Here is a 72,089-nt window from a genome sequence, read left to right as displayed (position 1 = left end):
CATTTTATCAAACAAATACTTATATATAGAATATATATAAAAGTATATATATAGAAATATATAACAATTGAAATAATATATAAACTTATTCGATTACAAGTATACGTGTTAATATATATACTTGATATAGGTTCGTGATTTCGAGGACAACTATGCACTTGTTCAGTGCCATCATACACATATTTACTACAAACTATCGTATCGTATCGTGAGTTTTCATAGCTCCCTTTTTAAGTTGCTTTTATATTTTTGGGCTGAGAATACATGCAATGTTTTATATATGTTTTACAAAATAGATAGAAGTACTAAACTTAATTCTACGTGGGTTAGAATCACAAATATTCCCCTAGCTTGGTAACCTAATCTATTGGTTTCTGAACTGGTAGGCGCGAATCCTATTGATAGATCCATCGGGTTTGACAACCCCATCCGAGCTAGTCGCGCTAGCAGTCAACGGATGTTTAGTACTTCGAGGGTATTTATCGCACTTGATTCGGTGCTCTATAGACATCAGGGGTATTCATTATTATATTATTATCGTTAAGGCTTGTTACCAGGTGCCCATGGTTGTAGAATCTTTTTATTACACTGCGGTGTAAGGATATTTATGAAAATTGAAATCTTATTATCTATTATTATTATCAAAATCATTGTTTATGATAAACCTATGAACTCACCAACCTTTTGGTTGACACTTTTTAGCATGTTTATTCTCAGGTATTTTTGTTTCCGCTGTAGAACTTTGCTGTTACATAGAAGTCAAGCCAAGCACTGGGACCAGAGTTAACAACGCCGTTAATGGATTTTGACCGGGTGTTAAAGTTGGTATCAGAGCAGGCTGTTGTAGAGAACCAGGATTGCATTTTATGTGTGCCTTATACAATTAGGTACCTTTGCAATGTAGGACTACAACTTTTCTTGACCATAGTGCCTTTAATTGTTGCCTTTAATTGTTAAATGCTACACTATACCATAGAAACTTACTTATACAATTCTTTAATTTTCCTTAGAATGCCAAGCCAATCTAAGAACTCTGCTCACTCTCCTAAGTACTATCCAATTTCGGCACCACATTTAAATGCGACACTGTTCTTGACATTCCTTTGTCATCTATCCTGGTTTTGTGTATTACGTATGTATTACATGAAATGTCATCCTTGATTTTTGAAATTTCTATATTTGTTACTACTCATACTCATATGTATATAACCTCCTTGTTATATCACGTACCTATGTACCCTTATGCCTTTGTGCATTGGTTTGCGAACTGGAAAATGTCAATATTGACTCCTAAAGATTCTCAATAACTCAAAGACATTATAATGTCATCACTATTCATATTCATTACTTTTAAAATTTTTGTTTTCTCGTTATTTTTGATCATTGAACTTTCTTGACGGGTGGCGTCTACGAAACTCTAGGATGGAAGGATTTGGATTACCGATTTAAAGGATCCTATAGCTCAAGCCCCTAGACCTGAATAGGCCATTACAAATTGAAAGTCTTCAATCGAAAGATTATCTGATTACATACTTATCGTTCTTTATCTCGACACGTCATACTGTAATTATTGCATAAATGGAGTATAGACAAATCATATCTTATTATATTTATCCCAGTAGACTTTATCTAACACTTTTCCTAAATTTCCTCCGTAAATTATGGAAATCTTTTTGCTATATATATATATATACGTATTCAAGGAGACGAATATATCATTCAGTATCCAACACCCATTTCATATCCAACACCCATTTCATATCAAACTCTATTCCAAACACATAATATGGATTTCTCACTTGATTCCTCGAGCTCCACAGGCAGCATAACCGGAACGAACGAACCAATTAGTCATCATCAATTCTAGATGGATTGGGGATGGGTTCGTAGTCGACTTAATCAATGGAGAAGTGAAGAAGGTGATCCTTTTCACCCACCACATAGCCTATTGGCGAAGAACCTGAAGCACTTACCGGCGAACCAGTCTGAAACACTATTTTCACCCTCATTTCCAGGATATCCCGTCACGAATATATAATATCTAGAATTCTAGATCTTATTCATCCGCTTGTCCGAACCTCCAATCATCCCAAAATAATAGCAGAATTCAATGAGCTCCGAGCTCGAGTGGTGGCTCTAGAGAATATGGTGCAAAATCTAAGAGCATCAGCAGCATCAACAGCATAACCAGCACCGACAGCACTACCAGTATCAGCAACATCAACACCACAGCCACCAAGGAATATTATTAATAATGAGTTAAGATGTATTGACTCATTCTTCCTAAAGAATTATATATGTATACCTTATATATATATATATATATATATATATATATATATATATATATATATATATATATATATATATATATATATATATATATATATATATATATATATATATATGGTTTGGAACAATAATAAATCTTTTCGTACTAAGCTATTATGTGTGAATTTTTAAAGGGGTAAATACTACCTGGTTAATTCATATTACTAATATGCTATGATGTACATCCTTCATTAATGACTTAACAATCGTTAACTACAATCTCTGTTACAAGTCGATGAATTCCATTTCATAATAAACTAAGTGTATTATTCGAATACATGTTTGATTGTATACTTTCATTTTCAATGTACTCGAAACTTTTTAGAAAACATTATTCGTGTCTTGCGAAGTTCACAAGGATTCCACGAGCATTAACATCATTCACCGAGGAATATCAATAACAATAAACGATGAAGTATTGATTCATAACTTCATTAGAGACATATTCCGCGACGATTATGTAATCTCTAAGGTTTTAGAGATTATTTATTCTCGTTCCAACTGTAAATCAAATGAGTTTAATTTAATATTGACTCATTAAATCCATGATTACATCTGAAGGAAAATATATATGTACGTATATTTTCATTAAGATTGTAATTAAATATTCTGTTGTACAAACTGTTAATGGTAAAAATATTTTAACGGGTAGGTAATACCCGAGAAATATTTATATCTCACATTAATATGTTACATTGTACATTCTTCAATTCTGATTCAATAGTCATACTACTTACATTCACAAGATACATGTATCCGTTCAATAAAGAACAACCATTTAGATACAAATTCAATTACATATTCTAATTTTGACAGAACAGGATCCAAGTCAAGATTTAACAGGACATCACTCTTAGATTCCTACGTCTTTCAAAGCTATACTTTGACTTCAAAACTGTGCTAGAACATCACTTCTATTCATAAAACCCAGAAAAATATTCGTTCAAAATTCTAGAACATTATATGTATCTTGACGATTACCATCTGCATTCAAACTCTTCAAAATTCTTGAACACACATCGGATTGATAATCAATGATTCAGATATGTTAACGTTGTGAATGCTGATGAAGCAGCAAAAGCTATAGATGGTCTTAATGGCCAAAAGTTTGATGATAAAGAATGACGTATTGAAAAAGCTCAGATTTGGAACTGAAAAACGGATTGAGCTAACCATGAAGGAGACCGAGGACAAATACAAGGACCAAACCCTATATTAAAAGAATCCAAGTAATTATGGATCCGATGAAATCTTTAGAGAATAACTTGCTCCGAAGTCATGTTAAAAGCTTGCGGAAAATTTTTCTTCATCAACTTTCGAACTTAGAAATTCCAAAATATCATCATAAATATCTTCGATATTTCTGAAGATATTTTCATAAATATTCTAGTCCTGAATCATATACCTCTTTGTGCTATCTGTATTACATTATATTGGAAACTTCTGTAAAACCTAAGTATAAATTATGAATGAATTCTGGAGAAGTGTTGGGAATTGAAGCATGAGTTAGTATAATATAATGACGTTGGGCCAATGTGATTATATTACAGTAAGTCATGCTGAGTTTCTAATGGAACGTGATAAAGGTTCACAGATCATACCCTCATCATGAACCATGTTACATAACTCTTTCATTCTATTTAACCTCTAAACATATCAAGAAAATATTTTTCTTGATGATTCGGTCTTTTTCGGATATTCTGGTAATTTGACAAATCAAATCGTGCTATTACCTTTCTTTCTGCTTTGTATACTATGATCATTTGAAACTACATACCTACGAATTCTGGACCATTACTCGCTTTACTTAAGGTCGAGAAGAGTAAACAAAAGCATGGAACTCCGAAATATAAAGGAAAATATAAAACCCGATAACAACACCGAAATTACAAACCGTGTATATCAATGCGTATAGCAATATAAAGATACTAGAGAACTAAAAACACTATAAATCCAAGAGCATAATAGAAGTAAACTGACTCTTTCGGTGATAGATGAAAAAGAAGAACGATAGATATAAAAGTCAGGACTATATCTAGAATTAGAACTGGATGAAGCATGTTGACGAATCTTTTGGAAGTATGAATTGAGGAAGAAAGTATAGAAGTGGTGAAGATAATGAAACGGAATAAGCTAATTTATAGCAAAATTCCAGACACAGCAATTGAGGCAATTCACCGCATTTAATCAAAGAAAATCCTAATTTCCTTAAATACCGGAGAATCAAATCTTATAAAGATTACGAAGATTTTCTTTAAATCCCTTGAATTCTGGAAATCAACTTTAACCATATCAAAAGTTAAGGCGAATATTTAATTTTCTCATTTCACTCTTTTGTGATAGCTTCGTTTATACTCTTCCTATAATCGAATCGTTTTATTCATATTATTCAACGATGATAAAACTCTATTTTTTTAACTCATATTCATCATTAAAATATTTTTGTTATCAACAATGACGATCTCTATCAAATTTCATGACTGTGATTTTCATGAACTCCTCTCTGTTTTGTGTACCCTAATATTGTGGCATAAACGCTCAAGGTTTAAATAAGCTCACTATTATTCATAACACATTTCATGTGTATTGAAATGCTTGTATAGCGTCATTATCTCTTTCTGAGAAAACCTAATCAATGACACTCTTGTTAAAACCTTTAGATAACCTCCGCATTAATGATAAAATGCACTTCATAGAAGAACCGGTAGAATTTATGGTTCGTATGATTTAAACTCTTGAAACAAAACAATATTCTATCTGTTGGAATTCACGCAAGGCCTCGAGCATACCTGGGAACGTGAAGACCAAATAAAACGAAAATATCCTCACCTGTTTACAAACAACGCCGACTGATGACAACAACTAAATTTCGGGACAAAATTTCTATTAACAGGGGGATACTGTAACAACCCGAAAATTTCTGACTAAATTCAAACCTAACTGTTATATAATTCTGACGATTTACGAACCATTGTTTGTAAATAATTATGTATTAATATTAATTTGTTATATTAATATTACTATTATTTATCATCATTTACAATTATTATTACTTTCATTATTAATATTATTAGTGTTATCTTTATTATTATTGTTATTAAATATTATCATTAATATAATTACTAATATTATTACTAACATTATTAGTAATACCATTATTACTAAAATTATTAAAATTATTATAATTATGGTTATTATCATTATAATACACCTTATGAATTTTTATCATAAATATTATTATTAAATCTATTATGATTATTACTAAAAATTATCATTTTTATTATCATTGTTCTTATTAAAAGTATATTAGCATCATTATTAGTATTGTTATTTTACAACTTATTATTATTATCACCAATATTATTATTATTATTGTTATACTTGTTATTATTATTATTAATATTTTCATTAATATTATTATTATTACTATCATATTTATAATTATTATTATATATTTATTAATACATTTAATAATAATATCAATTAAAAATAAAAAGTCAAAAACAAGGTACTGAAATTATATATTATCTGCTTTTAATTTTTTTAAAATCTTGGCCTGCTTTATATTTTTAATTAGATCATGATTTTTTTTTATAATCGTGATCACTATCTGATTTCTCTTAAATTCTTTATCTGATCTTTGTATCTGTCAACTTCCATTTACAGAATGTCACGATCCACTTTTTATTTTTTTTATTTTCCTGATCGAGTTTTTTAATTTTTTTTTATATATCATGATTAATTCCATTGTCGACATGAATTGCTATAAAACAAATGAATGCCATCTGTAAATCTCATAATCATTCAATTCCTAATCTCCCCTATCAAATACAATATCCACTGATCAAAATTCAAAATTAAAAACAAGAAATTTTAAACAGAAGTCGATATCCCTCTGTTCTTGATTTATTTTCTGAAAACTCGATTTCGAAACCCATTTTAAAATCCTTAATTGCAGTTTTGTTAGGATTCTCATACTCAAACTATCTGCAAAGTTTGAGCTTCCAATTCTTTAAAACGAGTGTGAATTCGTGAGTCAAAGTTTCGAATTTAAAAAGTCAAATATTTTTCTTCAATCAAATTCGAGTCTGTGTTGTTGTTTCTGGACCAATTAACGAGTTAGGAAGATTCAGTGAATGATTTACGACATCTTTCATGTAGTAATCATAGGCTATTAGTGCTCGAATTTTAAAAATCAAATTTTGGTATTCTTCATCCTCGTCGAGTACTGCTGCTGTCTGTTATATTTTTTTTTTGTTTCTTCAATCCATCAAAATGAATATAGCCGGTTCTGTATTAATTCACAAATCCAGTAATTAATTCGATTATGATTCATAAATTTCTGGTTGATCGAAATCTTGAAGAAGAAGATGAAATAAAATAATACGCGTTATATATTTTTGGATTCTGATTTAATCAGAAATGTGACGAGCAAAGTGATGGTTAAGGTGTGGTATTGGTTAGTGAGAGGTCACAGGTTCGAGTCCCAGTCATGGCAGTTTATTTTTTTTAAAACCTATTCTTGTGAGGTATACTTTTATTATTATTATTATTATTATTATTATTATTATTATTATTATTATTATTATTATTATTATTATTATTATTATTATTATGTAGTATTGATGTTATTAAGTAAATCATTATTATTATTAACATTAATACAAGTTATATCATTATCATTGTTATTACTAGTATTATCATTATTACTAATATTATTATCATTACTAATATTATTATCAAAATTAACATATGTATAATTGTCATTAGTAGTATTATTATTATTAAAAAGGAATTATCATTATTATCATTCTTACAAAAATTATTATTTTGTTAACATTAAAACTATATTATTATTATTATTATTATTATTATTATTATTATTATTATTATTATTATTATTATTATTATATCATTACTATTATCATTATTTATAAAGGTATTATTATTATTATAATTAACATAAGTATTACTATTATTAAAATGACTATTAAATTTTATTTTCATAAAAACTATCATCAATAATATTAAAAATTTTCATTTTAAATTATTATTATTACTATCATTTTTACTATTACTATTACCAGTATCATTATTATTATTATAAGAACTATATTATTATTATTAATAATGTTACTATTAATATTATTATGATTATTATCATTTTTACTACTAGTATTATTATTGTTATTACAAAATAATATAACTCATTATTCATTATCATTATTAATATCATTTTATCAAACAAATACTTATATATAGAATATATATAAAAGTATATATATAGAAATATATAACAATTGAAATAATATATATAAACTTATTCGATTACAAGTATATGTGTTAATATATATACTTGATATAGGTTCGTGATTTCGAGGACAACTCTGCACTTGTTCAGTGCCATCATACACATATTTACTACAAACTATCGTATCGTATCGCGAGTTTTCATAGCTCCCTTTTTAAGTTGATTTTATATTTTTGGGCTGAGAATACATGCAATGTTTTATATCTGTTTTACAAAATAGATACAAGTACTAAACTTAATTCTATGTGGGTTAGAATCACAAATATTCCCTAGCTTGGTAACGTAATCTATTGGTTTCTGAACTGGTAGGTGCGAATCCTATTGATAGATCTATCGGGTTTGACAACCCCATCCGGGCTAGTCGCGCTAGCAGTCAACGGATGTTTAGTACTTCGAGGGTATTTATCGCACTTGATTGTAACGACCCAAACCAAACCATGAACAAACCCGCTTGAAATATCACAAAAAAAAAATTTATTTCTCTGTTCAGCAAATGGCGCGGCGCGCCATATGGCCGCGTGGCGCGCCAAACTGGACTGTCCAAAAAGTCTTTAAACGTGAAAAAGATTGGCCACTTCCCGACATCTTTAGACGAAACGCTTTTAACAACAAGTTCCAATATGTAAAACTAACACGATTCAAACATAAAATAAGTTTTACAAGTAAGGCCCACATCGGCCGTTTTACGAGTTTCATACAAAAGTTTGAGTTTCGACCACGTGAGTTTAATTTCCAAACGACACTTCGAGCACGGTGTTTGGGGTTAAACTACCCAAGTATCGGTCAAACTCCAAAGGCTAACTCAATCCAAAAAGCATCCCCTAACAAGCGAGAATCTCTAATCAACCGTATGCCCTTACCCTTATCCACGCCAGAACCTATAAAATGGTAAACAACGAGAGGGTAAGCTAACGCTTAGTGAATGCAATAATTACACACATACATATATAATATATCTATTTGCAAACACTTACTCGCATACCGTATACATGCTAGCAAACACAATTAGCTTATCGTCATAAATACAAGCTACAACCTCCAATAACTAAACTAGCATAACAATAGCATATTTAACTTGAACAAATATAATATGCTTACTCTACAACACAATAACCATGGTTAACCAATCGAACAAGGAACGGTGTTTAAAGACCGTCGGCGTTCATAACTACCATTAGTGCACTTAACACTTCGTACACTAACCCCACGGGTGGCATCTTAACACGTCGATACTTCACCCTGGGTGGCGTCTTAACACGTCGACACTTCACCCCGAGTGGTGTCTTAACACTTCGACACTTCACTCTTCATTTTACTTAAGGTGTCATCTTAACACATCGAAACTTCACCTCGAGTGGCGCCTTAACACATCGGCACTTCACCCTTCAACTTACTTGGAGTGGCATCTTAGCACATCTATACTTCACTCCGGGTGGTGTCTTAACACATCGACACTTCACCCCGGGTGGCGTCTTAACACATCGACACTTCATCCGTCATATTACTTTGAGTGGTGTCTTAGCACATCGACACTTCACTCGTCACATGAAATGTGGTGTCTTAGCACATCGACACTTCACATCTCACGCTACAACAAATAAATACATTATATATCTACGCATATAATTATTCCACTCACCTTACGCCTTTGGTGAATCGATAAACCAAGCTTGAAACTTCAAGGTATCGCACCTATTATAAAGTACATAATAATCAATCAACCATCCAAGTTGGTCAAACCCACAACACTCACCACTACTAGGTCATTTTGACCCATTTGAACACTTAACCCTAAAATTGGGTCATCTTTCGCCAAAACCCTAACATTAGCCAAGTTAGGTCTTAAAACACCTTTTAACACTAAGTTTATGCATTAATCACAAACATTAACCAAACCTAGGTCCATTTTGACCCGTTTGACCAATTTAAGGTCAACACACCCATTTCGGGTCACCCATTAACCCACACAACGCCCAATTACATATATATAGGTGTGCTAGCAATTTACTAACTACTTAAGGTTCATTAACAATAATTAATACTTGAAAAACCCTAGTTAGTCCTCTTTGAGTCAACATAACCAAAATTCACCCAAAACACCCAATTTACTAACAAAGTGGGTTTTAAGTTCACCATAAACCCTAACTCTAACCCTTACACAAAATTGAATCAAGAAATTAAGATTAGAGCATACCGCTACCACCAAAACGTAGCTAGGAAGTAGATGAACAACTTTAGAACTTGAGCTTTAGCAAGAATCCTCCTTCTTCTTCTCCAAAATGAGTTTTCTCACACTAGGTTATCACTCTCTCTCTAGAATTGAATGGATGAGGTTGAAGTAGATGGAAATGGAGTTAATGAGGCTCCATAAACTGATCTAAGGCCTTAAAGTTGGCCCTTTTGTGAATTTACCAAATTACCCTCAAAATATCTAATTTAAAAGAAAGAAGGAATCTGTCACAGACAAACGGCGAGGCGCACCAAAAGGCCGCGCGGCGCGCCAAACGCCCAGACCAGATTCTGCCTTCTTTTTAAATTATGAAACGAACACCCACACTTCAAAGATCATATTTACGCATATGTACGGTGAAATATTTGGGTCTTACAACTCTCCCCCAGTTATTCGGATTGCGTCCTCGCGATCCAATCCGCATGACAAGAAGGAAGATAAACTAACACGAATTCTTCGGGTTCCCAAGTAAACTCGGAACCTTTACTACGACGCCATTGGACTTTAAAAGTCCTAACCTCTTTATGTCTCAACCTTTTGACCTTCTCATCGAGGATAGCAATCGGTTCCTCAATATACTCTAACTTATTGTTTAGTTTAATCTCGTCTAATGGCACCCACAAAGAATCATCCGCAAGACACTTACGGAGATGGGAAACATGAAATGTGTTATGGATCCCCGCAAGCTCTTCGGGTAATTCCAAACGATACGCGACTTCACCAACATGAGGTAAAACCTTAAATGGCCCAATAAACCGAGGAGCTAACTTCCCCCATTTTCTAAACCGAATAATGCCTTTTCATGGCGAAACTTTAAGCATCACCATGCCACCTTCTTGAAAGTCGATCGTTCGTCTACGTCTGTCGGCATACGACTTTTGTCTATCTTGAGCCTTTTTCAAATGATCCCGAATAATATCAATCTTGTTATTCGTCTCCAAAACCAAATCGGTACTCCCGATTTCTCTTTGACCCACTTCACCCCAACAAATTGGAGTTCGACACCTACGCCCATAAAGCATCTCATAAGGTGGCATCCCGATACTAGTGTGATAACTATTATTATACGAGAATTCCACCAAAGGCAAATGCTCATCCCAACTACCACCGAAATCAATAATACACGCCCGTAACATATCCTCCAATGTTTGATTTGTACGTTCGGTTTGACCGTCCGTTTGAGGATGATACGCCGTGCTCAATTTCAATTGCGTACCCATATCTTGGTGAAACTTTTCCTAAAACCGAGATGTAAAACGAGTATCTCTATCCGAAACAATAGATATAGGAACCCCGTGTCTCGATACTACTTCCTTGACAAACAACTTAGCCAAGGCCTCTGACGATATTGCTTCTTTAATGGGAAGAAACAAAGCACTTTTCGTCAATCGATCAACTATTACCTAAATCGAATCAAATTGGGTTCTCGCCGTTTTAGGTAACTTTGTAATGAAATCCATGGTAATGTGCTCCCATTTCCACTTCGGGATTTATAACGGTTGTAACTTACCATACGGCTTTTGGTGCTCGGCCTTAACTTGCAAACACGTGACGCATTGCTCGACATACTTCACAACATCACGTTTCATGCCCGACCACCAATAATCCTTCCTCAAATCATGATACATTTTTGTCGCGCCCGGATGAATGGAATACTTTGACTTATGTGCTTCATCAAGTAGCACCTGCCGGTAATCCCCCATCTTAGGCACCCACACCCTTCCTTGAAAAGACAACAAATCACGCGAACCCATATTAATGAATTCCGATTGCCTCACAATTCGTTCCGCATGCTTGTTGTGAACGTAAGCCTCTATTTGAGTCACACCAAGTTTTTCAAGAAAATCGTTAGTAATAATCATACGTAACAATCCCAATCGTAACGCCGGGTGGTGACTCTTTCGACTTAACGCATCCGCGACCACATTCGCCTTGCCCGGATGATAAAGTATTTCACAATCATAATCTTTTACCACTTCCATCCACCTACATTGACGATAATTCAAATCTCGTTGATTAAAGAGATGTTTCAAGCTCTTATGATCCGAATAAATCGTACTCTTAACACCATACAAGTAATGGAACCAAATTTTCAACACATGCACAACCGCCGCCAACTCAAGATCATGAGTCGGATATCTCGTTTCGTGTTACTTTAGTTTTCGAGAGGCATAAGCGATGACTTTACCTCTTTGCATTAGAACACACCCGAGCCCATTTAACGAAGCATAACAATAAACCGTCATGTCTTCCACCCCTTCCGGCAAAACTAACACCGGAGCTTGACACAACTTCTCTTTTAACAATTGAAAAGCAATTTCTTGCTCGTTCTCCCAAACAAACCTCGCGTTCTTCCTCGTCAATTTCGTCAACGAAGAAGCGATCTTAGAAAAGTCTTGGATAAACCGACGATAATAACCGGCCAATCCGAGAAAACTTCGGACCTCTGTAGGCGTAGTCGGTTGTCCCCAACTCTTCACCGTCTCTATCTTCCCCGGATCTACTTGAATACCGTCTTTGTTCACAATGTGGCCAAGGAATTGAACCTCCCTTAGCCAAAATTCACATTTGGAGAACTTAGCATACAACTTCTCCTTTCGTAGCGTCTTCAATACTTCGCGCAAATGGCGTTCATGTTCGTTCATACTTTTAGAATAAACAAGTATATCGTCGATGAACACAATTACCGACTTGTCCAACATAGGTTGGCACACTCGGTTCATAAGGTCCATGAATGCCGCCGGTGCATTCGTAAGACCAAAAGGCATAACCACAAACTCAAAATGCCCATAACGCGTTCGAAAAGCCGTTTTCTCGATATCTTCCTCACGGACCCGCATTTGGTGATAGCCGGACCGTAGGTCGATTTTAGAGAAATACGTTGCACCTTGGAGTTGGTCAAATAATTCGTCAATCCTAGGCAATGGATAACGATTCTTGATCGTCACTTTATTCAACTCCCGGTAATCGATGCACATCCGCATACTACCATCCTTCTTTTTCACGAATAAAACCGGAGCGCCCCATGGCGAAGCACTCGGTCGAATAAAACCCTTCTCAAGTAACTCTTGGGTTTGATTTAACAACTCTTGCATTTCCGTCGGCGCTAAACGATAAGGAGTTTTAGCAATGGGAATAGCTCCCGGAACCAACTCAATGTTAAATTCAACATGTCTTTCCGCCGGAACACCCGGTAACTCGTCCGGAAAAACGTCTTCGAATTCACTAACCACCGGAATTTCACGAATGGGTGGTGGCTCATCACGAGTATCAACAACATGGGTAAGAAAAGCCATGCCACCACTAACAAGGAAACGACGTGCCCGTGCAAAAGAACATATTGGCACGAGTCTTCTTCGCTTATCGCCATGAATAATCATCTCTCCCCCCCTTGAGGTCTTCACACGAATAAATTTTTCATGGCATGCAACATCGGCTCTATTACGATCGAGCCAATCCATACCAACAACGATATCAAAATCGCCCAAAGTCATAGGAATGAGATCACTTTTAAAGTTTTCGGCACCAAACACAACCTCACAATTTTTACACACGTCAACCACTAGCACCGTCTTGCCGTCCGCTATTTCGACTTCTACCGGACGAATTAACTTAGCTAATGGTTTATTAAGTTTAGGCACAAATTTTGGTGACACGAACGACAAGTTAGTACCACTATCGAAAAGTATCCTTGCCGGATTAGAATTAACCATGAAAGTACCTGAGACAACTTCGTTCGATTGTTTGGCTTCATCATTGGTCATCAAATAATTGCGACCCCTAGCCGTACCCTCCGCCTTCTCTAACCGCTTAACATTATCATTGCGCAAATCGGGACACTCGGGCCTTTTGTGCCCCTCCTTAGCACAATTGAAACAAGTGATTTTGGTTGCGGAGGATAGACTTGGACATTCACGAGCCATGTGGCCCTTTTGTCCACAATTGTAACACGAATAAGAAAAATCCCCGGAAGCACCTTTCTTTCCACCACTAGCATTACTGAAACCCTTTTTGTTCTTTTTTCTCGAAAAGTTCGAATGGTTCGAACCTTCACTCTTTCTCTTGCCAAAAGTAAAGCCGCTCTTCCTCAATACGAGTGCCTCAAAACCCTTGGCCATATCAAATAACTCATCAAAAGTTTTCACTACCGTTACACTAATCATATCTTGATAACAATCATTCAACATTCGGTAAAAGTCTTCCTTCAACATCTTATCATTCCCGACATACTCCGGGCAAAATTGGGTCTTGGACAAAAACACGGATTTGAGAGTGTTCAAATCCATTAACCCTTGCCTCAAGGAACGTAACTCGTCCTTAAGCCTAGTAAGATCGGCCGAAGTTCGGTATTCCTTGAAAAATTCGGACTTGAATTCATCCCACGTGAATTCCATGCATTGCTCTTCACCATAAACTTGGAGCTTTGCGTCCCACCACAGCTTAGCATCACCCCTCAACATACCACATCCGTACCTTGTCTTTTTATCGGAAGGACATTCACAAGTACGGAAGGCCCCCTCCATATCGGAGATCCAACGGGCACTCTTTATAGGGTCTCGTTCACCTTCAAAGGTGGGTGGTTGAGAATCCTTGAAGTTCTTATAGAGAAAGTCCCGTCTTCCCACATTATCGTCGTGAAGAACGACCTTCACTTGCTCCTTGACTACATTGACTAATTGCTCGTCAATCGTATCTAGAAACATTTTCTTAACATCCTCGAGGAACTCCGCCTTTTGACGTTTAAAGATGGCCTCCACTTTGGCCGTGAACTCAACGTCCTCACTCGTACTTCCATCATTGGTGTCATGTCCATTTCTCATCTTCATTCTAGAAAACGGAAAAGATTAAACAACGAAACGAAGGGACGTAACACATATGTATATACATATACACCACACTACTCCATCTTGCTCAACAATCGTCGTACATCGCTTGTTTGACACGATTTGAACCCGTAACAATGGTAGCTAATCATTGTCACGCGAACACGTCGCATTAACTCGCTAGTACAACGTCCATCTCGCTTGATGATTGTTAAACACAATACAAATCAATTTGCACAAAGTTAGTTCACATAAATCAAAGCACTAACAATTCTCGATTAGACCCAAAGTCCTACAAGTCCCGCATAAAGCGTACACACAATAAAGTCTAAGTCTAGGCACCTATCTTAAGTCATCTAAATCCCTTAGACCATGCTCTGATACCACTTGTAACGACCCAAACCAAACCACGAACAAACCCACTTGAAATATCACAAAAAAAAAATTATTTCTCTGTTCAGCAAATGGCGCAGCGCGCCATATGGCCGCGCGGCGCGCCAAATTGGTCTGTCCAAAAAGTCTTTAAACGTGAAAAAGATTGGCCACTTCCCGACATCTTTAGACGAAACGCTTTTAACAACAAGTTCCAATATGTAAAACTAACACGATTCAAACATAAAATAAGTTTTACAAAGTAGGGCCCACATCGGCCGTTTTACGAGTTTCATACAAAAGTTTGAGTTTCGACCACGTGAGTTTAATTTCCAAACGATACTACGAGCACGGTGTTTGGGGTTAAACTACCCAAGTCTCGGTCAAACTCCAAAAGCTAACTCAATCCAAAAAGCGTCCCCTAACAAGCGGGAATCTCTAATCCAACCGTATGCCCTTACCCTTATCCACGCCGGAACCTATAAAATGGTAAACAATGAGAGGGTAAGCTAACGCTTAGTGAATGCAATAATTACACACATACATATATAATATATCTATTTGCAAACACTTACTCGCATACCGTATACATGCTAGCAAACACAATTAGCTTATCGTCATAAATACAAGCTACAACCTCCAATAACCAAACTAGCATAACAATAGCATATTTAACTTGAACAAATATAATATGCTTACTCTACAACACAATAACCATGGTTAACCAATCGAACAAGGAACGGTGTTTAAAGACCATCGGAGTTCATAACTACCATTAGTGCACTTAACACTTCGTACACTAACCCCACGGGTGGCATCTTAACACGTCGATACTTCACCCTGGGTGGCGTCTTAACACGTCGACACTTCACCCCGAGTGGTGTCTTAACACTTCGAAACTTCACTCTTCATTTTACTTAAGGTGGCATCTTAACACGTCGATACTTCACCTCGAGTGGTGCCTTAACACATCGGCACTTTACCCTTCAACTTACTTGGAGTGGCATCTTAGCACATCGATACTTCACTCCGGGTGGTGTCTTAACACATCGACACTTCACCCCGGGTGGCGTCTTAACACATCGACACTTCACCCGTCATATTACTTTGAGTGGTTTCTTAGCACATCGACACTTCACTCGTCACGTGAAATGTGGTGTCTTAGCACAATGACACTTCACATCTCACGCTACAACAAATAAATACATTATATATCTACGCATATAATTATTCCACTCACCTTACGCCTTTGGTGAATCAAGCTTGAAACTTCAAGGTATCGCACCTATTACAAAGTATATAATAATCAATCAACCATCCAAGTTGGTCAAACCCACAACACTCACCACTACTAGGTCATTTTGACCCATTTGAACACTTAACCCTAAAATTGGGTCATCTTTCACCAAAACCCTAACATTAGCCAAGTTAGGTCTTAAAACACCTTTTAACACTAAGTTTATGCATTAATCACAAACATTAACCAACCTAGGTCCATTTTGACCCGTTTGACCAATTTAAGGTCAACACACCCATTTCGGGTCACCCATTAACCCACACAATGCCCACTTACATATATATATATGTGTGCTAGCAATTTACTAACTACTTAAGGTTCATTAACAACAATTAATACTTGAAAAACCCTAGTTAGTCCTCTTTGAGTCAACATAACACAAATTCACCCAAAACACCCAATTTACTAACAAAGTGGGTTTTAAGTTCACCATAAACCCTAACTCTAACCCTTACACAAAATTGAATCAAAAAATCAAGATTAGAGCATACCACTACCACCAAAACGTAGCTAGGAAGTAGATGAACAACTTTAGAACTTGAGCTTTAGCAAGAATCCTCCTTCTTCTTCTCCAAAATGAGTTTTCTCACACTAGGTTATCACTCTCTCTCTAGAATTGAATGGATGAGGTTGAAGTAGATGAAAATAGAGTTAATGAGGCTCCATAAACTGATCTAAGGCCTTAAAGTCGGCCCTTTTGTGAATTTACCAAATTGCCCTCAAAATATCTAATTTAAAAGAAAGAAGGAATCTGTCACAGACAAATGGCGCGGTGCGCCAAACGCCCAGACCAGATTCTGCCTTCTTTTTAAATTATGAAACGAACACCCACACTTCAAAGATCATATTTACGCATATGTACGGTGAAATATTTGGGTCTTACATTGATTCGGTGCTCTATAGACATCAAGGGTATTCGTTATTATATTATTATCGTTAAGGCTTGTTACCAGGTGCCCATGGTTGTAGAATCTTTTTATTACACTGCGGTGTAAGGATATTTATGGAAATTGAAATCTTGTGATCTATTATTATTATCAAAATCATTGTTTATGATAAACCTATGAACTCACCAACCTTTTGGTTGACACTTTTTAACATCGCCGTTACATAGAAGTCAAGCCAAGCACTGGGACCAGAGTTAACATCGCCGTTAATGGATTTTGACGGGGTGTTAAAATCTTCGCCTAACCAAACCACTCGAAACATTAGTGCACTCAAGAACATCCCAAGAATAGTCACCAGGTCGTGACCATCAGCCATATATCAACTTGGAGCTTTAATCCGTTCAAAAACAAGTTTTAGTCATAACGGGTGATCCGTGGCTCGGATTTCGATGACCCGAACATGAATGTTCATCCAATCATCAATCCTAACACACTAGTACCCCCTAAAGACTCCAAAAGTGGTCACAAAGTCGGACTAAACCTGAAACAATTCACTTTTATATTATTGATTTCAATAAAACACCATTTTAATCATATCTTAAGCTCCTGGAATCGAAATAACATGAATCCGGAGTCTAAAATTAATGTCTTGATGAGAGGAATACATCTAGACACTTTAATTTAACATTAACATCAGTTAAGTTTACAGAAATGATCAAATAAGCTGCTGTCCCAATTCAATCAAACCGAAATCATGCTATAACAAGTGTTTCTATGCATGCCATCAACAATACAACAACATACTATCATAATAACATATAAAAACCAAAAAATTAAAGAAAAAATCAAAAAGTTAGGGTTAGGGTTTATACCCTAATCAAGAATTGATTGGTGTAGACGCGTAGAGAACGGAATGAGGAATCCGATTGTGTAAATGATTTGATGATCCAAGCAATATTTGATGATGAAATGATGGTGATGGTGATGATGGTTGGCAACGGCCAAGGGAGAGGGAGAGGAGAAAAGATGAGAGCAATTTAGAATTTAGGTTTTGATAAATGAAAATGAGAATGAAAAATGAAACATGGAAAGGCTCTCCCCCCCCCCCTCATAGGGGTTCGGATGAAAATTGCAAGGGGGTGGCCCCACTAGCCTAATTTTGTATTTTGATAAAATGCTTGTGGCCCGAACGCTCGAACGAAACCCGAAACGCGAAAACGCTACTACGCGATTGATTTTTCGGAGATATAACAAATACGCGACGAATAATATATATAAACACATAAAATTAAAATATTATATTTAAAATATTTTGGGCTTTAAAATCCCAAAAGCTTGATCGTTGGTTTGAAAACCTAAAAGATTCGCCGGATAGAAATCCACGACACGTAGACACGTACGATTTTAAAATATGAATACATATATTCACATAACACATAATAATTAATATATTATTACTAAAATAATAATATAGGTCATAGAAATGACGTGACATGAATACCAATTAACGGACGTTAAATAATTAACGGTAAAAGATAACGGAAAAAGTAGGGTCGTGACAGTACCTTCCCGTTACGGAAATTTCGTCCCGAAATTTAAGCAGGTGCAGGGGTTGACTCGTCATCTGGGAACAAATGCGGGTACTTCTGCCTCATCTGATATTCACGCTCCCAAGTGAACTCGGGACCGCGTCTGACATTCCATCTAACTCGGACGATAGGAATTCTACTCTGCTTGAGTGTCTTAACCTCTCGATCCATAATTTTAACAGGTTCCTCAATAAAATGGAGTTGTTTATCAACATGAAACTCCTCAAGAGGAATAGTTTCATCGGCATCAGCTAAACACTTCTTCAAATTCGATACATGAAATACGTCATGAATAGCACTGAGTTCTTGTGGCAATTTCAAACGATAAGCCACGGGTCCAACTCTCTCTGTGATCTCAAACGATCCAACAAAACGAGGATTCAACTTTCCCCTTTTACCAAAACGTACCACACCTTTCTAAGGTGATACCTTCAACGTGACACGGTCACCAACTTGAAATTATATATCTTTCCTTCTCTTATCGGCATAACTCTTTTGCAGACTTCTAGCTATTCTCAATCTTTCTTTAATCTGTACGATCTTCTCGGTAGTCTCATGAATAATTTCTAGGCCTGTGAGTTGAGCATCCCCAACCTCATTCCAACAGATAGGAGACCTACACTTTCTACCGTACAGAGCTTCAAACGGTGAGGCTTTAATACTTGGTGTTCCTGTATCTGTTATTATAAGAAAATTCAGCCAGCGGAAAATATCTATCCCACCCATTACCAAAATCGATAACACACGCTCGCAACATATCTTCTAACGTTTGAATGGTCCTTTCACTCTGACCATCCATCTGCGGATGATAAGCGGTGCTCATATCCAACTTAGTTCCCAAAGCTTCCTGTAAGGATTGCCAAAACCTCGATATGAATCGACTGTCTCGGTCTGAAATAATAGCTACAGGAACACCATGTCTCGAAACAATCTCCTTCAAATACAAACGAGTAAGCTTCTCCATCGAATCTGTTTCCTTAATCGGCAAGAAATGAGCTGACTTTGTGAGTCGGTCAACAATCACCCAAATGGTATCATAAGCACCCACAACTCTCGGTAACTTCGTAATAAAATCCATTGTAATACCTTCCTACTTCCACTCGGGGATCTCAGGTTGCACCAAAAGTCCAGACAGTTTCTGATGCTCAGCTTTAACCTTAGCACAGGTTAAACACTTAGCCACATAAGTAGCCACATCAGTTTTCAAATTAGGCCATTAATACAGCTCCTTAAGATCATGATACATCTTTCCTGAATTAGGATGAATATAGTATCTAGACTTATGAGCCTCATCCAAAACAAGTTGTCGCAGATCACCAAACTTCGGAACCCAAAGACGTCCCACAAAATACCGAGTACCATCTGCTCGTACCTCAAACTTCTTAGCCATGCCTCTGACTTTCTCGTTCACAAAATTCTCCTCCTTTAAGGCTTCTTGTTGTGCCTCAAGAATCTACCTTGCGAGGTTTGTTCGAATGGTCATATTCAAGGCCCTAAACCTGCGAGCTTCAGCCCTCTCTTTACGACTTAACGCATCGGCCACAACATTGGCCTTTCCCGGATGATATAAAAGTTCGCAATCATAATCGTGCAACGTCTCAACCCATCTTCGTTGCCTCATATTAAACTGTTTCTGATCAAGGATATGTTGAAGACTTTTGTGATCAGTGTACACTGTACTTTTGACCCCATAAAGATAATGTCTCCAAATCTTAAGCATAAACACAACAGCTCCCAACTCTAAATCATGGGTTGTATAATTCTGCTCGTGAATCTTCAACTGACGTGACACGTACGCAATAACTTTCTTTCGCTGCATCAAAACACAGCCAAAGCCCTGGCGCGAAGCATCACAATAAACGACAAAATCATCATTACCCTCAGATAGTGACAATATCGGAGCGGTAGTCAACTTCTTCTTCAGAGTTTGAAAAGCAGTCTCTTGTTCATCCTTCCACTCATATTCTTCCCCTTGTGCGTTAAAGCAGTTAGAGGTTTCACTATACGAGATAAATCTTGAATGAACCTTCTATAGTAACCTGCCACCCTAGAAACTGACAAATCTGAGTAGGAGTTTTCGGAATTTCCCACTTCTCAATTGCCTCAATCTTGGCAGGATCAACTTGTGCTCCCTGTTTACTAACAATATGTCCAAGGAATTGAACTTCTCTTCAGAAAGCACACTTAGAAAACTTGGCGTACAACTCTTCTTTCCTCAACAAATCAAGCACCAACTTCAAATGTTCTTCGTGCTCTTCATCGCTCTTGGAATAAATAAGGATGTCGTCGATGAAAACAATAACGAATTTGTCCAGATAGGGTCTACACACACGGTTCATGAGGTTCATGAACACATCAGGTGCATTTATCAATCCGAACGACATAACAAGGAATTCGTAGTGACCATAACGGGTGCGAAATGCGGTTTTCGGAACATCAGATTCTTTAACACGCAGCTGATGATAACTAAAACGAAGTTCGATCTTAGAATAAATAGACGAACCCTGAAGCTGATCGAACAGATCATCAATTCTTGGAAGAGGGTAACGGTTTTTAATTATAAGCTTGTTCAATTCACGATAATCAATACACAAACGAAATGAACCATCTTTCTTCTTAACAAATAGAATAGGAGCTCCCCAAGGGGACGAATTGGGATGAATAAAACCCTTGTCTAACAACTCACTGAGTTGACTCTACAATTCTTGAAGTTCAGAAGGCGCAAGTCGGTAAGGAGCACGTGCTACAGGAGCAGCACTGGGAACAAGATCGATTTGAAATTCTACCGCACATTCTGGCGGCAGGCCAGGTAAATCCTCGGGAAATACCTCGGGAAAACCTCTAACAATATGAACATCACCAATGCTCTTCTCTTCTCTATCAGAATCAACAACATGGGCTAGAATAGCATGACAGCCTTTGCAAAGATGTTTATGAACTTTCAAACAGCTAATAAGATTTAACTGTCTGCATTTCCTATCCCCAAAAACCATCAGCGGCTCTCCAACCACATTAGTAATACGAAAATCTTTCCCATAACACATGATTTCAGCACGATTCGCAGACAACCAATCCATACCAATAACAACGTCAAAACTGCCCAGGTCAATCGATAATAAATCTACCTCAAAATCCCTATCAATCAGATTAATGTTACATTTATGATACCCAGCCTTAGCAGTAAGCACTTTACCATTAGCTACCTCTACAACATAAGTATTGTCTAGAGGAGTTAACGGAGTTTTAATTTTTGGACTTAAATTACTCGACACAAAACTCAAATCTGCCCCTGAATCAAATAGTACGTAAACTAATAAATTGTTGACCGAGAACGTACCCGTAACAAGTTTTGGATCTTCCTCAGTATTCCTGGCATTAATATTGAACGCCCTTCCACGTGCATTCTCAGCAGTCTTCTTGTTGGGACAGGCATCAAGGAAATGCCCCGGCTTACCACATTCATAACAAACTTTCGGATTTTCACCATTTCTCGGCTTCCCATTACCATTACCACTATTATTACCACCACTTGCAGCAGGAGTAGCAGTACCCGGTATAACCACCGTGCAATCTTTAGCAATGTGTCCCTGCTTGGAACACCTTTTACAAGTAACCGTACAATAACCATCATGAGCCTTATAACATCGCGGACAAACATGCTGATTACGGTTATTCGAACCAGAAGTATCTTGTTTCTTCTGCTGACCTTGGTTCTGGTTGCGGTTGTTATCCCAAATCCTTTTCCCATTATCAGCCTTCTTAACAACTTCCTCACTGGCATCAGTCGTAGCTGCCTTACTTCTCTTCAAAATCTTATCATTAAGCTTGTGCGCCATAGACATAGTAGCTTCAATAGTCTGGGGCTCACTAGACTCAACCCCATACTTAATTCGTTCAGACAACCCATCAATATAAGCTTCAATCTTACGGTCCTCATCAGCATAAGCATTTGGATACAACAACGTCAATTCAAAGAACCTTTGCTCATAGGCATCTAAATCGGTGCCCTTCATCTTTAAGTTCTTAAGCTCAGCCTCCAATTTCTTAAGCTAACCCCTAGGGCGATAACGGATGATCATCCTCTCTTTAAAATTATTCCAAGACAAACCATACGCCGCATCATTACCCAAACTATTCACCAAGTTGTTCCACCAAGTCAATGCACTGTCTTTGAGAGTGCAGCTGGTGAAACTAACCTTGTACTCATCACGGACTCTACTCACTCGAAAAATAGACTCAATCTTCTCAAACCAACTAGTAAGTCCAATGGGTCCTTCAGTGCCATTGAATTCTTGCGGATGACTTGCCATAAAAGTCTTGTGGGAGCATCCCACCTGATTGTTGGCATTAACATTAGCATTGACATTAGCTGCCATAGTAGCTGCTATTCCCTCAGAGATAAGACGTTGCATACGAGCTTCGTTGGACTCGCGGGGAGGCATGATCTTCAAAACAGAATAACACATCCGTTAGTACTAAGAATAATACCAGTGTTATAAAGGAATAGGTCGAACATGAAAAGATTAACCATTAAAGTAATAGTCAATAAATACTATGAGTAATAACATGATAGTTATGATAGTTATAGAAATAGCCACCACATGCATACATACTTTATGATAAAAATCATACAACAAACATAGCACCTAACATACATGAACTATATTATGCATAATATAACATGCCAAGAGTCACAACATCAGAAATAAAATATGATAATGATAACAGATGTCATAAAAGAAATAACCATCCATACATAAATGAAAAAAATATCCCATAACAAAATCCTCGGCAAAACGCCGTACATCACCCAAAAATGAATGTATAAAAGGATAAATAGTCTATGAAATAAAATGATCACTCATGATATCACATCACATCTGCTTGGAGCGGGTGTGATAAGCTGGGCCGGTATGAGGCTCGTCAGGAGTCTCATACTTCCTCAACGTTCCTTTCACCTCCTTCAACTCCGTCTTCAGACCACGAACCACGCTCTCAAGAGCCTCGAACTTAGCGTCCACCTCACGGTTACGCTTCCTAGTCTCCACCTCACGGTTATCCATATCAGCTCTAATCTCATCCATCACCTCCGTATGCGGCAAGACACGCATACAATCGCTAAGAGCATCAATTCGAGTCTCATTCGTATACGCTCTAGTCATATGAGTAATGGTAGCCATGTAGTAATTAACAGGATCTCTCAGGCGAGGATGTCGTGCACGACGGGTGGCAGACGGGGAAACAGGAACAGGAACGGAATTGTTGCTAGAAGCTGACATCTGTAAACAGTAAAACCACAAACCATATACAAAATAGGAATATCATAAGCAATAACCTATGATTATTTCTCATATGAAATGAAATGCATAATAATGCTATATCAAGAAAGGCCGGGCTATAGACTAAACTCCAATGCACCCTAAAGACCAAGGGTTGACCACATTATGACCGCCTAGTTCCCTACAACCAGAGCTCTGATACCAACTGTGATGGCCCCGTCAATACACTTAACGGCTCCGTCACTTGGTCCCACAGCTTGATCGAACTTTAAATGAATTTAATAAACAACATTGCATTCTTTTACTCAAAAGTTTCCCAAAAAGGAAATTTACCAAAATATGCAGTTTAAACAAACCCAACATATTAAATATCCAAAGTTGACATAAAACATTGTCAACCAAACACCTACAAGTTTAATAATTCAAAAAGAGAATGCAAGTTTACTGTTTCATAAATTGTTTAACAAAATCTGCCTAAATGCATGCAGACACTTCTAACACAGCGGAAGCACTAAATAAATCAAGTACCTGTGAAAACATGCGAGTAAACTGTCAACAAAAATGTTGAGTGAATTATATGTTTAAATAAATGAATAAACTTTAGACCACAAGATTTAAAATGTTAGAAAACATAAAACATTATTCCATTATCAATGAGACACCTGGTAACCACTTAACCATTTATTTACCCTTGCCAAACACAATATATATACACTGAACAAGTGTATCTTCAAATAAATACGAAGTACTAACACATTCCGATTATAAATTGCTAGCGCGACTAGCTCAAAATGGGTCTGTCAAGCCCGATAGATCTATCCATAGGATTTGCGTTCACCAGTAGAAACCAGTGATTACAGTTACCAGGCTAGGAAATATTTTTGTTTAACTCCTAATGAATAATTTATCTTTAATTGCCACATGTGTCTAAACGTAAAACAAAATGCATGTAATCACATCCCAAAAATATACTTTAAAAAGTATGAAAAACGGGACTATAACTCACCTTAAAGCAAATGAAGTAACCATACAAAAAGTGAACAGCAAACGAAGTAAAGTGATCAGGAATGATCACAACGCCGACCTATAAATAAAGCAGGTCGATATAAATAACTAACTTAGGTCAAGTATTAGTATGATAGCTATAGTACTTGTTGCAAGTAAACATAGAACAACTCACAACATGCTTCAGTTTGATTAGAACAGCGTAAGGACACATACTTTCTATTTTTAGAAAGTTTCTATTTTAGGAAAGTTTATATTTTTGGAAAGTTTCTATTTTTAGAAAGTTTCTATTTTATGAAAGTTTCTATTTTTAGAAAGTTTCTATTTTTGGAAAGTTTCTATTTTAGGAAAGTTACTATTTTTGGAAAGTTTCCATATTTAGAAAGTTGCTATTTTTAGAAAGTTTTTAAGTTAGGAAAGTTTCCTTAATTAGAAAGTCAACAAAAGTCAACTGAAGGTCAAAGTCAACCGAAAGTCAACTCAAAAGTCAACCTTGGTCAAACTTAGTCAACATTAAATTTTAAAGTATAAGTTATAATAATAATATAAGTTATAATGTTATTTTAAGTCAAATATGTATAATTATGTTATAACATAAGTTTAATTAAATTAAATTAAATTATTAATGTTAACATAAGTTTAAATGATATAATTAATATAACATAAGTATTTAATTAATTAATTAAATATTAATCATAATATAAGTATTATTAATTAATAATAAATTTTTAATCATATCATAAGTATTATTAATTAATAACGAATTATTAATCAAATCATAAGTTTCTAATTATAATCATTAAATCATAAGTATTTAATAATTAAATTATAATTAAATAATAACTAAGCCTTATAATAATTAAATAATTAATTAATCCTTATTATAAGTTTTATTATAATAATCCCATAACATAAGTTTAATACTTACCATAAGTATTTTTCATTAATAATGAAAGTATATTAATCATAAGTTTAATTTAAATGTTTAATTAAATCATAATGTAGTTAATAAATGATATAATAAATATATATATCATAAGTCTTAAATTAAATTAATTACTTTTTATATCATAAGTAATTTAATAATAATAAAAATCATTATTTATATCATAAGTTCCATTTTATAACCATAAGTTTTAATTAAAAGTTCATCGGGTCATAACTTGAGCCCCGGGAATCGGTTTTCGGCGAGTCTTATATATATCTCTGCCTAACCAAACCACCCGACACATTAGTACACTCAAGAACATCCTAAAAACAGCCACCAAGTTGTGACCATCAGCCATATATCAACTTGGAGCTTAATCCATTCAAAAACAAGTTTTAGTCATAACGGGTGATCCGTGGCTCGGATTTCGATGACCCGAACATGAATGTTCATCCAATCATCAATCCTAACACACTAGTATACCCTAAAGACTCCAAAAGTGGTCACAAAGTCGGAGAAAACCTGAAACAATTCATTTTTATATTTTGATTTCAATAAAACACCATTTTAATCATATCTTAAGCTCCGGGAATCGAAATAACATGAATTCGGAGTCTAAAATTAATGTCTTGATGAGAGGAACACATATAGACACTTTAATTTAACATTTACATCATTTAAGTTTACAGAAATGATCAAATAAGCTGCTTTCCCAATTCAATCAAATCGAAATCATGCTATAACAAGTGTTTCTATGCATGCCATCAACAATACAACAACATACAATCATCATACTATCATAATAACATATAAAGAAAAAATCAAAAATTTAGGGTTAGGGTTTATACCCTAATCAAGAATTGATTGGTGTAGACGCGTAGAGAATGGAATGAGGAATCCGATTGTGTAAATGATTCGATGATCCAAGCAATATTTGATGATGAAATGATGGTGATGGTGATGATGGTTGGTGACGGCCAAGGGAGAGGGAGAGGAGAAAATATGAGAGCAATTTAGAATTTAGGTTTTGATAAATGAAAATGAGAATGAAAAATGAAACAAGGAAAGGCTCTCTCCCCCTCATAGGGGTTCGGCTGAAAATTGCAAGGGGGTGGGCCCTACTAGCCCAATTTTTTATTTTGATAAAATGATTGTGGCCCGAACGCTCGAACGAAACCCGAAACGCGAAAACGCGACTACGCGATTGATTTTTCAGAAAGATAACAAATACGCGACGAAAAATATATATAAACACTATATATAAACACATAACATTAAAATATCATGTTTAAAATATTTTGGGCTTTAAAATCTCAAAAGCTTGACCGTTTGATTGAAAACCGAAAAGATTCGCCGGATAGAAATTCACGACACGTAGAAACGTACGATTTTAAAATATGAATACATATATTCACATAACACATAATAATTAATATATTATTACTAAAATAATAATATAGGTCATAGAAATGACGTGACATGAATACCAATTAACGGACGTTAAATAATTAACGGTAAAAGATAACGGAAAAAGTAGGGTCGTGACATATGATTTGTGAATTCGAAGTGTTCTCTTGGGAAGCCATCGGTTGGTATTCCTTCTGATATTAGTTGCTTGGCAATTGATATACATGTAGGATTTGAGACTGCTTTGTCATATTGGTTTACTTGTTCGCATATGAAATTGGATAGTCGATAGGCTGAGTTGAGTTGCTAAAGATTTGTGAAGTGCCTCCTTGGCTGTAGTCTGCTACGGCTTGGATGGCATTGCCCTGTAGGATAGATTAGTTGCATAGTCATAAGGAGATACAGATTCTGATAAAAAAAATCCAAAAGACCAGTAGAACATACATTTAGCAGCTAATATTTTTTTGTTCAGCAACTAATAATTTTTTTAATAAAAAAATAGAGTATGTTAAAAGCAGTCTGTTTCATCTTAATTTAAATTTAAACTCATTTCATTCGATCACATCTAAGAGTACTATATTATGTATTTTTTGTGATTAGGGCAGCAACAATTTTTTTTTCTAACTTAATTCGCAATTACACATATTAAAGTCTTTAATGTGTACATATCAGGCTACACTATCAAGTATATGTTTATAGTTTTGTTGTGTGCTTACATATATGTCAATTAGGAGGATGCAGAAACCAACGGCCTTCGGGTTTCTTGCCCGCTTCATTACCCAGTGTCTGTAAGCCAAAACTTCGATCATTTTATGTCGATCACCTGGACGTAGTGAGGAAATTGGAACCAATTCAAATTGTTGTTCCATCCTGCACCAGGTGTTAAAAAGCAAATATTATTAGTTAAATGTATATATAAATATGCAAAGATGTATAGTACCTGTTCATATAAAATGATTTTCAAAAAGTCTTTGTACACTATATTTTTGGTGATGTTGAGGTCTCTTTTTTCCTCTTTCTTTATGAGGATTTTTAAGTCGTGGGGAGTAGTTGCTCTTGATAGAGTAACATATAATTGACCATGACTGAAAAAGGGTTTTGGAAGGTAGATTCCTATTTTGTTCAATGATTGTCCCTGGCTTTTGTTAATCGTCATGGCGTATTGACGGGATGTTGGACTCTTTTGAATATATAGGGTAAGACATTGTCTTTATGAATTAAGTTTATTCTTGGGAGGTGCACTTTCTGCCCGACTTTGGTTCCAGTGATGATTTCAGCCTCGATATGTCGTGTTAACAATTGTGTTGTTATCATCCATGTTCCGTTGCAAACATCACCAGCTATGTTTAGATTTCTTAGTAGTATTATCGGAACGCCGACTTTGAGTGTGAGCACGTGCGGAGGGAGGCTGGGGAAATTTTGCGAGTTGAGATACTCTGCGGGATATAACAATTCTGTTTGGCCCCCGTCATTATTGTAAGGTATAGCAGAATCGCAACAAGTATATGTTCTCTCTTCTTTGTTGATCTTTTGGATAATTGTTTTATTAATAATATCAACGGTTTCATTTTTTGGACATACAATAGCTTTTTGCTGCAGTTGTAACACACATAGGTTGCGTAACAGTTCGTCATTATATATGAATGATATCAGGTTTGATAAACCATTCTTATTGTCAGTAATGCAGTATTCATCTGGGATTTTGACCCATGATGTATTCTGAGGATCGCTGTCATCTGGGTCGCCTATGTTTCCATCCCCAATCTGTAACAACCACTCTGCAAACGTTTTGATGTTTTCTTTTTCTGTATTTGAGAGATTTGGTTGTAATAGGCGCATATTTTCTTCTAGTGTTATTATCCGAAAATATTTCCATAAGGGTGAAAAGACGATCGAGGCGTTTTGGATTTCTAGTTTACCGCATCACTTTTTAAATGGTAACGTTTGTCGAAAATCTTCGCCTAAAATGAAACTAAGACCTCCAAAAGGAATGCCAGGAGCATCGAAGATGTCTCTTAACATTCGGTCTAGGGTTTCTACACATTTCCAATCGTTCATGGGTACCTCATCCCAAATAATGAGCTCTACTTTTGTTAGGAGTGTTGCCATTTGAGTCTTCTTTTTTATATTACAAACGCTCTCATCTGTTAAATCAAGTGGTATTCTAAACTGCGAATGCGCTGTTTGACTGGATGGTAACAGTAATGATGCAATACCGGAAGAAGCTACAGCTAAAACTATTTTCCCTTCAACTCGTAACGATGTCGTAAGGGCTTTCCAAAGGAAATTTTTCCCCGTACCTCCGTGACCGTAAACGAAAATTAGTTCTTGTTTTCGGTTCACATTGGTGTTAATAACTGTATCACAAACCATTTTTTGTTTTTGGTTTAGCTTACTCAGCAATATTGATCTTTCTATTGCTAATGCATCACGATCATAGTTCCTCTCTTCCATGATAAGCCTATTTTGTAAATCATCTAGTAAATGTTGAGGGATCAATGGCAAACCGAAGTCTGAAACATTTGTTGAATGCTCGTTTAGAAAAATTTGAAGCTCGTAGAGTATATAACCTTGTAATTCTTCTGAATTTATAATTATACTCGACATGTGCAAAGATGCTACTGCACGGAGAGGAATATCATCCGACATTAATTTCCACGTCTCTCTCCAAAGTTTGGCCGGATCAGCAACGTCTCGGTATAAAAGTATATGACAGAAAAGAGTACGTAATTCTTTTGATGTTACTGCTGCACCTGCCTCATCCATAGCTGTTAACCACTCCCTGTGGTCACCTAAAAGACCCATTACCAAACAGGCTTCGCGATAAGTACAGTAAGTGCGATCTCTTACCGTCATTAGGTCTTTGAAAGACGTACTACCTTTTTGATGGCATAACAACATTCTTAGATAGAATATCTCTCCAAAGACAGGGTGCATATATGATAATCAACCGATTGATGGTTTATTGAGGTTAAACCTTTGTTTCCATCTTTTTTCGTTCCCGACCCAGACATATTCGGAAGGAAAGTCTAGATATGTCAAGTGCCTTCCGTCAGAAGAATTCTGGTTGTACAAAAGCCATTCAGTAAGAGTTGTCTTCTCACCTACAGGATTTCGTACTACTGACTGTAGTCGTTGATTAGAACGAAATGTAACTAACTGCATGTCTTATAGATGAACCGCGATAACTTGAACTGCATGTTCTCTGTAATGTATCGGAAAGTTGTAGATTCTCCAAGCAGCTTCGTGAGGACAAATGAACAGGGCGTCGACAAAGTTTTGTATCTCATCGACATTAGCAGAACGTTTAGCATTAGTAGATGAAGATGAACTAAGTTGTCTTGGAATATGCGCTGCTATTCAGTCAGAGCCTTTGGATATATATTTGAACAAATATTTTATGAGCATCGTCCATCCACACCACTCAATGTTGATATGGGCGTGAAATTTGAGCCACAGGGCACGATTGTATGGCACAACGTATCCGTTATCTTGACTGCATATTCCTGCATAAAAAAATAGACGAATAAAACATTATCAATCGCTTTCTATAAAATACTCTGCTTAGTAAAATAAATATCATGACAATGTATCATAATACCAACTAAAAACTGACTTAAAAAAAAAAAAAAAACAGAAAAAGAAAGTTGACAAAGTAGTTATCTTATTTGGTAAGTTTTATATTTTTAGTTAATTTTGTGCTCCATATAATGAAATTATTATTCACTTATGCCTAAACAATTGACTTTTTGAGTTAAATCCTTTGTTAAATAACTACAACTTATAATCTAAGGCATAAAATTTTCATACCTATTTTATAAGTATCATATAGTCAGGGAGCAAATATATTTAATTTCATAAAAAGAGAAAAACCTAATGTTTTGTCTTAGTTTATACCTTTATCAACTGAAATTCCAGAGTTACGCCTCCGGTAATGCACAAATCCATCTTTGTCGAAATATGTTGCTTCATTATAAACTTTTGGGAATCTCTTCAAACAGACATTGTCCCTGTTAAACACACCTGATGGGCTGATTTCTACGTCCTGAATGCAAGGTGCACTTTTGTTAACCAAGCCACATGGTCCGTGCATCATCATTTCCGATACTACCTTAAAAGCTTTCGGATCCCTTGTTGGATCTGGTAACTCAGCAGATATGTACCAATCAACATCATGCGGTTTGAAGGAATTTGAAAGAGAATGAGTCCACAATAACGTGTGACAGTGTGGCAATCCCTTCTTTTGAAACTCTATAGTGTATAACACTGCATCAGATATAGAACATTAGCCATTACAATTAGTATACTAAATTTGTATTAAATAGTAGATATTACAGTAAATATAATAATTTTGTATTATTACAGATTTATTATGCATAGTAATAGATTTTAAATTGCAATATATCAAATTCAATTAATTATATTTTTGGATTGCGTATACCTTATCTGAAATTATCGTATCAGCCTTGAAGCTAACATAAGTAATATTAAAACTACCATCAGACATACAACAATTTATTTATTTATTAACGACAGGTATGATACTTAATCTGATTAAGCATTTCCTATTACAAAAAGCATCCTAGTTCAGTGCTTCTATTTTAAAAACATACTGAACAGCAAAATAAAGTTGGTCCCGATTTATCTGTTATAGTATGAATCAGTTAACAAATAAACTCTATTTATTATCTATTCCAAATCATGATAATACAACTAAATTACTCATTTAATCATATACTTTGAGCTATTGTTCGAAATGGAAGAGTAAGTTAGAATAAGTGAATGCGTATAAAGTCGTACCAAATAATTAAAAGGAAAGAAAATAATAGTATACTTGCTTTCCATGAACCGAGTAACTCTTCTTCCTTTAAAACAGAGACATATATCCTGACTTTCATATGAAAAACTCTCGAAATTATGTCGGCACGATCATTAGCAGATAGGTGAGAATATTTATGGAGATATCTTTTAATCTCTGGCCATTTGGAATTACAGGTAAAGGTGATAAAGAATCTAGGATTTTCGTAAACACGACAAATGGCTAACGCATCTAAGTAATGACTATACATATACCTAGGGCCTCCTGTAAATGATGCTGGAAAAATAGTTCTTGATCCAACTTCAGACCCATAATGATCACCTCTAGCTAAAGCATCATATAATCAGGATAAGTACTCATTACGTATATCTCGTTGATTACGTCTTACATAATCCAACCTATCTGACTCTATACTGCAATATACAGTAACGATGTACTGTTGAAATAGCCGTCCGCATCTCGAAAGAAGACCAAACTGATTGAACCTGTCATGTAGTTGGTAAATGTAAAACGTATTCATAGTTAACTTTTTCTTATGCCTACTTGTTCTACCACTAATACTTCTCAATGTCAGTCCTGGATGGTAGCCCGGCTGACCAAAAACAAACAACAGAGGAAACTGAAGGGACATGTATGACATATGTAATTTATTAACACACTGAGGTGTACCTCCTTTACACTCGACAATAAGATCATAATCGGTCCGAGTGCCATCATCAAAGCCATAAACAATAGCTCCTAATGCATCATAAGTTGGATATTCGTATTGTCTTGAACCTATCACGCTAAACAACCTAATCCTCAAATCTGGCACATCGGACTCGTTAATCTTATCCCTTGCCGTTCTAAAGAGTTTTACTAACTCATTTTTGAGTTCAAAAGATCAATTAGATTAACAACTACATCATAACTGAGACTACCAGTATTGTCACCACCAAAAAACCTCATTCTATTACTTGCTTCATCACCCGTATCATATATATACAGTTGAAGAAACCTAGGAGGATTACCTTCTTCAGGACATAAAGATCCTATCCAATGGTACACTTGCCCAAAAATCTTAAATACATATGGCCCCATACCATTATTAACATGATCATCTATATGCGCACCATAAGAAGCCATACTAAACATTTGATTATATGCCTTTATATTATCCATAAATTGCTTATCGCCTAATAAGTCTATAATCATTTGTGGAGGAACCTCTTCCCGAGGTAAAGAAACACGACCACCTTCGCAACAACGATTATAATTCAAAGAAGATGGTGACACCCTTAACCGTTCTTCATACCAAAACATAGCACCACAATAAGAACAAACACAATTACAATCACCAATGTCTTCATAATCATTAGTAACACCTGCAAAATGAATATTGTAAATTTCGACACATAGTTTTTAGAACCCCTGATGAATTAACAATGAAAGCTAACCTTGTGAAACACTGGAATGTTGATGATACGATTGAACAGACTGAAGAGATGAAACAAATGGATTCTGATCTGAAATAGAAAACACAACAATGACAACAACGTTTAGCAATACAAAAAATATATATACACATACGAATCCGAACTTATAAAAAAACTAAACAAAAAACAATTTATACCTATATTAGAAGTCATTCCAGCAGATGATACGCCATGACCATCAAAGGAACCAAAGACGAAAGGATCGGAAGATCCAACACATTCAGCTGCATATTGGTGAGTTGATTGTTTTCTTTTTTTAACTGACTTAGGATGTGTATCACCACTAAAACCACCAACAGCAGATGGGCCAGCGTGCTCCACAGACAATTTTTTTTTGGTGGCATTTTAAACCCTCTTTCATACCCAGACCCAAATACAACAATGCAGCATAAAAAAACGAACGACATATACATAAATAGCAATATGAAAAACATGTTACCAATGGCAGTAAACAGAATTACCAAATTAAAATCACAACAACAGATAACACAATAACCTAACTTAGCAACATTCAATACTCTAATAATATGCGATTAAACAACAAATTACGGTTGGTTAACAGCGCACATCACAGAAAGTAAATCAATAACATCCGAAATTTCAAACAAATCAAATAACAAATTCTGAAAAGATATTAAAAAGCAATAAAGAAAAAGAAGTATACCTGTAAACGCGAAATATATGTGACACTGAAGAAGATGGAGATAAGGCATTATAAACGGAGATCGTAGACGTATGAAAAACTAAGAAGAAGTAAAGATGAAAAAAGAGAAAGAAGAGATGAAGCGGTGGGATCAACAGAAAATAATAAAAGGGAAAAAAATAAAAGAGAGAAACATAAAGCAGAAAAAGTGGAAACCACGTGAGCAAAAAAGGAAGTGCCAAGTACTGATCTAAAACACGTGGCTGTCAAAGAGGGAAAAAAAAAGAAAGAAAGCAGGATCGAACCATGGTACCTGGCAACCTGAAAACCCGTGTAAACCACCCACGCCAAGCAGCTATACCTGCGACACTCCATTACGTAAAAGATATAAAATGTATTAAATGGCAGGCTGTTATAAGTAAAACGACAGGAATCTAGGTTGTTATTAGTATATAATGTTAATGTTAATGTTAATGTTAATTCAAATTATTAATGATAATAAAATCAAAGAGACAAATACGATATTATTATCCAAAATTTATGGTAATGTTATGATTCAGATAATCATCCAACGGTTGTAATAGAATACACTTACTTAATTATTACTTTCTTTTTATATACTCCGTATTAGTTTTTTTTTTTTTTTTGGACAACGATTGGGATCACCCGAGGGGGACTAAACCACCCGTTGCGATCATCTCCCGTTTCGACTATGCCGATGCAGCGATAATAACCCCGCCCCCATCGCTGCCCGAGAGGAAACCTTGAAACCGATCAAAGGTTAGATAGATTAGATTATTATTATTATTATTATTATTATTATTATTATATTATTATTATTATTATTGTTATTATTATTTATAATTTATATTTATATTTATATTTATATTTATAAATAATACTATATAGTTGGCATAATAACGCCATTGTGCATATAAAATGATTAATTAAATGCCCACCAAGCGTTTAAATGAAATCATTAATTTTGAAAAAGTAACACAAGCACCCATAGTCTGGAATCACATGGCAAACAACATAATCTTCGCAATTAGCACAATCTTCAGTGGTAATTTCGTCCTTCACAAACTCCATAAGGCCAACACTCCTATAAAACAACTCCAAAAGTACTGTAAATTTATCTCAAAAACAAAACACCACACGCTCTCTTCCCACCCGTACCGCCGGCCGTCGATATGTCACCAGGGATCGGTAAATCAAGCAAAATCCGTCACATTGTCAGAGTCCGACAAATGCTCTGTCGTTGGCGTAAAAGAGCCATGTCATCATCACCATCTCGTATGTTAACAGCAACAGACGTGCCAGCCGGACACGTGGCGATCTGTGTTGGCAGCAGTTGTCGTAGATTTATTGTAAGAGCAACGTATCTTAACCACCCAGTGTTTCAGAAGCTTTTAATGGAAGCTGAAGAAGAATATGGATTTTGCAACATAGGTCCATTAACTATTCCATGCGAAGAGTCCAAGTTTGAAGAAATACTCCGGTTCGTTGCTAAACCGGAATATAATACGGTTAACAAATCCGACCGGTTCGATGAGTTCCAAAGATCTTGTCACGTGGGTTATGCTCCGGAATCTAAGCCCTTACTTCATGGATCCGTGCATTAAACGTTACCGAGTCAACTCGGTTACATTAACTACTATTCTAAACTTTTATTACTAGAAGTAGTTTAGAGGGTTTTTTTAATCTGTGTAAAATGTTTGAGTGTGTTTCTTTTTTTGCTTGGGAGGATTGGGAAGAACGAGTTGTAAATAGACTCAGACCGAGTCGTTCCGAGTTGAATGGAAAAAAAAAAGATTATTATGAGATGAATATTTTCGAGTATATTACTCGATCCGCATATTTGTCATACTCCATAATTAGTTAACTACCGACTTAGGGTGCGTTTGTTTGTCTCTAAATGGAATGATTCAGTGCTGAATGCTGAACCATTCAGCATGTTTGTTTCTGACCTCTGAATGACATATGGTGCTGAATGGTTCAGAATTCAGTTCTGAACCATTCAGATTTGTAACACTCTCTTAAACATTAAGAGCCTAATTTTTATGTAATATTCTTTTCAAATCATATCTAGAACGTTTAACCAACAAGTATATTGTATTTTCAATTCACGTAACACGTTAATAAGGTAAATTTACTCAGTTTATATCGTTCATTTGAAATTATTATCAAACAGCTTATTTTCATTCAGAATAAACTTTATTCAGAGGCTTTGAACCATTCAGCGCTAAATTATTCAGTTTTATCAAACACACCTTAATGTAAATACTTCAGAGTTTTGAGCGTGATAGTCGTTGGTACAAAGTTGATTATGTTTCTTACATTGGCAAAACTGCAACCCGAGTTTCAATTTGTCTAAATTGAGTCCTTTTGGTAGCTTTCTGAATTATGAATTTACAAATACTATTTTTTTGTTGATCGATTAATATGGTTTTTGAATAGTTTTATTTATGTAAACCATCACTAGATAGCCAGTGGTTGAGGTTTCGTGTTCCTTGTAAGAGATTTTAGATTCGAATCCCGTCTTAGACGAATATTTAGTGGTGGTCATGGAAGAGTTGAAAACAGCTAGAGAGTAATCATGCTGGACAGCATAGAAACCTTCTACCTTTTTACCTTTATTTAAGTACATTTTCCTATTGTGCAAATATGGTTGGTATTATGTGCATTGTTTAAAAGACATTGTTGTGCAAAGATCAATTTTAACTGAGTACAAGTTCTTACATTTTATAATTTGAACAAAAACATAGTTGAGATTTTCTTTTTTTTTTTCTTCCTTTTTTGACTAAAATAACGAATGCTATTAATAAAAAAATCTTCACCGAATAATAAAAATCCTAACAATTATAGACAAAATAACTCATATATGCTCGAAACACATAACTATCACAAATTGACGATAACTGCAACCGAATCCAACCAAAATCACCAACACTAAACAAGCAAATCAAGAGACCAACAACAAGAATTGCGCTAAATGAAAACAAGACGAACAAATATAAAATAGCGTCGAACAAACTAATCAGTCAAAAACCGAAAGAATCTAGAATGTTCAACCGTTTTGGGAGTATCCTTTTCAGTTTCTTTCATAGTGTAGATGAACCACAAATTCGGCGCATTGGTGATGACCTGACTTTTCATAAGTGATGTCAGGGGTTCGATTATTTTCCTTTCTGGTTATCCACCCATTTCACGAGCTTAAGAGGTTTCGGTCGTCTATGCATTTGAGCCTCACCCTATGAGATTTCACCATCAGGGGCGGATCTACTGTAGGACCAGTGGTGACACCACAGAAATACGCGATGTAGTGGATTTTGCTTTGGATTTTAACTAGTGACATCACTAGATAGTGTACATATTTTTTGGTGACACCATTGAAATATGACATCTAGTAGATTTTTTTTGGGGGTTTAAGTGGTGGCATCAGTGACTATCAATCCTAGATTCACCACTGTTCACCATACACGATGCCCGTATGAATTCGTCATGAGGTTATACTCATGAGGGGACTGTATTGATTAGTCCAGAAAAATGATCGAGTGATTGAGTTCCGGCATCACGTTCGGACCCGTCAATGACTCTAAGTCTCTAACTGCCATTAAAAAAACGTAGTGTCGATGCATGCTCATGTCTTACAATTAAAAATTGAAATAGAAGTAACCTAATGAAAGCGTTAAGTGTTATAAATAATTTAAGCATGGATTGTACGGAGTAGCATATTTAAGTTAGTAAAGTAGTTATTGCCTTTCCAGAAGAAAAAAAATAATACTAATAAATAAAGTAAAATAAAATAAGTTATCGGAAGTGGTTGTGTCTAATTAAATATAACCATTAAGGTTATGTTTAGAAAAATATTAAAAGTGTTATAATTTAAAAGTTTATAACTACCTTTAGTGATCTGACTCTTGGTTATGGACTACTGATATTAAAGAGAAATGAGAGAGTAATAAATCTTATTGAAGTGAATGGTGCAAAAACTCATTACATTCGATCCTATATTTATACTATAAATTTTACTGTGCAGTTAGGTGAAATAATAATACACCCGTGATCATGAACATAGTTTGTCATCCACTTTATGTCTTTATCATAACACTCCTCCTTGGATGACAAATTATTAAAGAGCAACTTAGTACTGCCTCGTTAAAAACCTTGCTAAAGAAAAACCCAGTGGAATAAAACTTTAGCCAAGAGAAAAAGAGTGCAGCATAGAGTTGACTCCCCCTCAAGTAGACATCATTGAGTCGTCACATGTTTTGAACATGCCTCATGCCAATATTGTGAACATGCGTTCTGAAAATAGCAGTTGGAAGTGCTTTGGTGAAAAGATCAGCAGAGTTTTTGCTAGTTTGAACATGTCTCATTTCAATCTGGTTGTCTTTGATGAGATCTTGAGTGTAAGAGAAGAATCTAGGAGGTATGTGTTTCGTTCGGTCACTTTTGATATACCCTTCTTTCATCTGTGCTATGCAAGCTGCATTATCTTCATAGATAGTTGTTGGGCTTTTATCGCGTTCTAGTCCACAAGAATCAGTAATGAGTTGTGTCATTGATCTCAACCAAAAACATTCCCGAGTAGCTTCATGTAATGCAATCACTTCGGCATGATTTGATGATGTTGCAACAAGTGTTTGTTTTTGAGAACGCCATGATATTACGGTACCGCCATTTAGGAATACATATCCAGTTTGAGATTTGGCTTTATGTGGATCAGATAAATAACCTGCATCTGCATAACCAACTAAATTTTGTTTTGAATTGTTAGAATAAAATAATCCTAAATCAGTAGTTCCTCGAAGGTATCGAAATATGTGTTTGATCCCATTCCAGTGTCTTTTGGTAGGAGCTGAGCTGAATCTTGCCAGCAAATTAACTGCAAAAGAAATGTCAGGTCTTGTACAATTTGTAAGATACATAAGAGCTCCAATTGCACTAAGATATGGTACTTCTGGTCCCAGGATATCTTCATGATCTTCACAGGGACGAAATGGATCAGTGTCAACATTAAGTGATCTAACAACCATAGGAGTACTTAATGGTTTTGCCTTGTCCATATTAAAACGTTTTAAAATCTTTTCAGTATATGTTGTTTGATGTACAAGTAAACCATTAGGCATATGTTCAATTTGTAAACCAAGGCAATACTTGGTTTTTCCGAGATCTTTCATTTCAAATTCTTTCTTTAGAAGTTGAATGGCTTCATGGATCTCTTTATTTGTACCTATGATATTAAGATCATCAACATAAACAGCTATGATCACATATCCGGATGTTGTTTTCTTAATGAAAACACATGGGCAAATAAGATTATTAGTATACCCTTTGCTTATCAAGTAATCACTTAATCGTTTATACCACATGCGACCCAATTGTTTCAACCCATATAAAGACCTTTGTAACTTGATTGAGTACATTTCTTTGGGTTTTGCATTGGTTGCTTCTGATACCTTAAATCCTTCAGGTATCTTCATATATATATCACTATCAAGTGATCCATAAAGATAAGCAGTCACAACATCCATGAGATGCATTTCTAAATTTTTAGAAACTGCCAGGCTGATTAAGTATCTAAAAGTAATTGCATCCATAACAGGAGAATAAGTTTCCTCATAATCAATTCCTGGTCTTTGAGAAAAACCTTGAGCTACAAGTCTAGCTTTATACCTTGTAACTTCATTTTTCTCATTTCTTTTTCGCACAAAAACCCATCTATATCCCACAGGTTTCACATCTTTAGGTGTGAGAATGATAGATCCGAAAACTTTTCTTTTATTGAGCGATTCAAATTCAGCTCGTATTGCTCCTTTCCAATGATCCCAATCATGTCTATTTTGACCTTCCATGACAGATTTTGGTTCTGGATCATCATCATCATTCATGATGTCATATGCAACATTATATGAAAATATCTCATCAAGATTTTTCATTTCATTTCGGTTCCATAATATTTTTGAATGTGCATAATTGATTGAAAATTCCGTATTGACATCATCAATCTCCTCTGCAGAAGGAGTATTGATTTGTAGTTCTTCTTGAACACTTTCTTTTACCTCATTATCAGCTGATTTTCTTTTTCGAGGATTTTTGTCTTTGGAACCAATTGGTCTCCCACGTTTCTGGCGTGGCAAAGACTCAAGAATGATATTATTGCCAGTTTTTGGAATTTCAATTCGAGCTGGAGCATTTGCTGCTGGTATATATGATTTAGTCACCCTTTTTGTATCTGTAAATGCATCGGGCAATTTATTCGCAAGTTCTTGCATATGCATTATTTTTTGAACTTCGGTCTCGCATTCTTTTGTGCGAGGATCAAGATACATTAATTGAGGTTCACACCATGAAACATCATTTTCTTTATTTTTTATTTCTCCCCCTAATCTAGGGAATAATGTTTCATTAAAGTGACAATCAGCAAAACGTGCTGTAAAAACATCACCCGTCATGAGTTCAATATATCTTATTATTGAAGATGTTTCATATCCAACATATATTCTCATCCTTCTTTGAGGACCCATTTTAGTACGTTGTGGTGGTGCGATAGGGACATAAACCGCACAACCAAATGTTCTAAGGTGAGAAATATTTGGCTGATGGTCAAAAGCAAGTTGCAAGGGAGAATATGTATGACTTGCGCTTGGTCTAATGCGAATCAATGATGCAGCATGCAAAATTGCATGGCCCCATACAGATATTGGGAGTTTTGTTCGCATTATCAATGGTCTAGCTATTAGCTGCAATCGTTTAATTAATGATTCAGCTAAACTATTTTGTGTATGCACATGGGCAACGGGATGTTCAACAATAATCCCAATAGACATGCAAAAATTATTAAATGCTTGAGATGTAAACTCACCGGCATTATCTAGTCTCACCCTTTTAATAGTATAATCAGGGAAATGTGCTCTCAATTTAATAATTTGAGCAAGAAATTTTGCAAATGCCATATTTCGACTTGATAATAGACAAACATGAGACCATCTACTAGATGCTTCTATTAGAACCATAAAATATCTAAATGGTCCACATGGTGGATGAATTGGTCCACATATATCACCTTGAATTCTTTCAAGAAACATTGGTGATTCTTTTTCAACCTTAAGAGGTGATGGTCTTATTATCGACTTTCCAAGTGAGCATGATGTACATGGGATAAGTGCATCATGAGGGATCCTTTGATCCGCCAATGAATGTCCATGTGTATTTTGTATTATTCTTTTCATCATTGTTGATCCTGGGTGGCCTAATCTCTCATGCCACAAACTGATCATTACAGGATCACATGATTTTTCTTTAACTACCACATTTACTTCAGGTACATTTATATGTGTATAATGTAAACCAGAATGAAGTCTTGGTAGTTTTTCAATTATACGATTCTTATCAGTGATACTTAAATATTTTTCATTTTCTGTTGTCACTGACTGATAATCATATTCATTTTAGTATATGTCAGAGAAACTTAACAAATTTCTCTTTGACATGGGAGAAAATAAGGCATTATTTATCATAAAATTCGTACCATTTGGTAACATGAATTTTGCCTTTCCCATTCCTTTCATTAAGTCCACAGGACCTGATATAGTATGTATAGTTCCTTCCGTTGCTTTCAAGTCTGTGAAATATTTTTTAGATTTGAGTATGGTGTGAGTAGCACCACTGTCTGCAATACAAATATCTCCACCATTTGACTGATTTCTTACTCCAGCAGTATACATCGTGAACTTCAAAAAAAAATATGAGTACATAATTCATCAATATATTACATTCAAAACATGTTACAAACAATAGCACATAATAAGGAAATATGTAGTAAACTAGATATGGTGTAGATTGAAAATCTACAACCATTTATTTAACGAGAACATATAATAGGATATCTATATATATAGATATTAGAAATTTATTCATTAAAGTAGTCACAAGCTGGCTCAGTGATTTTTGTATCAAGGTCATCCACAAGATTTGCTTCTTTTCCTTTTCCCTTTAGGGATTCTTGATACCGATTAACAGAATGTTGATTTGTTAGGCAGTTTTTAGACCAGTGGTCAATTTTACCACATCGGTAACAAGAATCTTCAACATTCTTTGAAGAGCCTTCTTCAACATTGTGATTTGTGGGATTGTATGGTGTTTGAATTTTATAATTTTGTGGATTATTATTTCTTTGTCCACGACCACGACCACCACGACCACGACCACCACCACGACCATTACCATAAGGGTGATTTCGAACATAGTTATGATTTTTATTATTGTTATGGTAATTTCCATGATGATGGTTTTGGCCAATATGGCTACGACCTTGTCCACGCCCTCGTCCATGTGCATTTCTTCTTTTATTATTATTATTGTTAATAGCATTAGCTTCAGGAAATGCTAGCGCACCGGTAGGACGAGATTCTTGATTTTTCATCAGTAATTCTTTATTAACTTCTGCAACTAAGAGATAAGTTTGAAGTTTGGAAAAAGTTTTATAATTCTGCAATCTTAAATTTTCTTGCACAGTTATGCTTGCAGAATGCATTGTGGAGAAAGTTTTCTCCATCATATCAGCATCACTTATTTCTTGACCACATAATTGAAGGTTTGAATGGATCTTGAACATGACCGAGCTGTATTCACTTACCTTTTTGAAATCTTGGAACCTTAGATTTCTCCATTCTTCCCTCGCAGCTGGGAGTAATATTTCCTTTTGATTATCGAATCTACTCTTGATACTTTCCCATAAAACATGTGGATCTTTGATAGTGAGAAACATATGTTTTAAGATGGTATCAATATGTTTGCGAATAAAAGCAATTGATTTTAATTTATCTTGATCGGAACAAGTATTGTTTTCTTTTAAAGTTTCTAGAATACCCAATGATTCAAGATTTATTTCTACGTCCATAACCCATGATGTGTAGTTTGTTCCCGATACGTCTAAGGCATCAAACTCAAGCTTTGATAAGTTTGACATTTTCTATTTTCAGAAAGATGAACAACATAAATCATAATCATAATCATTTTTTTTCATAGACAAATAACAACATGAAATTAGAATTAGTTTAGATTCATAAGTAGCAAACAAAGGAATAATGGTATGATTACAAATAATAAAACCATAAGGGAAGGATAAAATATAGGTTCATCTAGTGGTGTACAAGCAACAAGGATGATAGCTATTATGACCAATACAGTAGGAAAAATCATCCTTGAGTTAATCATCTTTTTTAAAAAAAAATTTGAGAGTAGTAATTTGAGAAAATGAAGATTGATTTGTGAAAATGTGAAAACGGGGATGTTTAATTTATATTTGAAAAATATAGTTGTTGTAACGTCGTCAGTTGACGTTAACAATCGTTATGTATATATGACTGTTGTAACGTCGTTAGTTGACGTTAACGAATAAAGTCACTATATCAAAACGCGTATGAGTAATATAAAGGACAAGATTTTTTTTTTATATCATACGTAAAGAAAAAAAAAAACAAAAGACAAAATCTTTCAAAAAGATACGGAGTATATATATGAGATCAATTTATCAACTTGTTGATTTTGAAAATCTTATGTATTTAAAAAGTCGTATTTTTCAAATACTTTAGGGGTATGTTATGTAACTTATAATTAATAATTTCTATCATGTCACTTTCATGTGAATAGTAAATTAATTAATTTCGTTTCATTTACTATTCATATAAATAGTAAATGAATTAATTTCGATTTACTATTTTGTTACTTGAGTAATATATATACATCATATATATATTTTATTTGACGTCTCGGTGTATATGTGTGTGACCCCGAAGGCTCAAATAAAAATAAACATTAGTATGCATGAAATAAATAATGATTAATTGCATAAGTAATCATAAATGTTAGATAACATAAATATAAATGTTAGTGAAGTTAATAAGAGTTAGATTACAGAAATATAATTCAGGCGGTATAACCGACCATATATAACATAAATATAAATGTTAGTGAACATAACTGTAAATGTTAGTATACATAAATAAATGTTAGATAACATAAATGTAAATTAGGCGACAGTGTCGACCATATATCATTTAGGTGGTATAACCGACCATATATTAGTTAGGTGGCAGTGCCAACCATATTTAGTATAAATGTTGAGATAATCGTGCTGATAACGTGTTATAATTTAAAAGTTTATAACTACCTTTAGTGATCTGACTCTTGGTTATGGACTACTGATATTAAAGAGAAAGGAGAGAGTAATAAATCTTATTGAAGTGAATGGTGCAAAAACTCATTACATTCGATCCTATATTTATACTATAAATTTTACTGTGCAGTTAGGTGAAATAATAATACACCCGTGATTATGAACATAGTTTGTCATCCACTTTATGTCTTTATCAATAATTGCTACATTTAGATTTGTGAACTAATCTTTTTATAGGCCAATTTTCAATCAACGATTGAAATAATGTGGAAAATAGAAGTTCAGAATTTTTTATTTTATTTTAGTAACTCGCCTATAACTAATGTAAAATAAAATAAAAAAACACTTTAGTTAAAGCTGAATCATTATTCACTTAGATTATTGGAAAATTAAAGCCGTTAGAAAATGATCCCTTCGTTCCATCTTAATAATTCTAGAAAAAAAATACTATTTAAGAAATGTCATTATTACATCACATTTTTTATTTTATTTACAAATTTACTTAATAATTTTATCTTATTATTCTTAATTCATTTATGAAAGTGAATTATTAAATTAGGACATAAAAATAGACTATCAATATGAACATCAATATGTGGAAGGAGGGAGTATATAATATGGTTATCATCTTGTATAAAATTGGGGAGTATATAATATGGTTATCATCTTGTATAAAATTGGTTTTACAATATTTTGGAGGTCTTGAAAAGACCGAAAGCTTGAACCACTCTGTTTGACCTTACTTTTCAAGTTGACAAAAGATTCAAATGGGTCAGATGTTTACTCTCTGTCTCTTCGTTAAATCAACCAGACATGTTTTCTTTGGCTTATCTAGCTATTTGACTTTTGAGGCGAATTTCGTTGTTTTATTTTTGTAAATCAACCGGTGAATGTACTTTTGTACTTTGAATCATACTACGTATTTTGTTACATACAGAGTATTTCCTTTTTGTGTTATAAATGGCACTACAGAATTCTAAATTATGTTCCCCATACTTCTCCTTTAAGAGTACACAATGATGAGTGCCGGTCCTGATTTCTTTAATTTGATGGTCATTATGCTTTAAGTATTAAAATTTGCATATAAACATGTCAACATGCCTTATCTTAATAACCCTTACCCAAAATTTTACAGTTAAAGAACAAAGTTAAACTATATATTTCTCGTGTCTTCACAAATTAGACACTAACTATGAATTAAGTTGTATTACCATCATAAATAAACGTTTAAATTTGATTGGTCAAAATTTACTGTGATGGCCCATCAATATTTGATGCACAAGGTCGTCGCTCAATACCAAAGGCTCGGCCTTGATGACAATGCCAATCTAGGTTGTTCAAATTAGTTTGACCCTCTTATTATGATTTTGGGCCAAAACTTTGGATTATAAACTTAGTAGACTCCAAAAATGTGTTTTGCTTTAGTTAACAATCCAAATTTTCATTTTTTTTTCTTTCGAAAAGCAAATCAATTAAACACGAGCCCACTAAGGGGGGAACTCGTACAAGAAAATCCAAGCCGATGGCTATAAAAACAACGAGAGAAAGAAACGAAATAGAACTAAGTTGCGGAGATAGCAACTACTAAACCTAACAATCCACAAGACAAGACCATGGATCCGAGATCCAACCTAGCCAATCCAATCTATGCTTCTTTAACCGACTAGAGATCCACTCGAACGATTTGAGTTGAACTTCCATTAAACCCGAAGGACCATTCCAAGAGGAGTTAGAAAACACCTTTTGGTTACGGTTCTTCCATAACAAATAGCCGCACGTCCACTCGATCGCTTGCCAAATTCTCGACCAAAGAGGTGTTAGAGACCGGTTACAATTACCTCTAAATAGATCATTTATACTCAAATTTGTAACCGGCCCTAATCCCCACCATTTAAAAACACGAACCCACATATCCATAGCGTGCCGACAAAAAATCAACGTATGTTCAATAGATTCCACATCATCATCACATAGAGGGCATCTAACGGAGTCCAAGTCAATACCTCTCTTATCAAGTTCGATACGTACCGGGATCCGCCTTTTTAGAGCTCTCCATATGAAGATCGCGACTTTCGAAGGAACTAAGTTATTCTTCAAGAAGGAATCATTATTAACATGTAACTCATGATTCAGAATTTTTCCATCAATAGTGTAAGATAATTTCTTTGTAGTGAATAAACCATTTCCCGCTAGGTTCCAAGACCACGAATCCTTAGACTTATCTTGCTTCACGTAAGAATTTAGTAGTGCATTAAGGGAGTCAAGCTCGTTGGTAGCTCTTCCGGATATATCTCGTTTCCACCTAAAATTACACAGGATGGATTGCCCACTCCATGTTACTCTGTCCCGCACCTTAGCCATCAGATCTTCATCTAAATGAAACAACCTCGTGAACTTTTGCCTTAAAGTAGTGTCGCAAAGCCATAAATCACCCCAGAAACTCGTGTCTTTCCCGTCTCCAATTATCTTCAAGAATGAGGAGGCGAAGCTCGTATCCATCTTCTCGATCATTGTACATGCGCGTAAGATATTGGACCAAACACTACTCACTCCTACCGGTCCGGAAAGACCCGTAGGAGGAAGCAGCCCGTTAGAACCATAAATACTCTTAATGACCGAAACCCAAAGTGCATTCGGCTCGGTTTTAGCTCGCCAAAACCACTTTCCCAAAAGAGCAAGATTTTTCCCCCGAAAAGACCCAATATTGAGGCCCCCGAAATCATAAGGAAGTAAACACTCATCCCACTTAACCCATGATAATTTGGAACGCTCACCCGACCCGCCCCAAAAAAAGTTTCTCCTAATACTCTCAAGAATATTTAAAACACTCAAAGGGGCACGAAATAGGGAGAAATAGTAAAGCGGTAAACTACAAAGAACCGACTTAACAAGCGTTAATCTTCCACCATAATAAATCGATCTCGCTTTCCAATTCGTGAGTTTTGAGTTGAATTTATCAATCACCGGCTTCCAACTTTGCTCTTTGTTCATATTCTTACCAACCGGAAGACCAAGATACATAAACAGGAGCTCACCTACCTTGCACCCAACCCGAGAAGCCAAGCCTTCAATTTCATCCCTAGTAACACCCAATCCATACAACACACTTTTATGAAAGTTGATCTTGAGACCCGATAAATTTTCGAAGCATTTAAGGATTTTCATGAGATTACAAAAATTTTGATGATGCCATTCCCCGAAGAAAATCGTGTCATCCGCGAATTGTAGGTGGGATAAGTTAACCTTATCAGACCCTACTTCTACCCCTTTAAAAAGTCTTACCCCACAAGCTCGTTTGACTAAGAGGTTCAAGCCCTCTGCGGCTATTAGAAAAAGAAACGGTGATAACGGATCACCTTGACGAACCCCTCTTTCAATTGAGAATTCATTAGTTGGAGAACCATTAACCAAAATCGAGATAGACGCCGATTTGAGACATGCATGAATCCACCTTCTCCATCTATCACCAAAACCCATTCTATTCATCATCTCCAATAGGAAGTCCCAATTTAAACTATCGAAGGCTTTCTCGAAATCAACTTTGAAGATAAGACTTTTTTTCTTTTGTCGCTTTAAGTAGTCGATAGTCTCATTTGCAACTAGTGAACTATCCATGATGTATCTACCTTTGAGGTAAGCGCTTTGCTCGAAGCCAATGATCGAAGGCAAGACACTCCGGATACGAATAGAGAGAATTTTTGCAAGAATCTTGTAGTAGCACCCAATTAGGCTAATGGGTCGAAACTCATCAAGCCCCAAAGGGTCGTTAATCTTAGGGACAAGGGTGATAAAGGAGGCGTTACAACCTTTGGAGATATCGCAATTTTCCCAGAACCAACCTAATGATTTCATAAGATCGCCTTTGATCAACTCCCAGTGTAAGTAGAAGAATTTAAATTTAAAACCATTGGGTCCAGGCGCTTTTGAACAATCACACTCCTTTATTGCTTCGAGGATTTCTTTTTCCGTGAATTTGCACTCAATTAGTGAGGCTTGATCAGCACTGATTTGCGAGAAAGTATCATGTAGCTGAACAGGGGTGTTACCAAGAGAAGAGTGAGCAGCAAAGCTTACGGTGGGACCAGAAACAGCAGGGTACGGACCTACAGAAGATGCTGAGACTGTAGGGGCAGCTACGGTATCAGACAGAATCGAATCAGCAACATTCTAGCCAGACCTGGGGGTATTCGAAGTATTCTGTTGGAAATGATTCTCTTCCACAACTGAAGTATCCACAAATCGCATTTTATTCAAGTTTCTTTTCCCAAATTGATCCTTAAAATGGTCGTGGACAGCCTGTTTTATCTCAAGGGGATCTTCACACCAATTCCCATTAATGTTTAGGCCTCGAATATTTCTCTTTGAGTGTCTTCTTTTGAATACCGAGTGGAAATATTTGGTATTTTCATCCCCATCTTGAACCCATTTGACCCGCGATTTTTGTCTAGCCATACTCACTTTCACCTTGTCCTTTTCTAACCATTTTTTCCTAGCCTCCATCCAATTCTTTCTATCCTCATCACTTATGGCCCGACTTTCCGCAATTATTTCCCAATCACTAACCTTTCTCTTGAGTTCTTCAATTTCATTATCTAGATTCCCGAAGGTAGTCTTACTCCAATCTTTCAAAGCTAGCTTGACATTCTTAAGTTTATTACGAAAAACGCAATCGAGCCTCTTCCCATCAACTTTTATGTTCCACGCCTCTTCTACCACTTTTTTTGAATCCTTACCATCTAACCATTCGTCAAATATTTTTGTTGGCTTTGGTCCGAAATCGATTTCTCTATCTCTTAAGACAATAGGACAATGATCCGATAACTTTCTTTCGAGAGCTAGAGCCGAAACATTCCCCCAAGTGTTTTGAAAATTTTCGGAGATGAGAAATCTATCTAACTTGCTAAACTTCACCCCGTTGTCACAAATTCGAGTGAACTTCTTTCCACCTAACGGAACATCAATGAGTTGATTCCTTTCTATGAAATCATTGAACAATTTGGCCCGCCTTTCAACAAAATCACAGTTTTTCCTCTCACTTTGATCACGAACTTCATTAAAATCACCACAAAGGATCCATTCCGCATTATGAGCACCTATAAAAGCATCAAGAATCGACCACATACTCAATTTATTAGCATCATCGTGCGGACCATAAATGTTCACAATAAATGTAAGTTCATTACGCCCTTTCCATTTACCCGCTATAGCAATAAAAAACTCACTAGAAAAGGTTTGTTCAACCGTAAACTCGATATTATCCCAAATAATCAAAGACCCTCCCGAGTTACCAATATTTTCTTTTTGGATAAATTCAAAATAATTTGAGCCCCACGCAAGATTAACCCAATCCTTATTAACACTATTTAACCTAGTTTCTTGCAAAGCTACAATACAAGGATGTTCACGAAAGAGAAGTTTCTTAAAATCTCCTATTTTACTAGCCTTTCCCGACCCAAACCCACGTATATTAAAACAAAGAATCTTCATTTAAAAATTAAGATACGAGAGTATCGAGAGTAGAGACTTAGACCTTGTGGTGTTCGTCCCAAACCAAGCCAATGCGATTTGCAAACTCCCCGAGATCCACACTTTTCTCCGAATTTTGGGAACTCATCCCACAACCTTCCAAGTTCAACGATCTAGAATGTTTGGACCTTGTGGACTTAGATTTTGCCTTGCCATGGTTATTTTTCTTCAAAGTAGTTTGAGAATCAGTCACCCATTTCTTTTCCTCTTTGTGCTGAGATCGGGCTAGACACTTAGCCCTCATAATCATCGATGATGCGCGCCAATTACCAATTATCGAAGGGTTACCATTAACGTTTGACTTACTGCTTCTTGGCACTTCAAGATTAATTCCATCTTCCCTGACTCCTGCGTACTCTTATCTATCCGTAGAATCTGTTTCTGCATCATTCGTGACTACCTTTTTTGCTTTCTTTTTCCCCTTTTTTCTTCTGACCGATTTCACAGAATTACACGAGTCACTAACTTCATTTGCACCTGATTCAATATCTTTCCCAGAGCCTGAATTCGATCCCATTGTATCAGGGATTGAATTACGATTGGAACTTTCATTAGAATCCTCAGCATCCTTGAGATTCGTTTGGATGTTATCCCCTAAACCCTGAACATTTGATTCCACGTGCCCGTTTTTATCTTTGTAAGTGGGCTTAAACAAGTTAGAATGAAGGGTGTTATCTGGTACACTAGGATTGGGCCTATTTTCCTTGATGAGCTCGTCGAGAATAGGATTATCAATCCTTTTGGGCCTCACCCTAACACTTACATCCGGCCCAATTGGGGTAGGCTGAATGTGAACCGGTGAATTAATACCAGAACATGCATCTACATCGGTATGTATTCCCAAATTGGCACGCGCTGTAACATCCTTCTTGGAAATCGATGCTACCCCCTCGCCTTTTCTGTTCCCTAAACCCTCATCATTATCGAAGTTTCTCTCTCCCATGCTATCAGCTACGAAGGTGGATGCTTCATCTTCCAATGATTTTTCCGGTGACTTTTGATCAGAAATTTTTTCCCCAACCGAGGTATTAGCCTGATTTCTCTGTTCACCTATATCATCATCGTCGTCCAACAAGGAGAAGTATGATTTGATTTCTCCATCGTCTTCTGCATCTTCCTCTTTATCATCTTCATCTCGAACCTCCTTATCATCATCCCATTCACTATCATAATCACCCTCCATGTCGATTTGGATGAAGTCATTAAAATCCTCTCTGACCTGTATATAGAATATACTATTGCCATATTTTAGATTGACAGTTTCCTCAATGGGGGTGATTCCCCATGACTTTATCAAAACACGACCTGCAATTAAGTTCTGATGACCTTCGAATGAACAATTGTTTGTGTCTAGTATTTGACCCCACCAACCTGCGATTTTGCGAAAAGTATGCTCCTTCCAGAGCTTAATTGGAACTCCGAATATGTTCAACCATGTTAATCTGCTTGAGACTAGATACGAGCTGTTGCCACCAGACTTTATGTTATGTAGCCATTTTGAGAGGCAATGGTTATCCTCGTGAATGAATAAATCCACCTTTGCTTTATCTTTAAGTACAACCATCATGCTGAGACCTCCCAAGTATTTTAATTCAAAATCTTGTAGTCCTTCACCTTCACAGATCGATCGAAAGTTTGCTAGGTACTCAAGTTTTATAACCTCACCTATGAAGGAGTTTTCGAGGAGGTTTCCATTATCTTCAACATCCGGATTGATAGTGATTACTCTTTCATTATCCTTTCCAAGGACCGTATCCCTGAGATCTTCAGACTTATCACCTTCCTTTGCTTTTTTGTTTTTATTCAGAATATCTCTAAGATCCTGGTTGCTGCAAGGATTTGGATTTGCATCATTCACATGTGGCCATTCATGTTGCTCATGCCGTCTGCTAGGCCCACCCTCTTCTTTTTTCCTCCATACTTGTTTTTCTGATCTTGGAGCTGCAGTGGTTACGGTTCTGCCATTCAGGTTAAAAGAACTATGTTGCTGCTCCTGCTCCTCCATTCCCTTCCGGTCGTTTGCTAAGAAAACCCTAAGAATGATACCATCTATTTTGATTTCCCGTAGCTTCTTCAACATCTTGTCATCATCTTCGACGTTTCCGAATCTTACAAATGCAAATCTTTTCCCATTCCTTAATCTTTTTCGCACCATGTAGACATCTCTTACTTGGCCAAAATTTTTGAACATCCTCCATAGTTCCTCCACTTTCCATTCTTCCGGAAAATTGAAAAACATGAACGATTTGATATTGTTTCTGAATAATCGCTTGTTGTTGTCGATCCCGTTGTGGTTACCGCTAAAGAAATTCCTAGACCTATTCGTGCCCTTAGATTTTCTCCTCCTCACCTCTTGCTACACACCCTCACCATTTTCTCTCTCTCTCTAAGTTTTCTCTTTCACACATTTTGTTTTTTTCTAGTTCTTATGATCTAAATTTTCATTTTATTCAGATATAAGATAAGATATCAGATTGTTACGTACTAAAAATGGTATGTACAGTATTGTTATCATTTTTACCCAATCCGCTCGCTCATTGACCATTTCACGTGAAAACTACACATGTAGGTTGTTGTAACGATAGCGTGTAGGAAGGTTGATATGAACGAGCACATTGCTTCATGTCTCAACGGTCCTTTTTTTTAACCTGCGATTTTGTAACAGATCAAACCGTAAAATAATTATTTGAAAGTTTACTTGATTTGAAACTAGTTTACCTATCACATGAAGAGTGAAGGTCATTGACTTATAACCACTTCATCTAAAACGATATTCAAAACTTTTAATCTTTTGGAATATTTCTTGCTCAGTTTGAAAACAATTGATTTATTTGTTAGGAATTCTAGCTGAGCCCTAACAAAAACTTGATAACCCTAGTTATCAACTTACCGTGCAACAAATAAATAATTACCAATACAAATAAAGATAAGAACAAGAAACGTAAAGAACAAGGAATTAATGTGGTTATGTCCAATCGTTTAATTCAAATGAATTGGTATACTCCACGGCCAAACAGAGAGGATTTTATTATAATTTTCGTAGGTACAGTTTAGGGTTACATAAAGGTCCTTAAATAAGCATAAAATAACAAGGAAACGACTTAAAGAGCGTGTTTCCTCGTCAGGCTCCCAGATAGGCTTAAGCTGCGTCATGGCTGGAGGAGCCGCGCCGTGGCTTAAGGCATGATTTCAGAACGGCCTTTTTACAACTTTCTAACCTCATCCATGTGTTGAGCCACGACGCGCCTTAAAACTAAAACACACTTTTTTCTTGTTGTTTTGATATCCTTCACACATCCAACAATCTCCCACTTGAATGATGATCTAAACACAACCAATTTTATTAACCCATACTCGATCAACACTTCGACTCTTGAACGTACCCGTCTATACCGCCAAAAAAGCTTTTTGGGACACGCACACTCTAACCATCAAGCTAGCAGCTTTCGATAAAGAGCACCTCAATTTGTCAAGAAATGTAATCAACAAACAACCTAAACTTCAAATATCATCCCACAGCAACAATTTGATTTTCTGACCATAACCCATTTTAAGCAATACCGCCGGATAAACAAACCCGGAACAGGCCGCACTTCCACGCCATGGGAACGAAGACTTTCGATACCTTTAAACTGAGCTACAATCGAATCACCGTTACTCGCTTAGGATCAATACAAATCAAACCCTCTCTGTTTCTGGCAATCATCTCACTAGACTGGGAGATACCGGGTCGGAGTCCGACCCGACTCTATTAACCCCATTACCCAAGTGATCCATCCGTACAAAAAACCATCTACTCGATCTATCTTTCCAACAAAGAATAGACTACCTGGTAGAACAAACGCGTGGAAATAACCATCAAGATACTCATGAGAGAACACCACCACATCCTTGATCCTCCACCTTACCGCTTTCTCTTTCACCGTTGGAACACTGACCACATACGCGCGCAAAAATTCAGACGAACCTAATTCTATAACCCGAGTCAACTCCTACTGTACAGATGTTGTAATACCAATGACTCCCACAAGAATAGCTCGTTCATCTTCTCCGGTCAATTGTAACATTTGCCATTGGAGGTGATCTAACCGAAGTCCCGAAATCTCTATTGCTTCTTAATCCACCAAACTATTTAGTGGCTTCAACACTCCCACTCAAACCAGATTCCCCACTAGTTCCAAGTCTTCCCGAGCTCCCACTCAAACAAGATCCCTCAACAAAATCAGAAAGTTCAAGCATTCTAGGATTTTTAGCACCTACTCGTTCACCTAGCCATTCCTAAATAGGAATCTCAACCATATACATGGTTCCCCTTTTCACCCCATAAGCAATGATCCGACTGCCTTTAGACACTCTCCACATTTGATCTCAAAACAAAACATGACAATTTTCATCATCCAACTGTCCAACTGAAATTAACCTTTTCGCGAGTTTGGGTACGAATCTCACGTTTCTCAAGATCCAAATATAATCCAAGTGTTTTATAGCAAAATCTCCAATACCTGCAATATCAAGTAAATTCTCGTCCACAACTCGAACTTTACCTGAATACCGCTTGAAATTAAACATCTCATTCATGTAGGGGGACGCATGATACGAGGCACCCGAATCTAAAATCCAAGATTCGTCAAGAAACTTCTCATGGCAAATCAAATCATCTTCAATCACCGCCGTTGTGTTCTCACCCGCATTCACACCCGGGCACTGCGATCTAAAGTGATCGACTTGCTGACAATTCCAACAAACAACGTTTCTTCCCTGAGATCGATCTCTCTTAGATCTTGTCCTTCTTCTACTTCTACCCCTAGATCTGCCAGACGCATTCAAATTAGAACCCGAATTTCCATAATATTTTCTAATTCCCTCACTGAGAATTAAATCACGAATCCCTTCAAACGTGAAACATCAACTCAATAGTTCCAGATGAACCATTAACTGCTGTAACCTTTCCAGACCAACTCTCGGGTATCGATGACAAAAGAAACAAGGCTTCCAACTCATCTTCAAATTTAACATCAATTGAGTTAAGACGAGTCATAATTAGATTGAATCATTAACATGATATGCTGCAGAAGATCATTCTTTCATCTTTGCATTAACAAGCTGCCTGATCAAGAAGACTTTATTTAAAGGCGAGAGTTTCTTGTACATATTGGACAAAGAAGTAAACACTCATTTAGTTGTGGTTTCAGCCACGATGTTGTAGGCGACATTCTTGGCCCGAGAAAGCCGAACTACTCCGAGTGCTTTTCAATCTAGGAGATCCCACTCATCTTGCTTCATCTGTTCAGGTTTGTCACCAGTGATCGACTGATATAAACTCTTCTGATATAACACGTCTTCGATCTGCATATTCCAGAAGCTAAAATATGTCTTTACTGTGTCTTTATCTGCCATTGCTCCAGGTAATACTCGTGAACCTTGAGCTCTAGATACGACTTGTTAGGAATTCTAGGTAAGTCCTAACAAGAACTTCATAACCCTAGTTATCAACCCACCATGCAACAAACAAATAATCACCAACACAAATAAAGATAAGAACAAAAAACGTAAAGGACAAGGAAATTACATAGGGTTAATTAACCACGTATTCCAATGGGGAGCACAAAAAATATAGATGGATCTGTATCAATCACATTTGTTCTACAATTACAGCAAGATTACTTCGAAATATCTTTGTGGTTTTGCAGATACTCTTTCTTAAGAACATTAAATGTGTTAAAAACTCATCATAGTCTGGTAGTTTTGGGTGGACATGTGGCAAACACGGTGGAACTGGAAAAGATTGCGACCTCCTTACAAGTATTTCATCTTCAAAATTTATCGAACGCTTATATGGCATAGTCATTGCCCTTTACTGGTTCTTCAATCTGTTGTTGATCACTTTTATGGTTTTTCGAATTGGGTGATGATTTAAAAACAAACATTCTTTGGTCTATTTCAAAATCACCAACTCTCAATATTGGAGATTTGATCTCTTCAATATTGTCAATGTACGTTATTTCTTCCGGCTCGTTAGCATTCGAACATCAATTGAGGATTCAGTGTGAACATGATGTGTATCTGACCTATCTTTGTTATTTGCAGGATGGTCAAAGTCAAACTGATTCGACGAAAGGTCAACGGTAGCTGGAACATAGTAAGTATCATTTTCTTCAATTTCCTGCAGCTATGTAACATTTGATATGATTTACAAATGTTGATGCATATATCATCACAATGTACACTTTTTGTCAAAAAACATTTGACGATAGCATAGAAAAAGTAAAATAGCATGATTTTATTACAAAACAATATTATAATTACTAGCGATGCATATATACCTGTGAATGTTGTTCTGTATGAAATTTAGAGATGTCGATTAAAGATGCCGATCCAAGAACATTTGTAGTTATGTCCTCAAGCAATTTGTACTTCACTTCATTTGGTACCTTTTCCATGGATAAAATTCCTCTAATCTTTTCTCCCATCTGTATAATAATATTATTTTATAAATTATTGCATTTATCAATAAACTATGAACAATGAGAAACTAATTTATACGAACTTGAATTCAATAAAATTCGCGCACGTGAAAATTGACAAGATTTCGTGGTAGTAAACCAAGAGCTTTGGCCTCAAAACGCTCCCCCATAAAACAACAAGTTATTTGCCATGAATAAAAGGTTAAGGAAATAATATGAACAAGAATATGAAAAACTAAATGTGTTGAATTGATTTCAAATGGTTACAATCACATCCTTATATAGAGGATTAAAGCAAAACATAATCATAACATACCAACAACTAGACCCACTAGTAAAGCTAGATGACAGCTAGCATACATGTGAACACACCAATATGACAACTAGCATACATGTGAACACACTAACAACTAGACCTAATAAAACAAGATAAAAGGCAACTTGATTATGCAAGTATGCCACAAAAGATAGTGTCAAGTTGTCCACTAAACACCTTAACCATTAATTTGGTCAATAATGGCTTAAACCTATTTGAAAAAGTTGAGCAACTTGATCAATAAATTCCAAAATCAAGTTGAGCAAGTTGAGCCACTCGAGTTTGAGTTGTGCACTAATATTTTAACACTCCCCCTTAGTGCAAACTCCCGATCAAAAATCCCCAACGCCTCTCAAAATTCCATGAACTTGGCTTTCATTAGAGCTTTAGTAAAGATGCCGGCTACTTGATAATTTGTCCTTACATTTGCTAGCTCGATTTCCCTGCTAAGAACCTTTTCATGAATGAAATGATACCTCATTTCTATATGCTTAGTACGAGCATGAAAAATAGGATTCGAAGCAAGTTTGATTGCACTTTCGTTGTCACATTTTAGTTTGACAACATAATCTAAGTATGTCACCAATCAATCTTCTTAGTCAAGTACATTCTTGAGCTGCCATAGTTGCAGCTATGTATTCCACTTCCGTGCTAGACAAAGTAACCACATCTTGCTTCTTGCTACACCATGAAATAATCGCGGAACTCATGTTAAAACAGTAACCCGAAGTTGAATGGCGATCATTTGTGTCTCCCATCCAATCTGCATCTACGAAATCATTTAACAAAACATCATTACACTTCTTATACCACAAGCCGTGGCCCATTGATCCTTTCACATAACGAAGGATCCTTTTAGCTGCATCAAGATGAACATTAGTTGGTCATTGCAAAAATTGTGAAACAATGCCAATTGAATAAGCAATTTCTGGCCTTGTGATGGTTAGATAAATCAAACTTCCAACCATTTGTCGGAACAACTTTACATCCTTGAGCTCTTTTCCTTAATCCTTCTTCATTTTGAGGTTTGGTTCCATTGGAGTAGACATAGGCTTTGACTCCCCCATGTTGAAGCATTCCAAGAGACTTCTTGCATAACCCCTTTGAGAGAAAACATCTAATCTCCCCCAGATTCTTCATTTCAAAACGAACTGAAAGATCATCACTTAAACAAGAGATTTCTGACTCGTTTCCTCCGACGATAATCATATCATCAACATATAGTAATACCAAGACATGAATACCCGATTCTTTATTCACAAATAAACTAGAATCCGCATCAAAAAAATTAAAATCACAAAAGATAAGGTAATGTGCGACCTTACCATACCAAGCTCTCGGAGCTTGTTTCAAGCCATAAAGAGCTTTCTTCAACCGGCACACATATTCTGGAAATTGATTTGAAGAAAACCCAATAGGTTGTTTCATGAACACCTCACGATCAAGCTCTCCATATAGAAAAAGCAATCTTCACATCAAGTTGCCACAATTTCCACCCTTTGTAAGCCGCTAGTGAGATTATTGTTCTCCCCGTCACCATTTTAGCCACGGGGCTAAAAGTTGCTTCATAATCAAGCCCATAACTTTGACAAAAGCCACGAGCCACCAAACGAGTCTTGTACCTATTAATGGTTCCATCCGAGTTCTTATTTAAACGGTACACCCATTTGCAAGTAACCGGTTTACATACTTTCGGTTTTTGATAAGCTCCCAAGTTTCATTCTTTTCCAATGCATCAATCTCCTCTTGCATTGCTTTTCTCCAATCCGGAGAATCTTTAGCTTCTTCATAAAATGTTAGTTCTTCGGTTAAGCCACCTAAAAAGAAACAAATTATGACCGTGTTCAACTCATAGTCACTTAGATGTCTTGGTTGTCTCTTTTCTCTTGTTGACCTTCTAACTTGGGTTGGTACTTCTTCACTAGGTGCCTCTTCTTGAGTTTGAGAAACACCATCATTCTCACTTTCTTCTAGAGTGTCGAAGCTAGGAAACATAAATTTGTAATCTCTTTTTTCTTCACCATTTTTGCTTGATTCAGAAAATTGAGAAGACACTTCATCAAATACCACATCTCTTGAAGTGGTAAACTTCTTTGTTTCTAGCTCCATACACCTCCAACATTTCCTGTAAGAATCATAACTAGTAAAAATACACTTTCGAGCCTTTGGGTCAAGTTTGGTTCGGTTAGCTTTTGGAACATGAACATAACAAATAGAACCAAACACCCTAAAATAGCTTACATTAGACTTTTCACCATAAGCTAGCTCAAAAGATGATTTTTGTGTATCTGGCTAAGATGGTAACCGATTAGACACATGACAAGCACATTGAAGTGCTTCCTCCTAAAGCTCCCCAGGCAATCGATTGTCATGCAACCAAGATAAGCATATTGAAACAAGGTAAGCAATCCTCCTTTCCGAAACACCATTTTGTTGAGGAGTATACGGACAAGTCATTTGATGAGAGATACTGTTTGTTTTACAATAGGTAAAGAAATCATTTGACATGAATTCTCCACCGTTATCACTCCTAAGAGCTTTTACCTTTCTCCCAAATTCGGATTCTACCGCTTCTTTGAACTCTATGAACTTTGATAAGGCTTCACTTTTCTTCTTTAGAAATTTCACCCAAGTGAATCGAGAATAGTCATCGATTAACACCATGACATAGCAATGACCGCTATAACTTGGTGTTCTTGTTGGCCCCATAAAATCCGTACGAATCAAGTCAAGTAAACCTTGTTTTCGATTTGTTGACTTCTTATATGGAAGTCGGTGTGACTTTCCATTTTGACACCCTTAACATATTATGTAACGACCCGACTTTTTCGGCTTATAGTTATACTTTATACTTGAACGAATCTGCGTATATGTGCGTACTGAGCTAGATAATATTCTGGGATCATTATTCATGTTAATTACTTTCGTTAATATCTTAAAATGGGTTATTAAGTGCTTAATTACTTAACTTGATCCTCGAATGCTTTTATGACCGTTAGTGTCACTAGTCGTTTAGAACGAGATACGTACTTGGTACACATTAAACTTTGGTCATAATTGGGGTGTTATGACTACTTAATCCCAATTGTTATTTCTTAATGACAATTACTTAGCTTGTTGGTTTCTTAATTACGCTTAGTGTTCTATTAATGCACACTAGTTAATCACATGGGCTTATCACCTTAATGGACTTAGTTTATCAAAGGCCCACCCTACTCTAGCTAATGGACTAGTAAGTTAGCCCATCTTAATGGACTTATGACACATTAAGACATAAGACAAAACCCATTTAAGAATTAAGACAAAATGCATGCATGCTTATATACCTTACTTACATGTTTTAACCTCATTCAAGCATGCTAGCCAACATGAAAACATCACCCTTGTACCACCACCCATGCCAAGCCAAGATGGTCCCCCCCACCCCATGACCGTTGGCCTACAACACCCTCACCACCACCTTAAATTTTCAAACTTCATTCTCATTTTCTCACAAAATACACACAATTCTATCTAGTTTTTCTCTCTAGTTTCTTACTCTAAAATACCTAAGAAAACTTGTAAGTTTTCTTGAACTTTCTTTCTTCTTTTTCTTTCCTAATTCGAAATCATCATCATCATCAAGGGATCAAGCTTTTTAGCTTTTTGATCTTGTTATATCCTGTAGATTCAAACCTTGGTTGAAAATCTTCAAGAACATGGAGGATTCAACCTCTCTAGCTTTGAATCTTCATTACTTTAGATCTAAGCTCATAGCTTAAGATCTCTTTATTTTTGTTAAAGGATCAAAACTTATGTTTATGATCTTCATGTAACTTGTAGATCTAGCTTTTTTGCTTTAAGGATCTTCAAGAACATTAGAGATCCAAGCTTTCTAGCTTGAGGTTTCTACAAAAAGTTTGTTAAAAGATCAAGTTTATTAACTTATGATCTTCTTTAAGTTGTTTTACTTCAATTTTGTAACTTGAGTTTTCATTAAACAAAGATACAAGCTTTCTATCTTGAAGTCTAATAAGTATTGTTAAGAGATCCAAGCTTTCTAGCTTAGGGTTTCATCATTTTGTTTGATCTAAGTTATGTAACTTATGGTCATCCAACTTGTTAAAACAAAAGCTCAATAGCTTATATTCATTCTATGTTGTAAAAATCTAAGTTTTATAACTTAAGGTTTTGTAAAAGTTGAAAGTCTAAGTTCTATAACTTAGGGTTTCATCTAGAACACAAGATCTAGACTTTATAGTCTAAGGTCTTCAATATTTAGCTAAGATTTAAGTTCTATAACTTAAGGTCTTGCTTGTTTAGTTTGAATCCAAGTTTATAGCTTAAGATTCCAAATAGAACTTGTACTTGTGTCGAAACTAAGAACTTGATGTAACTTTGGTTCATCATCCTTCTAAAACTCTTAAATGAGTTGTACTCTTTTTCTTAGTCTTGACATTGTGTGTTGATGGTTAAAACTTGGTCAAAATGATGCTAAAACATCAAAGAGTTGTACACTTGAGGCTTATACGCATCAAGGACAAGAACCGTGATAAGCATCAAACACCAAGAAACCCACCGGAGCACTTGTATCTATTTTTAGGGTCTGATCTGACTCCTGGAGCTTCTGGAAAATTGATTTCCACAAAGTTCGGGATGTGTAGATGACTTTTCGTTTAAGACTCGCTTAAATCCGATATACGGTTTTGGATTTATAGTCTTCCAAAGTTCACTTCGCCTACGTAATGACGTGTTGAAATTTCTGACCTACTCGCGCTTTGACCTTCGCCACGGTCAAACGACATCGAGTTAGGATCTGAATTTTGGACAGAGGTAAGAGGACTCACAAAGGAGCCTTGGCCACTGGTCGAGCGTCATTTCAGTTTGTGTAGAGGTCGTAGCGGCTGTTCGAATTCAACTTTTCGTTTCGACCTCTATTCTTGTTGAAAACTTACTTTATCATTTACGTATGATGATACTTAAGACTTAACTTACTTACTTGTAAACTTTTTAGGACGATTTACTGACTTAGTAACTATTGACTTAGGTTGAGGACCTTTTGGACCGACTTACTACTTGCTAACACTTTCGTATCGACTTTACCGTACATCCACTGTGAGTTATAGCTCCCTTTTTACCTTAACTATTTTTGGAACTGAGAATACATGCACTTTTTATGTCTTACATACTAGACACGAGTACTTTAACTTTATATATGTGTGGGTAACATAACGGCACAAATTTTCCCTTAGCTCGGTAACGTTTAACTATTGCTTTATGAACCAGTAGACGCGAATCTTAGATATGGATCCATAGTGTTTGACATCCCCACTTGGGCTAGTTACGCTAGTATTCAACGGGTGTTTAATACTTCGTCTATTTTAACGCACTCGCCAGGTGTACTTTTAGGGGGTAATTTATATATTTCCTCGTTAAGTTAGTTACCAAGTGCCCACGGTTAAGCATATACTTTTCATATTGTTTTGAATACAAAATCTCATGGTCTACATTACATTATTGTTTACAATAAAACTATAGCTCACCAACATTCGTGTTGACTTTTTAAAGCATGTTATTTCTCATACTGTTTAGACTTCCGCTGTACTCCCCTGCATTGTTAGAGATGTCTCTTAATCATGGACTTTTATTTTGCATTCACTACTTATGTTATATTCGAACCATGGTTTTGTAATGACCTAAGTGTCACGTACTATTGTTAATGCTTTCTATTCGTAGAAGCACGTTACTTTTGTAAAACATTTGTCGTTGAAAAAACATTATATTTTATGAATGCAAAAACCTTGTTTTAAAATAGCATATAGTGTTATACCGTGTAATGGACATGTTGTTGATGATCCGTACCATAGAGGTTTTGGACGGGGCATCACATATTACCTCCTCGCGAACATTCTTTAATTGAGGAATACCATCTACTAGCTTAGGTGAGAATATCTTTTGTAACATTTGATATCTCACATGGCCTAGTCTTGCATGCCAAATAGCTCTGTTGTCGGTTTGACTTGCTTTCTTCACATAAGCCTCATTCGTAGACAACACAAACAAAGAACCTTTCTTTTCTCCCGTGAAAAGAATATCACCCACAATCTCCTTGACATTCTTAAGGACTTTCACATCCGTTGGACCAAAAAGAACATGCTTTCCGGATTCGGTAATTTGAGGTACCGAAACTAGATTTCTTGGTCAATTTAGGAACAAGATAAACATCTTCCAAAGTAAATGTATCATTATTAACATCAACAATAACATTACCTTCCTTTTTAACCGGATGAGTTGAGTTGTCGGTCGTGATTACAACTCGATTTTGATTGTGATCTTTAACGTCATGAAGGAGAGTTCCATCACCGATCACATGATGAGAGCAACCCGAATCGACTATCCATTGATTCTTCTTGACAACCGTATTAATGGTAAAACATTGCTCCCATTTGACTTCATCATCATCGTTGCTTGAACAAGCCACGTTTGTTTTTGTGACTTTAGAACGACAATATTTCTTGATGTGACTAACCTTCCCGCGCTTGTTGTAAGACCCAAATATTTATTGTACATAAATTATTTATGGTGTACGATGCGTGTATGAAGTGTACGTGTTGCTTGCTCGAACGCCGAAGGAAACTGGACGTTGTCTGAAGTGACAAGGTGTGTACGTATCTTTTCAACCCCAAATAAAGTTTTTGTTGATGTTTCAAAGCCTTACCATTGGAAAGAAAATCTTATTACGTTTCCAATGATATTTGATTCATCGAAAACGGAGCTACGGTCAAAAAGTTATGGCCAAAACAAGAAACTGAAAACTGACCTGTAGGTTGGAGCGTCGCTCCACCATTTGGCGCGAAGCGCCGAACCCATCTGATGCAATTTTCAGCCTTTTTAAAAGGTCTAAATGAGGGGTACTTTGGTCTTTTCATTTAGGGTCGGTTTAGGGTCACCAAAACTGATCTAGAACTCCATTGGAGCTCATTTCTCACCCACACAAACACTCTCATCCATATTTAGAGAGAGAGGAAGAGTTCTAGAGTGAGAGAGCTTGATTTGAAGAAGGAGTCGAATTCTAGCCAAAGCTCGGGTTTTAAAGTTCATCTCGCTCCTAGCTACGTTTTGGTAGTATTGGTAAGTTCTAACTCCGAATTTCATTTGTTAGATTTGATATTCAAGTTAGGGTTTGAGTTTGATTTGTAGTGAAACCCTCTTAGATGATGAAATGGGTTTATGGTGACTAGTTATTCTTGTCACTTGGCGGGTTTTGGGTTGGTTGACGATTTGGCCTTGATTAGGCTTTAATCTTGAGTTTAATCACCAGGTTTAGTGATTATGGAAGTGTTGGAATCACTTTAGGTGAATTTGGGTTGACTAATTTTGACTTGAGTCAAAATTAGAGTTTGGTGATGATTATGACCCAATTGTCGATTTAATAAGGTTTATAAACTTAAAATGAATTAAGCTGAAGTATAAAACCGAGTTAAACATGTTTTGGTGTCAAAACTCGCTAATGGCGCGATGTTGTCTCCTTTGGGTCAAAATTAGGGTTTAAGTGTCATTATGGGCAAGATAGGTGTTTAACACCTATAATTGGGTTTAATTGGCGTATTAGGACCATTCTCACTTGTGTTAGTGATTATTGGTTAATTTGGGTGCGATTTGTACTTGGAAGTGCAATCGGGTCGATATTGCACTAGGTGTCAATATGGGTTGGTTTGTAATCCACCCTAATTGTGTTGTTTATTATTATGATAATGGATTAGGTACGTTCATTAACGGATCAACGGATTTGGCTTGTTTTCTTCAAGACTTCAAGGTGAGTGGAATAATTAAGTGGTATCAGAGCATGGTCTAAGGGATTTAGGTGACTTGAGATAGGTGCCTAGACTTAGACTTTTGTATGTGCTTAATTTGTTGCGGGACTTGTAGGATTACGGGTCGGAATGGGTTTAGTTAGTGCCTTGTTTATAGGTTGACTAATGTTTATATTAGTAATGCGGATATTATTAATATGCTATTGTGCTGTGATAATGATTCTTGTGTTATGTTTGGTTTGTATTTGCGGTTGCATATATCATCAAGCGAGGCGGTCGTTGTACTAACGAGTCGATACGGTTTGTATGCGTAATAAGGACTTGCAAACCTTATTACGGGTGCAAATCGTGTCTAACAAGTGATGTACAACGAATGTTTAGCAAGATGGGGCGGTGTTGTGCGTGTGATTTTATACGTTCGTGGTCTTGCATTCCTTAGAATGGCGACGGGAAATGGGATCGAGACGAACGACGCTGAGTTTAACGCTAGAGTTGCGGCCGCCGTTACGGAGCAAATGAGTGCGTTTCGAGAAGAAATGGATAGGAAGTATTTCGAACTTCAAAGTAGTGGTGAAATGGAGCGTTGTCTTAAGAGCTTCATGAGGACTAAACCCCCGATGTATGACGGGAAACCAGATCCTTTGATAAGCACAACTTGGATCTCGGATGTCGAAGGGTGTTTTCATACTATTGATTGCCCTCCCGAGAAGAGGATAAGCCTCGCTACTAGTTTGTTGCGGGGTAGGGTGAGGGATTGGTTGGATGGTAAGATTGATCTTGTCGGTGGTGAAACATTTATGGCTTTATCGTGGGACGAGTTTAAGAAGGAATTTTTCGAGGAGTTCCGAACTTCAGCCGATTTGTCAGAAATACGTAATGAGTTGCGAAATTTGCAACAAGGTTCTATGGATTTAAATACTCTCATGACGACCTTTATGGCGAAGGCTCGTTTTTGCCCGGAGTATTTGGGGAATGATCATTTGTTGATGCAGGATTTCTATCGAACCTTGAATGATGACTTGAAGAGTAAGATTAGCAGAGTTCAGGCGAAATCGTTTGCGGAGTTATTCGCCGCGGCTAGAGGTTTCGAGTCGTATTCGCGATCGAAGGTTGGTGAACCTTCCAGTGAGAGAAGGGTTGTTTCTTATGGTGCTCCAAGTAAGAGGACTAAGGGTCCGAGCGTGAGCACGGGTGGTACACGGACGGGTATATCGGATTCTAGTGCGTCTAAGTGTTACAATTGTGGCGTGAGGGGTCACAAGTCTTGGGAATGTTAGGTACCAAAGGGTAATGGCACGGGGTGCTTCATTTGCCAAAAAGAAGGACATCGTAAGTCGGAATGTCCCAAGTTAGCGGGGACGGGTGCGACAAGGAGACGTTAAGGTACGTTTCGTTTTAATAAATATGTCCTTTGATTATTTATTAAGTGTCGTTGAGTTTGGTTGTTAAATGCATGGTGTTGTGCATGTTGGTGTTAAGGGTGACGTTCTTAATGGAAGTACCCTATGGTGGCGTTTGATTGTTGAGCAAAGGGCGTAAGACTTGGTGCAACCAAGCATTCCTTAGTATTTGGGAAATGTTTCTACCAAACCATGAAAATGGGTTTTGGTGTTCGATCGTTAAGCGCGTGTTCGCTTTCGTGTTGAAGTTGATGAACCATGAGGTTCGTCGGGTGGATTGAAACTCTTGAAATCGAGTGTTGATCTCGATGTATGTTGGTAAAGGAGTCTACGTGACGCGACATTAGGTGCCTTTTTATACCTACTAGCGGGGTGTTCGACTCCGATTATGTTGCGGTTACATTGTACTTAGGGTACCGAAGTGAAACCCTTAGGTACAAGAGTGATCGGGTGAAATTTGACAAACTAAAGCAATTGGATGATTGCGAGTGTATAGTTCGTGTAATTTGTGGTACACTTTTCGTTCGAAGTGTTTAAGGATAGGTTAGGATCCTTGGTATGCTCAAAGTTGAAGCAAGACATGGTGATGGGCCGTGTGAACCCAATTATTGGTAAAGTCTACCTTTGGTAGCATTGTGCGGGTGTAAGAGATGCGGTTATGGAGCGTAGTTCCAAGTGGGGGAGTTACACTCCCGCATGCGGAGGTTTTAGTGTGAGATTTCGGACAATGCTTTTGATAGATCCGAAATTTGTGTCGGGACCTAGATTTGGTCGATTTGTGGTAGAGTACAATTTCGGTTAAATTGTACCTATGATTTTGGATTTGAATTATCACCAAGGTGGTAATGAGGTAAATCTCGTTGAGAGATAATGGATGGGTATGGCGAGCAAGGTGAAATCCCTCGGTTAAGGGATGTGCGTATCGGATCCTCTTTTAGAGAATTAATGTTTTGTGCCTATGTTTGATATAGGTGGTTCTTGCTCGATTGTGTGAATGGTTAGTGGTATCCGTTAGGATTCACTATGGCGTAGCAGAGCGCGATGTTACGCTACTCGTCGTTTGAGGCCAAAAGGGCGTTGATTGATGAAGCATGACCTTCGGGGTCCGCTGACCTCACCATGGTATTGGTGATTGATGAAGCATGACCTTCAGGGTCCGCTGACTTCATCATGGGATCGTTGATTGGTGGAGCATGACTTCGGGGTCCGCTGACTTCATCATGAGATCGTTGATTGGGGAAGCATGACCTTCGGGGTCCGCTGACTTCATCATGGGTGTAGTGTTATATCGGTGAAGCATGACCGTTGACGGGGTCCGCTGACTTCATCCGGTGTTGAGTGATCTATCGATTGTTTTATACACCGATGGTGGGTTCGTAAGGACCGTGTGGTGTGATCTATCGGTCATTTTATACACCGATGGTGGGATCGTGGGGACCATGTTGTGTGATTAAGTGATTGCGATAGCCGTGTTTCGCTCACATGATGTTACTGGTGTGACAATAGTCTATTTTGGACACCTTAGGATTAGCGTTGCAATAGTCGTTTTGGGCGCTTTTGGTTTTAGCCGTTGCTTATGATGTTAGGATAGTGGCGTATTGGTTGTATTGCGCACTACAAAGGATGTTTAGTGGTAAGTGTAATCCGTAAGGATTCATGTGGTTCGATCTTCAACGTTCGAATTGTTGACTTTAGGTTGAGACTTGGTCGCATTTAGCGTTGTCCTTGGTAAAGGTACGCTAAGGAATTGATATCTCGGTACGAGATTGGTTGAGTTTTTCCCGATATGGGGAATTGAGCAGGTTTTGGTGCTCGGATTGTGGTTTTGATATCGCGGGTGACAATTTTAGTTGTTAAAGGTGATTCATTGGGAAGAATTGTCTAGGAAAGTTTGGATTGGAACTTATGATTGAGGGCCGTTGAGTAGTTCTGGATTGGTTAAGTGAAGAAGATCACGAGGACGTGATCGAGTTTAAGTGGGGGAAAGTTGTAAGACTCAAATATTTATTGTACATAAAGTATTTATGGTGTACGATGCGTGTATGAAGTGTACGTGTTGCTTGCTCGATCGTCGAAGGAAACTGGACGTTGTCTGAAGTGACATGGTGTGTACGTATCTTTTCAACCCCAAATAAAGTTTGTGGTGATGTTGATAGTGCTCCAAATGAACATATATTTAGTAGAAATATCCTTCCGATATGTAAAGTTTTCAGTTGCAATTGTTCTATTTTCAAGTAATATCCGTTTAAATAAATAAGTGAGAAGACAAAAGGCGAAAACGAAGATTTGAAGACAAAAACGTCCAAAAAGCTCAAATGTACAAGATACAATCCAAGTGGTTCAATTTAATGATGAGAAACGTCTAAAAATTACAAGAGTACAAGTTACAAAACGCAAAGTACATGATATAAAATAGTACGCAAGGATGTTCGAAAATTCGGAACCAGGACATGAGTCAACTCTCAACGCGCGACGCAACGGTGCAAAAATTACAAGTCAACTATGCACATAAATAAAATATAATATATAAATAATTCTTAAAAATTATATATATATATTATATTATTATTTAATAACGTCGACAAGCAAAGATCCAAAATGATGTGAGCTGGAAAATCAAACTCCGCGACTCGCGGAGTTTGAAGGCTTAAAATGCCGCGACTCGCGGAGCTGCAAAATTCAGAAATGGCCTATAAAAGCTCGAGCATTCTGTCGATATTTTTACACAATAATAATAATACTCTGTAAGATATAATAAATAAATATATAATATATATATATATATATATATATATATATATATATATATATATATATATATATATATATATATATATATAGTATAGGGTAGTTTTATAGTTCGGGTTATGTAAAGGTTATTTTACGGGTTTTTGAATTCGAAATTCTGTCCGTGTAACACTACGCGATAAATACTCAATGTAAGTTATGTTATCCTTTTTAAATTAATGTCTCGTACTTAAGTTATTATTATGCTTATTTGAGCTAAAGTAATCATGATGTTGGACTAAATATTAAAGACGGGGTAATTGGGCTTTGTATCATAATTGGGGTTTGGACAAAAGAACGACACTTGTGGAAATTAGACTATGGGCTATTAATGGGCTTTATATTTGTTTAACTAAATGATAGATTATTAATTTTAATATAAAGATTTACAATTGGACGTCCCTATAAATAACCATATACACTCGATCGGACACGATGGGCGGGGAATTTGTATGTACGAATAATAGGTCATTTAACCGGACATGGGAATGGATTAATAGTCACTAGAATTATTAAAACAGGAGTGAAATTATGTACAAGGACACTTGGCATAATTGATAACAAAGTATTAAAACCTTGGGTTATACGCAGTCGATAACCTGGTGTAATTATTAAACAAAGTATTAAAACCTTGTTACAGTTTAAGTCCCCAATTAGTTGGAATATTTGACTTCGGGTATAAGGATAATTTGACGAGGACACTCGCACTTTATATTTATGATTGATGGACTGTTATGGACAAAAACCAGACGGACATATTAAATAATCCAGGACAAAGGACAATTAACCCATGGGCATAAAACTAAAATCGAACACATCAAACATCATGATTACGGAAGTTTAAATAAGCATAATTATTTTATTTTATATTTCATCGCACCTTTAATTATTCGTCATTTATATTTTTTGTTATTTATTTTATTTTGTTAATTAAATTTACTTTACGCTTCGCTTAAAATATAAAATCGACAAACCGGTCATTAAACGGTAAACCCCCCTTTTATATATTATTATATATATATATTTATATATTTTTGTACAAATGTAATTATATAAAAATATAGTGTAACCGTCTCCCTGTGGAAGGAACCGGACTTACTAAAAGCTATAGTACTCTACGATTAGGTACACTGCCTATAGTGTTGTAGCAAGGTTTAGGTATATCCATTTTGTAAATAAATAATTAAAACTTGTGTAATATTTCATCGTATTTCGTATTTAAATTAATACTATTTCATATACACCTCGCATAACATCAAGTATTTTTGGCGCCGCTACCGGGGAAATCGGCGAAACGCTATATTTTTAATTTATTTTTGTATAAATATATTTATATATATTTTTAGAAAAATAATATAAAATTTAAAAAAAAAAAAAACGTTTTTCAACCTCCGCGACTCGCGGAGATTTTCTGGAACGGGACATCGCGACTCGCGGAGCCGCCCTGTCAGGCCACAAAGAAACCCTAAAAAGCATTAATTACGGGGTATTATTAATTATTATTATTATTTAACCCTAATTACTTTATTATTATTATTATTTAGTTTAAGTTTTTAAATTAATTAGTTATAATTAATTATATTTAGTTTTAATATATAAAAAATTAATACTTTTATAAAATATAAAAATAAAAATATAAAAATAATATTTTTTATAAAAATAAGTAATTTTATCACTTTTTATAATTTGTATCCTTTTATTTAGTGTAATCGTAATATTTTGTATATTTTTCGTTCGCAATTAGTTTTAAAATTAGTTTTTCCGTAGTTATTTTATATATATAGATTCTTAGGCTTTGCCGTAAAATCCCTTAAGTGCTTTTTCTTTAGATTAAGATTTAGGCGCTTTGGAATTTTGCGACGCCGTTTTTCGCTTTAGTTTTAAATAGATTTTAGTGCCTTCAAGTAATTGCCATTTTCTGAATAAAATTGCATTTACCTTTAGACCTTTAGGCGCAACTTTTTAGATATAATTTTTAGACTTTTAAGTTTCGACGTTTTTCTTTCTTATTTTTATTTTTCGACGTTTTTCGACGCGTATTCTTTTTCTTTCTTATTTCTCGACGATCTAGTTTTTAGGACTTAGAATTTTCTCTATTTCTTCTCTATAATTTCTTTAAAATTTCAACGAAAAATTATTTTAAGCGGTTAAATTGATAGACATCCAAATTTTCGGCTTCATAGTAATAGTTGGATTTGTTAGTAGCTGAGTTGTGAGCTTCCGATTTAAAGGGTTCTGGCTCCCTGCTGCATCTATTGGCTATTCGAAACGTGGGCAAAAGCAGAAAAGTCTATTAATTTGATAACTTATATAATTTTTTTTATTTTATTTTATAACTAATAGGATAATTAGTAAATGCACCACAATGTAGCTAAAATTTGGTAATAAACGCATTATGGAAAATCTCAAAATATCTTAGAAACTCTTTATGACATCCGAAATCAATTTCATCAATACTCTCAAACAGGTGTTGATGACAATTCATTCTGTCAATCTTGGATCACGAATGACGAAACAATAACTGGTTGTGAAATATGTGGAGATTATCACTCAACATGGGAATGTTATTATTACGTTCCTATGGAAAATTATGCACCCATGGAACCTGAATGGAATGATTATGAGGAATACAATTCTAATTGGGATTATTCACAAGAATATATCCAAACTCAATAACCAGAAGACGAGGAAAATTATGTGCCTGAAAATTCTTTAGATTATATGAAAATCAAACTCGAAGAACTTGATGCTCAAAATGAACAAATGAGAGAGTTTGTAAATCGGCAAGCTGAAACCCTATCAGATTACACACCTGTTGATCTGAGGAGTATTGTGCAAGAAAATTTTATATCATCGAATTTTGATGAATTCGAGAGCTCTGAAATCACCAACTATCCCGATGATACTTTTTATTCAGTTTTACCAATTTCACAACATATCGACACATTAGCCTCTACTGACAAAATCATCGATCCATCAATGAATGAAGAAGAAGTAAGGGTGACAAATTGGTACTCTTGGGAAAACGATAACGTTGAAAATTTTACCCCCGAGACCAAAATGGTGAGACCAATAAGTACCATTAATGAAGAAGAATTTGCTTTGATCCCGAAATTCACCATTCCACAACCTTCCAACCCAATATTCTCAATAGATGAGTCATCCACCGGAAATGAACTACGAGCTGTAATAGATAATGACACCTCGAATTTCACCAATTG

At 36.0% G+C, this 72,089-nt stretch overlaps 4 protein-coding genes across 4 annotated transcripts; 1 reads left to right on the top strand and 3 right to left on the bottom strand.

Moving 5' to 3' along the window:
- Positions 1–28,611: 28,611 nt before the first annotated feature.
- On the bottom strand, positions 28,612–29,298 carry LOC139842578 (uncharacterized). The gene has a single exon (XM_071832699.1). The coding sequence runs from the start codon at positions 29,296–29,298 to the stop codon at positions 28,612–28,614; it is 687 nt and encodes a 228-aa protein (XP_071688800.1).
- Positions 29,299–29,382: 84 nt separating this feature from the next.
- LOC139842577 (uncharacterized) lies at positions 29,383–30,315 on the bottom strand. Its single transcript, XM_071832698.1, has one exon. The coding sequence runs from the start codon at positions 30,313–30,315 to the stop codon at positions 29,383–29,385; it is 933 nt and encodes a 310-aa protein (XP_071688799.1).
- A 504-nt stretch (positions 30,316–30,819) lies between these two features.
- Positions 30,820–34,771, bottom strand: LOC139842575 (uncharacterized). The gene is made up of 10 exons (XM_071832697.1): positions 34,710–34,771; positions 34,418–34,442; positions 34,303–34,376; positions 33,891–34,036; positions 33,715–33,783; positions 33,289–33,642; positions 32,693–33,136; positions 32,294–32,605; positions 31,357–31,725; positions 30,820–30,965 (listed from the first exon to the last, which is right to left on the bottom strand). The coding sequence occupies exons 1-10, from the start codon at positions 34,769–34,771 to the stop codon at positions 30,820–30,822; spliced, it is 2,001 nt and encodes a 666-aa protein (XP_071688798.1).
- Positions 34,772–35,484: 713 nt separating this feature from the next.
- LOC139842574 (auxin-induced protein 6B-like) lies at positions 35,485–36,021 on the top strand. Its single transcript, XM_071832696.1, has one exon. It carries the CDS (start codon positions 35,590–35,592, stop codon positions 36,019–36,021), a length of 432 nt encoding a protein of 143 aa, XP_071688797.1. The 5' UTR covers positions 35,485–35,589.
- Positions 36,022–72,089: the final 36,068 nt, after the last annotated feature.

The sequence above is a fragment of the Rutidosis leptorrhynchoides genome, chromosome 4 (genome assembly GCF_046630445.1).
Source record: "Rutidosis leptorrhynchoides isolate AG116_Rl617_1_P2 chromosome 4, CSIRO_AGI_Rlap_v1, whole genome shotgun sequence".
In the NCBI taxonomy this organism is placed as follows: Eukaryota; Viridiplantae; Streptophyta; class Magnoliopsida; order Asterales; family Asteraceae; genus Rutidosis; species Rutidosis leptorrhynchoides.
Note: the sequence above shows the minus strand (reverse complement) of the source record. Positions and strands in the feature narration are given on the sequence as shown.

Bases quoted from the DNA above. Each gene is read 5' to 3' on its own strand.
- LOC139842578 (XM_071832699.1), bottom strand. From the start codon at position 29,298: ATGCGCCTATTACAACCAAATCTCTCAAATACAGAAAAAGAAAACATC.
- LOC139842577 (XM_071832698.1), bottom strand. From the start codon at position 30,315: ATGACGGTAAGAGATCGCACTTACTGTACTTATCGCGAAGCCTGTTTG.
- LOC139842575 (XM_071832697.1), bottom strand. From the start codon at position 34,771: ATGGAGTGTCGCAGGTATAGCTGCTTGGCGTGGGTGGTTTACACGGGT. The intron at 34,377-34,417 runs GTATACTTCTTT...ATATCTTTTCAG, and splicing joins CATATATTTCGCGTTTACAG to AATTTGTTATTTGATTTGTT. The intron at 33,784-33,890 runs GTATAAATTGTT...TTTCTATTTCAG, and splicing joins TGGAATGACTTCTAATATAG to ATCAGAATCCATTTGTTTCA.
- LOC139842574 (XM_071832696.1), top strand. From the start codon at position 35,590: ATGTCACCAGGGATCGGTAAATCAAGCAAAATCCGTCACATTGTCAGA.